Raw genomic sequence first — 72,089 nt, forward strand, 5'->3', positions numbered from 1 at the left:
CCACCATGATCAAGTGGGCTTCATCCCTGGGATGCAGGGCTGGTTCAATATACACAAATCAATAAATGTAATCCAGAATATAAACAGAACCTAAGACAAAAACCACATGATTATCTCAATAGATGCAGAAAATGCCTTTGACAAAATTCAACAACGCTTCATGCTAAAAACTCTCAATAAATTAGGTATTGTTGGGGCGTATCTCAAAATAATAAGAGCTATCTATGACAAACCCACAGCCAATATCATACTGAATGGGCAAAAACTGGAAACATTCTCTTTGAAAACTGTCACAAGACAGGGATGCCCTCTCTCACCACTCCTATTCAACATAGTGTTGGAAGTTCTGGCCAGGGCAATTAGGCAGGAGAAGGAAATAAACGGTATTCAATTAGGAAAAGAGGAAGTCAAATTGTCCCTGTTTGCAGACGACATGATTGTATATCTAGAAAACCCCATTGTCTCAGCCAAAAATCTCCTTAAGCTGATAAGCAACTTCAGCAAAGTCTCAGGATACAAAATCAATGTACAAAAATCACAAGCATTCTTACACACCAACAACAGACAGAGAGCCAAATCATGAGTGAACTCCCATTCACAATTGCTTCAAAGAGAATAAAATACCTAGGAATCCATCTTACAAGGGACGTGAAGGACCTCTTCAAGGAGAACTACAAACCACTACTCAAGGAAATAAAAGAGCATACAAACAAATGGAAGAACATTCCATGCTCATGGGTGGGAAGAATCAATATCGTGAAAATGGCCATACTGCCCAAGGCAATTTACAGATTCAATGCCATCCCCATCAAGCTACCAATGACTTTCTTCACAGAATTGGAAAAAACTACTTCAAATTCATATGGAACCAAAGAAGAGCCACATCGCCAAGTCAATCCTAAGCCAAAAGAACAAAGCTGGAGGCATCACGCTACCTGACTCCAAACTATACTACAAGTCTACAGTTACCAAAAGAGCATGGTACTGGTACGAAAACAGAGATATAGATCAATGGAACAGAACAGAGCCCTCAGAAATAATGCCACATATCTACAACTATCTGATCTTTGACAAACCTGAGAAAAACAAGCAATGGGGAAAGGATTCCCTATTTAATAAATGGTGTTGGGAAACTGGCTAGCCATATGTAGAAAGCTGAAACTGGATCCCTTCCTTACACTTTATACAAAAATCAATTCAAGATGGATTAAAGACTTAAACGTTAGACCTAAAACCATAAAAACCCTAGAAGAAAACCTAGGCATTACCAATCAGGACATAGGCATGGGCAAGGGCTTCATATCTAAAACACCAAAAGCAATGGCAACAAAAGCCAAAATTGACAAATGGGATCTAATTAAACTAAAGAGCTTCTGCACAGCAAAAGAAACTACCATCAGAGTGAAAAGGCAACCTACAAAATGGGAGAAAATTTTCAAAGTTACTCATCTGACAAAGGGCTAATATCCAGAATCTACAATGAACTCCAACAAATTTACAAGAAAAAAAACAACCCCATCAAAATGTGGGCAAAGGACATGAACAGACACTTCTCAAAAGAAGACATTTATGCAGCCAAAAAACACATGAAAAAATGCTCACCATCCCTGGCCATCAGAGAAACGCAAATCAAAACCACAATGAGATACCATCTCACACCAGTTAGAATGGCGATCATTAAAAAGTCAGGAAACAACAGGTGCTGGAGAGGATGTGGAGAAATAGGAACACTTTTACACAGTTGGTGGGACTCTAAACTAGTTCAACCATTGTGGAAGTCAGTGTGGCATTTCCTCAGGGATCTAGAACTAGAAATTCCATTTGACCCAGCCATCCCATTATGGGGTATATACCCAAAGGACTATATATCATGCTGCTCTAAAGACACATGCACACGTAAGCAACTCAAATGTCCAACAATGATAGACTGGATTAAGAAAATGTGGCACATATACACCATGGAATACTATACAGCCATATAAAATGATGAGTTCATGTCCTTTGTAGGAACATGGATGAAATTGGAAATCATCATTCTCAGTAAACTATCGCAAGAACCAAAAACCAAACACTGCATATTCTCACTCATAGGTGGGAATTGAACAATGAGAACACATGGATACAGGAAGGGGATCGTCACACTCTGGGGACTGTTGTGGGGTGGGGGGATGGGAGAGGGACAGCATTGGGAGATATACCTAATGCTAGGTGAGGAGTTAGTGGGTGCAGTGCACCAGCATGGCACATGTATACATATTTAACTAACCTGCACATTGTGCACATGTACACTAAAACCTAAAGTATAATAATAATAAATAAATTAATTTAAAAAAGTGTGAACTGCTGAATCATAAGATAGCTTCAAACTTGTGAGATGAATGCACACATCACAAAGAAGTTTCTCACAATGTTTCTGTGTAGTTTTTTTTTTTGAAGATATTTCCTTTTCCACCGTAGGCCACAAAGGGCTCCAAATATCCACTTGCAGATTCTGCAAAAAGAGAGACTCAAAACTGCTCAGTCAAAAGATAGGTTCAACAATGTGAGTTGAATTCACACATCCCAAAGAAGTTTCTCAGAATTCTTCTGTGTAATTTTTATGCGAAGGTATTTGGTTTTCCACAGTAGGCCTCAAAGGGCTCCAAATATCCACCTGCAGATTCTACAAAAAGAGAGATTCAAAACTGCTCAATCACAAGATAGGTTCAACCCTTTGAGTTGAATGCATACATCACAAAGAAGTTTCTCTGAATGCTTCTATGTTGCTTTTATTGGAAGATATATTTTTTCTATCCTCTTGCAGATCCTACAAAAAGGGAGATTCAAATTAGCTCAATGAGAAGATAAGTTCAACACTGTGTTTTGAATTCACACCTCACAAAGAAGTTTCTCAGAATGCTTCTGTTTAGTATTTAAGTGAAGATATTTCCTTTTCCACAATAGACCTCGAAGCTCTCCAAACATCCACTTGCTGATTCTGCAAAAAGAGATTGAAAACTGTTCAATGAAATGGTAGGTTCAATTCAGTGAGTTTAATGCAAACATCAAAAAGGAGTTTTTCAGAATGCTTCTGTGTAATTTTTCTGTGAACATATTTGATTTTCCTCAGAAGGCCTCACAGCACTCCAAATATCCACTTGTAGATTCTACAAAAAGAGAGATTCAAAACAACTTAATCAAAAATTAGGTTCAACTCTGTGAGTTGAATGCACACATCAGGAAGAAGTTTCTGAGAATGCTTCTGTGTAGGTTTTATTTAAAGATGTTTCCTTTTCCACCACAGAGTGCAAAGGGCTCCAAATATCCACTTGCAGGTTCTACAAAAAGAGAGATTCTAAACTGCTCAATCAAATGATATTTTCAACTCTGTGAGTTGAATGCACACATCACAAAAACTTTCTCAGAAGGCTTCTAAGTAGTTTTTATGTGAAGACATTGCCTTTTCCACAATAGGCCTCAAAGGGCTGCAATTATCTACTTGCAGATTCTACAAAAAGGATGTTTCAATACTGCTCAATCAAAAGAAACTTTCAACTCTGTGAGATGAATGTATACATCACAAAGTAGTTTCTCAGAATGCTTCTATCTGGTTTTTATGGGAAGATATTTCCTTTTCCACAACAGGCCTCAAAAATTTGCAAATATTCACTTGCAGTTCCTACAAAAAGAGAGTTTCAAAACTGCTCAATCAAAAGAAAAGTTCAGCTCTGAGATGAATGCACACATCACAAAGAAGTTTCTCAGAATGATTCTGTGTAGTTTTTATCTGAAGATATTTGCTTTTCCACAGTAGGCCTCAAAGTGCTCCAAATATCCACTTGCAGATTATACAAAAAGATTGTTTCAAAACTGCTCAATCAGAAGATAGGTTCAACCCTGTGAGATGATGGCACACATCCCAAAGAAGTTTCTCAGAATGTTTCTGTGTAGTTTTTATTTGAAGATATTTCCTTTTCAACCACAGGCCGCAATGGGCTCCAAATATCCACTTGCAGATTCTGCAAAAAGAGAGATTCAAAACTGCTCAATCAAAAGATAAGTTGAACCCTATGAGTGAATGCACACATGACAAAGAAATTTCTCAGAATTCTTCTGTGTAGTTTTTATGTGAAGATATTTGGTTTTCCACAGTAGGCCTCAAAGGGCTCCAAATATCCACCTGCAGATTCTGCAAAAAGAGTTTCTAAACTGCTCAATCAAAAGAAAGATTCAACTCTGTGAGTTGAATGCACACATCAGAAAGAAGTTTCTCAGAATGCTTCTGTCTACTTTTTATGTGAAGATATTTCCTTTTCCACAATAGGTCAAAAAGGGCTCCAATTATCCACTTGCAGATTCTACAAAAAGAGTGTATCAAAACTGCTCAATCAAAAGAAAAGTTCAACTCTGAGATGAATGCACACATCACAAAGGAGTTTCTCAGAATGCTTCTGTGTAGTTTTTATCTGAAGATACTGGCTTTTCCATGGTAGGCCTCAAAGCGCTCCAAATATCCCCTTGCACATACTACAAAAAGAGTGTTTGAAAACTGATCAATCATAAGATATGTTCAACCCTGTGAGATGAATGCACATAACAGGAAGTAGTTTCTCAGAATGTTTCTGTGTAGTTTTTATTTGAAGATATTTCCTTTTCCACCATTGGCTGCAAAGGGCTCCAAATATACACTTGCAGATTCTGCAAAATGAGAGATTCAAAACTGTTCCATGAAAGAAAGTTTCAAATCTGGGAGTTGAATGCACACATCCCAAAATAGTTTCTCAGAATGCTTCTGTGTAGTATTCATGTGAAGATGTTTGCTTTTCCACCATTGGCCTCAAAGTGCTCCAAATATCCAACTGCAAATTCTGCAAAAAGAGAGATTCAAAACTCATCAATCAAAACATAAGTTCACTTCTGTGAGATGAATGCATACATCACAAAGAAGTTTCTCTGAATACTTCTGTGTCGATTTTATTTGAAGATATTTCCTTTTCCACCATAGGGCACAAAGGGCTCCAAATATCCACTTGTAGATTCTACAAAAAGAGAGATTCGAAACTGCTCAATGAGAAAATAAGTTCAACACTGTGAGCTGAATGCACACATCACAAAGAGCTTTCTCAGAATGCTTCTGTATGGTTTTTATGTGAAGATATAGCTTTTTCCACAATAGGCCTCATAGCTCTCCAAACTTCCACTTGCAGATTCTGCAAAAAGAGAGATTCAAAACTGCTCAATCAAAAGAAAGTTTCAACTCTGTGAGTTGAATGCACACATCACAAACAGGTTTCTCAGAATGCTTCTGTGTAGTTTTTATGTGAGCATATTTGATTTTCTACAGTAGGCCTCACAACGCTCCAAATATCCACTTGCAGATTCTACAAAAAGAGTGTATCAAAACTGCTCAATCAAAACATAGGTTCAACTCTGTGAGTTGAATCTACACATCACAAAGAAGTTTCTCAGAATGCTTCTGAGTAGTTTTTATATGAAGATATTTCCTTTTCTGCAATAGGCTTCAAAGGTCTCCAATTATCCACTTGCAGATTCTACAAAAAGAGTGTTTCAAAACTGCTAAATCAACAGAAAGGTTCAACTCTGTGAAACGAAAGCACACATCACAAGGAAGTTTCTCTGTATGCTTCTGTGTAGCTTTTATTTGAAGATATTTCCTTTTCCACCATAGGGCGCAAAGGGCTCCAAATATCCACTTGCATATTCCACAAAAAGAGAGACTCAAAACTGCTCAATGAGAAGATAAGTTTAACTCTGTGAGTTGAATGGACACCTCACAAAGGAGTTTCTCAGAATGCTTCCATGTAGTTTTTTTGTGAAGATATTTCCGTTTACACAATAGGCCTCAAAGATCCGCAAACATCCACTTGCAGATTCTGCAAAAGGAGAGATTCAAAACTGCTCAATCAAACGATAGGTTCAACACTTTGAGATGAATGAACACATCAGAAAAAGTTTCTCAGAATGCTTCTGTGTAGTCTTTCTGTGAACATATTTGATTTTCCAAAGCAGGCCTCACAACGCTCCAAATATTCACTTGCAGATTCTACAAATAGAGCGATTTGAAACTGCTCAATGTGAAGATAAGTTCAACTCTGTGAGTTGAATGCACACCTCACAAAGAAGTTTCTTAGAATGCTTCTTTTTAGTTTGTATGTGAAGATATTTCCTTTTCAACAATTGGCCTCAAAGCTCTCCATACATCCACTTGAAGATTCTGCAAAAAGAGAGATTCAAAACTGCTCAATCAAAAGATAGGTTCGACTCTGTGAGTTGAATGCACACATCACAAAGAAGTTTCTCAGAATGCTTCTGTGTAATTTTTATGTGAACATATTTGATTTTCCCTAGAAGCCCTCACAGCACTCCAAATATCCACTTGCAGACTCCACAAAAAGAATGTTTCAACACTGCTCAATCATAAGATAGGTTCAACCTTGTGAGATGAATACACATCACAAAGAAGTTTCTCAGAATGCTTCTGAGTAGTTTTTATTTGAAGAAATTTCCTTTTCCACAATAGGCCACAAACGGCTCCAAATATCCACATGCAGATCCTGCAAAAAGAGAGATTCAAAACTGCTCAATCAAAAGATAAGTTCAACTCTGTGAGTTGAGTGCTCACATCCCAAAGAAGTTTCTCAGAATGCTTCTGTGTAGTTTTTATGTGAAGATATTTCCATTTCCACAATAGGTCTCAAAGCTCTCCAAACATCCACTTGTAGATTTTGCAAAAACAGAGATTCAAAACAGCTCATTCAAAAGAGAGGTTCAAATATGTGAATTGAATGCACACATCACAGAGAAGTTTCTCAGAATGCTTCTGTGTAGTTTTTAGCTGAAGATATTTGCCTTTCCATGGTAGGCCTGAAAGCGATCCAAATATCCACTTGCAGATTCCACAAAAAGAGTGTTTCAAAACTGCTCAATCATGAAATAGGTTCAACCTTGTGAGATCAATGCACACATCAAAAATAAGTTTCTCTGACTGCTTCTGTGTAGTTTTTATGTGAAGATATTTCCTTTTCCACAATATGTCTCAAAGGGCTCCAAATATCCACTTGCAGATTCTAAAAAAAGAGTGATTCAAAACTGCTCAATCAAAAGATATGTTGAACTCTGTCAGTTGAATGCATACATCACAAATAAGTTTCTCAGAACGCTTCTGAGTAGTTTTTATGGTAAGATATTTCCTTTTCCACAGTAGGACTCAAAGGGCTCCAATTATCCGCTTGCAAATACTAGAAAAAGAGTGTTTAAAAACTGCTCAATAAAAACAAAGTTTCAACTCTCTGAGATGAATGCACACATCAATGAGAAGTTTCTCAGAATGCTTCTGTGTAGTTTTTATGTGAAAATATTTCCTTTTCCACAATAGTCCTCAATAGGCTCCAAATATCCTCTTGCATATTTTACTAAAACAGTGTTTCAAAACTGCTGAATCAAAAGAAAGTTTCAATTCTGTGAAATGAATGCACGCATCACAAAGTGTTTTCCTGAATGCTTCTGTGTAGTTTTTATCTGAAGATATTTGTTTTTCCACGGTAAGCCTCAAAGCGCTCCGGATATCAACTTGCAGATTTTACAAAAAGAGTGTTTCAAAACTGCTCAATCGTAAGATAGGTTCAACCCTGTGAGATGAATGCACACATCACAAAGAAGTTTCTGAGACTATTTCTGTGTAGTTTTTGTTTGAAGATATTTCCTTTTCCACCATAGGCTGCAAAGGGCTCCAAATATCCACTAACAGATTCTGCAAAAAGAGAGATTAAAAACTGCTCAATCAAAGCATAGATTCAACTCTGTGATTTGAATGCAGACATCCTAAAGAAGATTCTCAGAATGTTTCTGGTTAGTTTTAATTTGAAAATATTTGCTTTTCCACAGTAAAGCTCAAAGGGCTCAAATTATCCACTTGCAGATTCTACAAAAAGAGTGTTTCAAAACTGCTCAATCAAAATAAATTCTCAGCTCTGTGAGAAGAGTGCACACATCACAAAGAAGTTTCTCAGAATGCTTCTGTGTAGTTTTTATGTGAAGATATTTCCTTTTCCATAATAGGCCTCAAAGCTCGGCAAACATCCACTTGCAGATTCTTCAGATTCTTCAAAAAGAGAGATTCAAAACTGCTCAATCAAAAGATGGCTCAATCCTCTGACTTGAATGCAGACATCACAAAGAAGTTTCTCACAATGCTTCTGTGAAGTTTCTATGTGAACATATTTGATTTTCCACCATAGGCCTCACAGAGGTCAAAATATCCACTTGCAGTTTCTACAATAAGAGAGATTCAAAACTGGTCAATCAAAAGATAGGTTCAACTCTGTGAGTTGAATTCACACATCAAGAAAAAGTTTCTGAAAATGCTTCTATGTACTTTTTATTTGAAGATATTTCCTTTCCCACCATACGGCACAAAGGAATACAAATACGCACTTGCAGATTCTACAAAAAGTGAGATTCAAAACTGTTCAATCAAAAGATAGGTTCAACTCTGTGAGTTGAATGCACACATCACGAAAAAGTTTCTGGGTTTATTTGAAGATATTTCCTTTTCCACCATTGGGCGCAAAGGGCTCCAATTATCCACTTGTAGATTCTACAAAAAGAGTGTTTCAAAACAGCTGAATCAAAAGGAATGTTCAACTCTGTGAGATGAATGCACACATCGCAAAAAAGTTTCTCTGACAGCTTCTGTGTAGTTTTTATGTGAGGATATTTCCTTTTCCACAATAGACCTCAAAGGGCTCCAAATATCCCCTTGCAGATTCTACAAAAATAGTGTTTCAAAGCTCCTCAATCAAAAGAAAAGTTCAACTTTGTGAGATGAATGCACACATCACAAAGAAGTTTCTCAGAATGCTTTTGTGTAGTTTTTATCTAAAGATTTTTGCTTTTCCAAGATAGGCCTGAAAGCGCACCAAATATCCACTCGCAGATTCTGTAAAAGGAGTGTTTCAAAACTCCTCAATCATAAGATAGGTTGAACCCTATCAGATGAATGCACACATCACAAAGAAGGTTCTCTGAATGTTTCTGTGTAGTTTTTAATTGAAGATATTTTCTTTTCCACCATGGGACCAATGGACTCCAAATATCCTCTTCCAGATTCTGCAAATAGAGAGATTCAAAACTGCTCAATCAAAAGATAGGTTCAACTCTGTGGGTTGAATGCACACTGCCCAAAGTAGTTTCTCAGAATGCTTCTGTGTAGTTTTTATGTGAAGAGATTTGCTTTTCCACTGTAGGCCTCAAAAGGCTCCAAATATCCACCTGCATATTCTGCAAAAGGAGAGATTCAAAACTGCTCTATCAAAAGATAGGTTCAACTCTGAGAGTTGATTGCATACATCACAAAGAAGTTTCTCTAAATAGTACTGTGTAGTTTTTATTTGAAGATATTTCCTTTTCCACTATGGGGCGCCAAGGTCTCCAAAAATCCACTTGCCGATTCTACAAAAAGAGAGATTCAAAACTGCTCAATGAAAAGATGGGTTCAGCCCTGTTAGTTGAATGCCTACATAACAAAGAAGTTTCTCTGAATTCTTCTGTGTAGTTTTTATTTGAACATACTTCCTTTTCCACCATAGGTCACAATGGGCTCCAAATATCCACATGCAGATTCTACAAAATGAGAGATGCAAAACTGCTCAATTAGAAGATAAGTTCAACTCTGTGAGTTGAATGCACACCTCACAAAGAAGTTTCTCAGAATGCTTCTGTGTAGTTTTTATATGAAGATATTTCCTTTTACACCACAATCCTCAAAGATCTCGAAACATCCATTTGCAGATTCTGCAAAAAGAGACATTCAAAACTGCTCCATCAAAAGATAGGTTCAACTCTGTGAGTTGAATGCACACATGACACAAAAGTTTCTCAGAGTGCTTCTGTGTAATTTTTATCTGAAGATATTTGCTTTTCCACGGTTGGCCTCAAAGCCCTCCAAATATCCATTTGCAGATTCCACAAAAAGAGTGCTTCAAAGCTGCTCAATCATCAGATAGGTTCTACCTGTGAGATGAATGCACACATCACAAAGAACTTTCTCAGAATGTCTCTGTGTAGTTTTTATATGAAGATATTTCCTTTTCCACCATAGGGTGCATAGGGCTCCAAATATCCACTTGCAGATTCTGCAAGAAGGGAGATTCAAAACTGCTCAGTCAAAAGAAAGGTTCAACTCTGTGAGTTGAATGCATACATCCCAAAGAAGTTTCTCAGAAGGCTTCAGGATAGTTTTTATGTGAAGATATTTTCTTTTCCACAGTAGACCTAAAAGGGCGCAAAACATCCACCTGCCGATTCTGCAAATAGAGAGATTCACAACTGTTCAATCAAAAGATAGGTTCAACACTGTGAGTTGAATGCATACCTCACAAAGAAATTTCCCTGAATGCTTCTGTGTAGTTTTTATTTGAAGACATTTCCTTTTCCAGCATAGGGCTCAAAGGGCTCAATATATCCACTTGCAGACTTTACAACAACATAGATTCAAAACTGCTCAATGAGAAGATAAGTTCAACTCTGTGAGTTGAATGCACACCTCACAAAGAAGTTTCCCAGAATTATTCTGTGTAGTTTTCATGTGAAGATATTTCCTTTTCCACAACAGGCCTCAGAGCTCTCCAAACATCCACTTGCAGATTCTGCAAAAAGAGAAATTCAAAGCTGCTCAATCAAAACGTAGTTTCAACTCTTTGAGTTGAATGCACACATCACAAAGAAGTTTCTCAGAATGCTTGTGTGTAGTTTTTATATGAGCATATTTGATTTTCCAAAGTAGACCTCACAGCACTCCAAATATCCACTCACAGATTCTACAAAAAGAGAGATTCAAAACTGCTCAATCAAAAGATAGGTTCAACTATGTGTGTTGAATGCACCCATCTCACAGATGTTTCCCAGAATCCTTCTGTGTAGTTTTTTTGTGAAGATTTTTTTTCGACATTACACCTCAAAGGACTCCAACTATCCATTTGCAGATTCTACAAAAAGAGTGAATCAAAACTGCTCTAACAAAAGAAAGGTTAAACTATGTGAGATGACTGCACACATCACAAAGAAGTTTCTCAGAATGCTTCTGTGCAGTTTTTATGTGAATATATTTACTTTTCCACAATAGGCCTCAAAGGGCACAAAATATCCACTTGCAGATTCTGCAAAAAGAGAGATTCAAAACTACTCTATCAAAAGATAGTTTCAACTCTGTGAGTTGAATGCACACATCCCAAAGAATTTCTCAAAATGTTTCTGTGTAGTTCTTACGTGAAGATATTTGCTTTTCCACAGTAGGCCTCAAAGGGCTCCAAATAGCCACCTGCAGATTATGCAAAAAGAGAGATTCAAAACTGCTCAATGAGAAGATAAGTTCAACAGTGTGAGTTGAATGCACACCTCACAAAGAAGTTTCTCAGAATGCTTCTGTGTAGTTTTTATGTGAAGATATTTCCTTTTCCACAATAGTCCTCAAAGCCCTCCAAACATCCACCTGCAGATTGTGCAAAAAGAGTTTCAAAACTGCTCAATCAAAAGATAGGTTCAAGTCTGTGAGTTGAATGCATACATCACAAAGAAGTTTCTCTGCATGCTTCTGTGTAACATTTATTTGAAGATATTTCCTTTTCCACCATAGGGTCCAAAGGGCTCCAAATATCCACGTGCAGATTCTACAAAAAGAGAGATTCTAAAATGCTCAACCAAAAGATAGATTCAACTCTGTGAGTTAAATGCACACATCACAATGAAGTTTCTTAGAATGCTTCTGAATAGTTTTTATCTGAAGATATTTCCTTTTCCACAATAGGCCTCATAGGGCTCAAATTATCCACTTGCAGATTCTAGAAAAAGATTGTTTCAAAACTGCTCAATCAAAACAAAGTTTCAACTCAGTGAGTTGAATGCACACATCACAAAGAGGTTTTTCAGAATGCTTCTGTGTATTTTTTTATCTGAAGATATTTGGTTTTCCATGGTAGGCCTCAAAGGGCTCCAAATATTCACTTGCAGATTCTACAAAAAGAGTGTTTCAAAACTTCTCAATGATAAGATCAGTTCAACCCTGTGAGATGAGTGCACTCCTCAAAAAGATTCTCAGAATGTTTCTGTGCAGTTTTTACTTGAAGATATAACCATTTCCACCATAGGCCACAAAGGGCTCCAAATATCCTCTTGGAGATTCTGCAAAAGAGAGATTCAAAACTGCTCAATCAAAAGGAAGGTTCAACTCTGTGAGTTGATTGCACACATCCCAAAGAAGTTTTTCTGAATGCGTCTGTGTAGTTTTTATGAGAAGATATTTGCTTTTCCACATTAGGCCTCAAATGTCTCCAAATATCCACCTGGAGATTCTGCAAAGTTAGTGATTCAAAATGACTAAATCAAAAGACAGGTTCAGCTCTATGAGTTCAATGCATACATCACAAGGAAGTTTCTCTGAATGATTTTCTGTACTTTTTATTTGAAGATATTTCCTTTTCCACCATACGGCACAAAGGGCTCCAAATATCCACTTGCAGATTCTCCAAAAAGAGAGATTCAAAACTGCTCAATGGGAAGATAAGACCAACTGTGTGATTTGAATGTTCACCTTGCAAAGAAGTTTCTCAGAATGTTTCTGTGTACTTTTTATGTGAATATATTTCCTTTTACACAAAGCCTCAAAGCTCTCTAAACATCCAATTGCAGATTCTCCAAAAAGAGAGATTCAATACTTCTCAATCAAAAGATTGGTTCAACTCTGTGAGTTGAATACACACATCATAAAGAAGTTTCTCAGAATGCTTCTGTGTGGTTTTATTTGAAAGTATTTTATTTTCCACAGTAGGAGTCACAGCGCTCCAAATATCCACTTGCAGATTCTATGAACAGAGAAATCCAAACGGCTCAATAGAAAGGTAGGAACAACTCATTGAGTTGAATGCACACATCATGAAAAGTTTCTTAGAATGCTTCTGAGTAGTTTTCATTTGAAGATATATCCTTTTCCACAATAGGTCGCAAAGGGCTCCAAATATCCACTTGTAGATCCTTCAAAAAGAGAGATTCAAAACTGCTCAATAAGAAGATAAGTTCAACTCTGTGAATTGAATGCACACATTTCAAAGAAATTTCTGAGAATGCTTCTGTGTAGTTTTTATTTGAAGTTATTTCCTTTTCCATCACAGGGCACAAAGTGCTCTAAATATCCACTTGCAGATTCTACAGAAAGAGAGATTCTAAACTGCTCCATCAAAAGATAGATTCAACTCTGTGAGTTGAATGCAAACATCACAAAGAAGTTTCTCAAAATGCTTCTGAGTAGTTTTTATGTGAAGATATTTCCTATTCCACAGTGGGCCTCAAAGGGCTTCAATTATCCACTTGCAGATTCTACGAAAAGAGTGTGTCAAAACTGCTCAATCAAAAGAAAGTTTCAATTCTGTGAGATGAATGCACACATCACAAAGAAGTTTCTCAGAATGCTTCTGTGCAGTTTTCATGTGAAGAGATTTCCTTTTCCACCATAGGCAACAAAGGACTGCAAATATTCACTTGCAGCTTCTACAAAAAGAGTGTTCCAAAACTGCTCAATCAAAAGAAAATTTCAACTCTGTGAGATGAATGCACGCATCCCAAGAAGTTTCTCAGAATTCTTCTGTGTAGTTTTTGTCTGAAGATATTTATTTTTCCACGGTGGGCCTCATAGCACTCTAAATATCCACTTGTAGACTGTACAAAAAGACTTTCAAAACTGCTCAAGCATAAGTTAGCTTCAACCCTGTGAGATGAATGCACATATGACAATGAAGTTTCTCCAAAAGTTTCTGTGTAGTTTTTATTTGAAGATATTTCCTTTTCCACCATAGGCCACAAAGGGCTAAAAATATCCACTTGCAGATTCTGGAAGAGACAGATTAAAAACTGCTCAATCTAAAGATGGGTTCAACTCTGGGAGTTGAATGCACGCATCACAAAGAAGTTTCTCAGAATCATTCTGTGTAATTTTTATGTGAAGATATTTGCTTTTCCACTATAAGCCTCAAAGGGCTCCAAATATCCACCTGCAGATTCTGCAAAAAGAGAGATTCAAAACTACTCAATCAAAAGACAGGTTCAACACAGTGAGCTGAATGCACACATCACAAAGTAGTTTCTCTGATTGTTTCTATGTAGTTTTTATTTGAAGATATTTCCTTTTCCACCATATTATGCAAAGGGCTCCAAATATCCACTTGCAGATTCTACAAAATGAGAGATTCAAAACTTCTTAATGAGAAGATAAGTTCAAGTCTATGAGTTGAACGCACAGCTCACAAAGAAGTTTACAGAATGCTTCTGTGTAGTATTTATGTGAAGATATTTCCTTTTCCACAGTAAGATTCAGAGCTCTCCAAACACCCATTTGCAGATTCTGCAAAAAGGGAGATTCAAAACTGCTCAATAAAAAGATAGGCTCAATGCTTTGAGTTGAATGCATACATCCCAAAGAAGTTTCTCAGAATACTTCTGTGTTGTTTTTATGTGAAGATATTTCCTTTTCCATCATAGAGGTCAAAGAGCACCAAATATCCACTTGCAGTTTCTACAAAAAGAGTGTTTCAAAACTGCTCCATTAAAAGAAAGTTACAACACTGTGAGTTGAATGTGCACATCAAAAAGCAGTTTCTGAGAATTCTTCTGACCAGATTTTATGTGAAGATAATTCCCTTTCCACTGAAGGCCTCAAAGCGCTTCAAAAGTCCACTTGCATATTCTACAAAAGGAGTGTTTCAAAACTGCTCAATGAAAAGTTATGTTCAACTCTGTGAGTTGAAAGCACACATCACAAAGAATTTTCTGAGAATGCTTCTGTTTAGTTTTATGTGAAGATAATCACATATCCAATGAAGGCCTCAAAGCGGTCCAAATCCACTTGCAGATCCTACAAAAAGAGTGTTTCACAACTTCTCTATGAATAGGTATGTTCAACTTTGTGACTTGAATGCAAATATAACAAATAAGTTTCTGAGAATGCTTCTGTCTAGTTTTTATAAGAAGATATTACTTTTTCCACCATAGCCCTCAAAGCACTACAAATGTACATTTGCAGATTCTACAAAAAGAGGGTTTAAAAAGTGCTCTATCAAAAGAAATGTTCAACTCTCTGAGTTGAATGCACACATCACAAAGTAGTTTCTAACAATGCTTCTGTCTAGTTTTTATTCCAAGATATTTCCGTTTCCAATGAGGGCTTCAAAGGGCTTCAAATTTCCACTTGCAGATTCTACAAAAATAGAATTTCAAAACTGCTCTATGAAAAGTTATGTTCAACTCTGTGAGTTGAATGCAAACATCACAAAGAAGTTTCTGAGAATTCTTCTGTATAGTTTTTATATGAAGATATATCCTTTTCCAAGGAAAGCCTCAAAGAGCTACAAATGTCCACTTGCAGATTCTACAGAAAGAGGGTTTCAAAACTGCTCTATCAAAGGGAAGGTTCAACTCTGCGAGTTGAATGTGCATATCACAAAGAAATTTCAGAGAAGGCTTCTCTGTAGTTTTTACATGAAGATATTCCCCTTTCCAACGAAGGTCTCAAAAACGGTGCAAATATCCACTTGCACATCCTACAAAAAGAGTGTTTCAAAACTGCTCTATCAAAAGGAAAGTTGAACTCCGTTAGTTGAATTTACGCATCACAAAAAAGTTTCTGAGAATGATTCTGTCGAGTTTTTATGTGAGGATATTCCCAATGATGGCTTCAAAGCAGTCCAAATATCCACTTGCAGATTTTACAAAAAGAGTTTTTCAAAAGGCTCTATCAAACGGAAGGTTCAACTCTGTAAGTTGAATGCACACATCACAAAGAAGTTTCTGAAAATGCTTCTGTCTAGTTTTTATTTGAAGATATTCCCATTTACAATGAAGAGTCTCAAAGTGGTCCAAATATCCACTTGAAGATTCTAAAAAGAGTGTTTCAAAACTGCTCTATCAAAAGGAAAGTTCAACTCTGTCAGTTGAATGCACACATCACATAGAAGTTTCTGAGAATGCTTCTGTCTAGTTTTTATGCGAAGATATTCCCATTTCCAACGAAGGCCTCAAAAGGGTCCAAATATCCACATGCAGTTTCTTCTAAAAGGGTGTTTCACGACTGCTCTATGAAGAGGTATGTTCAACGCTGTGAGTTGTATGCAAACATCAAAATGAAGTTTCTGAGAATGCTTCTGCCTAGTTTTTATTTCAAGATATTTCCTTATGCACCAAAGCCCACAAAGGGCTACAAATGTCCACTTGCAGAATCTACAAAGGAGTGTTTCAAAATTGCTCTATCAAAAGGAAGGTTCAACTTTGTGATTTGAACGCACACATCCCAAAGAAGTTTCTGAGAATGCTTCTGTCTAGTTTTTAGATGAAGATAATCCCGTTTCCAATGAAGACCACAAATCCAGTCCAAATATCCACTTGCAGGTTCTTCAAAAAGCGTATTTCACAACTGCTCTATGAAAACGTATGTTCAACCCTATGAGTTGAATTCACACATGACAAAGGAGTTTCTGAGAGTGTTTCTGTTTAGATTTTATGTGAAGATATTCCCGTTTCCAACGAGGGCCTCAAATCCGTCCAAATATACCCTTGCAGTTCCTTCAAGAAGAGTGTTTCACAAATGCTCTATGAAAAGGAATGTTCAACTCTGTCAGTTTAATGCACACATTACAAAGAATTTCTGAGAATGCTGCTATCTAGTTTTTATTTGATGATATTTCCCACCATAGCCCTCAAAATGCTATAAATGTCCACATGCAGATTCTGAAAAAAAAAGTGTTTCAAAACTGCTCTATCAAAAGAAAAGTTCAACTCTGTGAGTTGAATGTACACATCACAAAGTAGTTTCTGAGAATGCTTCTCTCTAGTTTTTACTTGAAGATATTCCCGTTTTCAATGAAGTCTTCAAAGCACTCCAAATATTCACTTGCAGATTCTACAAAGAGAGTGTTTCAAAGCTGCTCTATCAAAAGGAAATTTCAACACTCTGAGTTGAATGCACACATCACAAAGAAGTTTCTGAGAACACTTCCGTCTAGTTTTTATTTGAAGACATTTCCTTTTCAATCATAGGTCTCAAAGTGCTCCAAATATCCACTTGCAGATTCTACAAAAAGAGTGTTTCAACAATCCTCTATCAAAGAGGAAGGCTCAAATCTGTGAGTTGAATGCACACGTCACAAAAAATTTTCTGAGAATGCATCTGTCTAGTTTGTATTTGAAAATATTCCAGTTTCCAACGAAGGACTCAAAGCGGCCTAACTTTCCAATTCCAGATTCTACAAACAGAGTGGCAAAAAACTGCTCTATGAAAAGTTACGTTCAAATCTGGGAGTTGAATGCACACATCACAAAGAAATTACTGAGAATGCTTCTGTCTAATTTTTATGGGAAGATATTCCCGTTTCCAATGAGAGCCTCAAGTCGGTCCAAATATCCACTTGCAAGTTCTTCAAAAAGATTGTTTCACAACTGTTCTATGAAAAGGAATGTTCAACTCTGTGAGCTGAATGCACACATCACAAAGAAGTTTCTGAGAATGCTTCTGTCTAGTTTTTATGTGAAGATATACTCGTTTCCAATGAAGGCCTAAAAATGGTGCAAACATCACTTTGCAAATTCTACAAAAAGAGTGTTTCATAACTGCTCTATCAAAAGGAAGTTTCAACTCTGTGAGATGAACGCACACATCACAATGTTGTTTCTGAGAATGCTTCTGTCAAGTTTTTATGTGACGATATTCCCGTTTCCAACAAAGTCTTCAAAGCACTCCAAATATCCACTTGCACATTGTACAAATGGGGTTTTCAAAACTGCTCTATCAAAAGGAAGGTTGAACTCCATGAGTTGAATGCACACAACATAAAGAAGTTTCTAACAATGCTTCTGTCTATTTTTTATGAGAGGAAACTCCCACTTCAAACGAAGGCCTCAAAGCAGTTCAAATATGCACTTGATGCACTTGCAGATTCAACAAAAAGAGTGCTTCAAAACAAGTCTATGAAAAGTTGTGCACAACTCCGTGAGTTGAATGCACACATCACAGACATTTTTCGGAGAATGTTTCTGTCTAGTTTTATGTGAAGATATTTCTGTTTCCAAACTAGGCCCCAAATTGGTCCAAATATCCACTTCCACGTTCTTCAAAAAGAGTGTTTCACAACTGCTCTAAGAAAAGGTATATTCAATTCTGTGAGTTGAATGCAAACATCACAAAGAAGTTTCTGAGAATGCTTCTGTCTAGGTTTTATGTGAAGGTATTTCCTTTTCTACCATAGGTCTCAAAGCGATCCAAATATTCACTTGCAGATTCCGCAAAAAGAGTTTTTCGAAACTGCTCTATCAAAAGGAAGGCTCAATTCTGTGAGTTGAATGCACACATCACAAAGTACTTTTTGAGAATGCTTCTGTCTAGTTCTTATTTGAAGATATTCCCTTTTCCAATGAAGGCTTCAAAGCGCTCCAAATATCCACTTGCAGATTCTACAAAAAGAGTGTTTCAAAACTGCTCTATCAAAAGGAAGATTCAACCCGGTGAGTTGAATGCCCACATCACAAAGAAGTTTCTGAGAATGCTTCTGCCTAGTTTTTTTGTTAAGATATTTCCTTTCCTACCATAGTCCTCAAAGCACTCCAAATATCCACCGGCATATTCTACAAAAAGAGTGTTTCAAAACTAGTCTATCAAATGGAAAGTTTAACTCTGTGAGTTGAATGTATACATCACAAAGAAGTTTCTGAGAATGTTTCTGTCTAGTTTTCATGTGAAGATATTCCCGTTTCCAACGAAGGCCTCAAAGCAGTCCAAATTTCCACCTGCAGATTCTACAAAAAGAGTGTTTCACAACTGCTCTATGAAAAATTATATTCAAATCTGTGAGTGCAATGCATGCATCACAAAGTAGTTTCTGAGAAGGCTTTTGTATAGTTTTTTTTTTGAAGTTATTCCCTTTTCCACTGTAGCCCTCATAGCGCTACAAATGTCCACTTGCAGAATCCACAAAAAGAGTGTTTCAAAACTACTCTATCAAAAGAAAGGTTGAACTCTGTGATTTGAATGCACACATAGCATAGAGTTTTCTGAGACTTCTTCTATCTAGTTTTTATTTGAAGACATTCCTGTTTCCAACCAAATCTTCAAAGTGCTTCAAATGTCCACTTTCAGATTCTACAAATGTTTCAAAACTGCTCTATGAAACGGAAGGTTCAACTCTGTGAGTTGAATTCGCCCATCACAAAGAAGTTTTTGAGTCTGCTTCTGCCTAGTTTTTATGGGAAGATATTCCCGTTTACAACCAATGCCTTAAAAAGTTCCAAATATCACCTTGGAGATTCTCCAAAAAGAGTGTTTCAAAACTGCTCTATCTAAAGGAAGGTGCAACTCCGTGTGTTGAATGAACACATCCCAAAGAAGTTTCTGAAAATGCTTCTGTCTAGTTTTCATGTGAAGATATTCCCGTTTCTAACGAAGGCCTCATAGTTTTTATACAGAGGCCTCAAATCGGTCAAATATCCCCTTGCAGATTCTTTAAAAAGAGTGATTCAAAACAGCTCTCTGAAAAGGAAGGTTCAATACTGTGAGTTGAATACAAACATCACAAAGAAGTTTCTGAGAATGCTTCTGTCCGGTTTTTATATGAAGATAGTCCCTTTTCCATGAAGACCTCAAAGCGGTCCAAATATCCACTTGCAGATTCTCCAAAAAGTGTGTTTCAAAACTGCTCTTGGAAAAGATATGCTCAACTTCGTGATTTGAATGCACACATCACAAAGAAATTTCTGAGAATGCTTCTCTCTAGTTTTTGTTTGAAGTTATTTCCTTTTCCACCATATCCCACAAAGCACTTCAAATGTCCCTTTCAGATTCTAAAATAAGAGTGTTTTAAAACTGTTCTATCAAAAGAAATGTTCAACGCTGTCAGTTAAATGCACACATCACAAAGTAGTTTCTGAGAATGTTTCTGTCTAGTTTTTATTTGAAGATATTCCCGTTTCCAATGAAGTCTTCAAAGTGCTACAAATATCCACTTTGAGATTCTACAAAAAGAGTGTTTAAAAACTGCTCTATCAAAATGAAGGTTCAACTCTGTGATTTGAATGCACACATCACAAAGAAGTTTCTGAGAATGCTTCTGTCTAGTTTTTATATGAAGATATTTTATTTTCCACAGAAGTCCTCAAAGCACTCCAAATGTCTACTTGCAGATTCTACAAAAAAAGGGTTTCAAAACTGCCCTATCAAAAGAAAAGTTCAACTCTGTGAGTAGAATGAACACACAACAAGGAAGTTTCTCAGAATCATTCTGTCTAATATTTAAGTGAAGATTTTCCCGTTTCTAATTAAGGCCTCAAAACGGTGCAAATATCCACCTGCAGGTTCTACAAAGAGTGTTTCAAAACTGCTGAATCAAAAGGAATGTTCAACTCTGCGAGTTGAATGCACACATCACAAAGAAGTTTCCGAGAATGCATCTGTGTAGTTTTTATGTGAAGATATTCCTGTTTCCAATGAAGGCCACAAATCAGTCCAAATATCCACTTGCAGATTCTTCAAAAAGAGCGTTTCACAACTGCTCTAAGAAAAGGTATGTTCAACGCTGTGTGTTGAATGCAAACATCACCAAGTAGTTTCTGAGAATTCTTCTGTCTAGTTTTTATTTGAAGATATTTCCTTTTCCGCCATAACCCTCAAAGCGCTACAAAGGTCCACTTGCAGATTCTACAAAAAGAGAGTTCCAAAACTGCTCTCTCAAAAAAAGGTTCAACTGTGTGAGTTGAATGGATACATCACAAAACAGATTCTGAGAAGGCTTCTGACTAGTTTTATTTGGAGATATTCCCGTTTCCAATGAAGGATTTAATGCACTCCAAATATCCACTTGCAGATTTTAACAAAATAGTGTTTCAAAACTGCTCTATCAAAAGAAAGTTTCAACTCTGTGAGTTGAATGCACACATCACAAAGTAGTTTCTGAGACTGCTTATGTCTAGTTTTTATTTGAAGATATTCTGGTTTCCAACGAAGTCTTCAAAGCACTCTAAATACTCACTTGCACATTCTACAAATGGGGTTTTCAAAACTGCTCTATCAAAAGGAAGGTTCAACACTGTCAGTTGAATGCACACATCACAAAGATTTTTCTGAGAATGCATCTGTCTAGTTTTTATGTGAAGAAACTCCCGTTTCCAACGAAGGCCTCAAAGCGATCCAAATATCCACTTGCAGATCCTACAAAAAGAGTGTTTCAAAACTGCTCTAGGAAAAGTTGTGTTCAATTCTGTGAGTTGAATGCACACATCACAAAGTATTTTCTGAGAATGTTTCTGTCTATTTTTATGTGAAGATATTCTCGTTTCCAACCTAGACCTCAAATGAGAACAAATATCCACTTGCAGGTTCTTCAAAAAGAGTGTTTCACAACTGTTCTATGAAAAGGTATCTTCAACTCTGTGAGTTGAACACAAACATCACAAAGAAGTTTCTGAGAATGCTTCTGTATAGTTTATATTTGTAGATATTTCCCTTTCCACCACAGCCCTCAAATCACTACAAATGTCCACTTGTAGATTCTGCAAAAAGTGTTTCAAAACTGCTCTATCAAAAGAAGGTTCAAATCTGTGATTTGAATGCACACATCACAAAGAAGTTTCTGATAATGCTTCTGTCTGGTTTTTATGTGAAGATATATCCTATTCTATCAAAGGCCTTAAAGCACTCAAAATATCCAGTTGCAGATTCTACAAAAAGAGTGTTTCAAAACTGCTCTATCAAAAGGAAGGTTCAACTCTGTGAGTTGAATGCACACATCACAAAGACGTTTCTGAGAATGCTTCTGTCTAGTTTTTATGTGAAGATATTCCCATTTCCAACAAAGGCCTCAAAATGGTACAAATATCCCCCTGCAGATTCTACAAAAATATTGATTCAAAACTGCTCTATGAAAAGTTTTGTTCAAACCTGTGAGTTGAATGCACATATCAAAAAGACGTTTCTGAGAATGCTTCTGTCTAATTTTTATGTGAAGATATTCCCGTTTCCAAAACAGGCCTCTAAGTGGTCCCAATATCCACTTACAGATTCTACAAAAAGAGTGTCTCAAAACTGCTCTATGAAAAGCTATGTTCAACTCTGTTAGTCGAATGTACACATCACAAAGAAGTTTCTGAGAATGCTTCTGTCTAGTTTTTATGTGAAGATATTCCCGTTTCCAACAAAGGCCTCAAAGAGGTCCAAATATCCACTTATAGATTCTACAAAAAGAGTGTTTCACAAGTTCTCTATGAAACGTTATGTTAAACACTGTGAGTTGAATGCACACATCACAAAGATGTTTCTGAGAATGTTTCTGTCTGGTTTTCATGTGAAGATATTCCCGCTTCCAACGAAGGACTCAAATTGGTCCAAATATCCACCTGCAGGCTCTTCAAAAAGAGTGTTTCATAACTGCTTTATGAAAAGGTATGTTCAACTCTGTGAGTTGAATGCCCACATCACAAAAAAGTTTCTGTGAATGCTTCTGTCTAGTTTTTTTAAAAGATATTTCTATTTAGAACATAGCACTCAAAGCACTAGAAATGTCCATTTGCAGATTCTACAAAAAGAGTATTTCAAAACTGCTCTATCAAAGGAAAGGTTCAACTCTGTGAGTGGAATGCACACCTCACAAAGAAGTTTCTGAGAATACTTCTGTCTAGTTTTTATGTGAAGTTATTTTCTTTTCTATCGTAGGCTTCACAGTGCTTCAAATATCCACTTGCAGATTGTACAACAGTGTTAGAAAACTGCTCCATCAAAAGGAAGGTTCAACTCTGTGAGTTTAATGCACACATCACAAAGTAGTTTCTAAGAATGCTTCTGTCTAGTATTTATGTGAAGATATTCCCGTTTCCAACAAAAGCCTCAAAGTGGTCAAAATATCCAGTTGCAGATTCTACAAAAAGAGTTTTCAAAACTACTCTATGATAAGAATGGTTCAACTTTGTGAGTTGAATGCACACGTCACAAACAAGTTTCTGAGAAAGCTTCTGTCTAGTTTTTATGTGAAGTTATTCGTGTTTCCAACGAAGGCCTCACAACAGTCCATATATCCCCATGCAGATCGTACAAAAAGAGTGTTTCAAAACTGCTGTATCAAAAAGAATGTTCAACTATTTGAGTGGAATGCACACATCAGAAAGAAGTTTTGGAGAATGTTTCTGTCTAGTTTTTATATGAAGATATTCCCGTTTCCAATGAAGGCCTCAAATCGGTCCAAATAGCCACTTGCAGTTTCTTCAAAAACAGTGTTTCACAACTGCTCTATGAAAAGGTGTGTTCAACACGGTGAGTTGAATGCAAACATCAAAAAGAGGTTTCTGAAAATGCTTCTGTCTAGTTTAAATTTTAATATATTCCTTTTTCCACTATAGCCCTCAAAGTGCTACAAATGTCCTCTTTGGGATTCTACAAAAAGAGTGTTTCAAAGCTGTTCTATCAACAAAAAATTTCGGCTCTGAGAGTTGAATGCACACATCACAAAGTTGTTTCTAAGAATGCTTCTGTCTAGATTTTATTTGAAAATATTCCCGTTTCCAAAGAATGCTTCAAAGCACTCCAAATATACACTTGCAGATTCTACAAAAGGAGTGTTTCGAAACTGCTCTATCAAAAGGAAGGTTCAACTCTGTGAGTTGAATGGACACATCACAAAGTTGTTTCTAAGAATGCTTCCGTCTAGATTTTATTTGAAAATATTCCCGTTTCCAACGAATGCTTCAAAGCACTCCAAATATACACTTGCGGATTCTACAAAAGGAGTGTTTCAAAACTGCTCTATCAAAAGGAAGGTTCAACTCTGTCAGGTGAATGCACACATCACAAAGAAGTTTCTGAGAATGTTTTGTCTAGTTTTTATGTGAAGATATATCCTTTTCTACCATAGGCTTCAAAACGCTCTGAATATCCACTTGCAGAATCTACAAAGTTTTTCAAAACTGCTCTATCAAAAGGAAGTTTCAACTCTGTGAGTTGAATGGACACATCACAAAGAAGTTTCTGAGAGTGCTTCTGTCTACTTTTTATGTGAAGATATTTCCTTTTCCACCGAAGGCCTCAAAACTCTCCAAATGTAAACTTGCAGATTCTACAAAAAAAGTTTTTCAAAACTACCCTATCAAAAGGAAGGTTCAACTCTGTGTGTTGAAGGCACACATCACAGAGAAGTTTCAGAGAATTTTTCTGTCTAGTTTTCATGTGAAGACGTTTCCTTTTCCACCAAAGGCCTCAAGGTGCTCCAATTGTTTACTTGCACATTCCACAAAAAAACGTTTCAAAACTGCTCTAATAAAAGTAAGGTTAAACTTCATAAGTTGAATGCACACAGCACAAAGAAGTTTCTGAGAATGCTTCTGTCTAATTTTTATGTGAAGATAATCCCGTTTGCAACAAAGGCCTCAAATCGGTCGAAATATCCACTTGCATATTCTACGAAAAGAGGATTTCAAAACTGCTCTATGAAAAGTTATGTTCAACTCGGTGAGTTGAATGCACGCATCACAAAGTACATTCTGAGAATGCTTCTTTCTAGTTTTTATTTGAAGGTATTTACTTTTCCAACATACCCTCAAAGTCCAAGAAATGTCCTCTTTCAGATTCTACAAAAAGAGTGTCTCAAAACTGCTCTATTAAAAGGAATGTTCATCTCTGTGAGTTGAATGCACACATCACAAAGAAGTTTCTGAAAATGCTTCTGTCTAGTTTTTATGTGAAGGTATTCCAGTTTCCAACGAAGGACTCACAGCGTTCAAATTATCTGTTTGCAGGATCTTCAAAAAGAGTGTTTCACAAAAGCTGTATGAAAAGGTATTTTCAACTCTGTGAGTTCAATGCTATCATCACAAATTATTTTTTGAGAATGTTTCTATCTAGTTTTTATTTGAAGATATTTCCTTTTCCAACATAGCCCTCAAAACTCTACAAATGTCCACTAGCAGATTCTACAAAACGAGTGTTTCAAAACTTTTCTATTAAAACAAGTTTCAACTTTGTGAGATAAATGCACTCATCAAAAAGTGGTTTCTGAGAGTGCTTCTGTCTGGTTTTTATTTGAAGATATTTCCGTTTTCAACGAAGGCTTCAAAGTGCTCCAAATATCCACTTGCGGATTCTATAAAAAGAGTATTTCAAAACTGCTCCATCAAAAGGAACGTTCAACTCTGTGAGTTGAGTGCACACATCACAAAGAAGTTTCTGAGGATGCTTCTGTCTAGTTGTCATGTGAAGATATTCCAGTTTCCAACAAAGGCCTCCCAGTGGTCCAAATATTCACTTGGAGATTCTACAAAAAGAGTGCTCTGAAACTGCTCTATGAAAAGTTATATTCACCTCTGTGAGTTGAATGCACACATCACAAATAAGTCTCTGAGAATGCTTCTGCCTAGTTTTTATATGAAGATATTTCCAATTACAACATAGCTCTCAAAGTGCTAGAAATGTCCATTTGCAGATTCTACAAATAGACCGTTTCAAAAGTGCTCTCTCAAAGGAGAGGTTCAACTCTGTTAGTGGAACGCACATATCGTAAGGAAGTTTCTGAGAATGTTGCTGTCCAATTTTTATGTGAAGTCATTTTCTTTTCTACCATAGGCTTCATGGCACTCCAAATATCCACTTGCAGATTCTACAAAAAGCGTGTTAGAAAACTGCTCTATCAAAAGGAAGGGTCAAATATGTGAGTTGAATGCACACATCACAAAGTAGTTTCTGAGAATGCTTCTGTCTAGTTTCTGTGTGAAATTATTCCCGTTTCCAGCAAAAGCCTCAAAGCGGTCCAAATATCCACTTGCATATTCTACAAAAAGATTTTTCAAAACTGCTCTATCAAAAGAAAGGCTCAACTCCATGAATTGAAAGCGTACATCTCAAAGTAGTTTTGGAGAATGCTTCTGTCTAATTTTTATTTGAAGATATTCCTGTTTCCAATGAAGGATTCAAAGAGCTCCAAATATCCACTTGGAGATTCTACAATAAGAGTCTTTCAAAGCTGCTCTATCAAAAGGAAGGCTCATCACTGTGAGTTTGAATGCACACATCACAAAAAAGTTTCTGACAATGCTTCTGTCTAGTATTTATGTGAAGATATTTCCTTTTGTACCAAAGGTCTCAAAGGGCTCGAAATGTCCTCTTGCAGATTCTACCAAAAATGTGTTACAAAATTGCTCTATCAAAATAAACGTTCAACTCTGTGAGTTGAATACACACATCACAAAGATGTTTCTAAGAATGCTTCTCTCTAGTTTTTATGTGAAGGTATTCCCGTTTAAATTGAAAGCCTCAAAACGGTCAAAATATCCCGTGCAGATTCGACAAAAAGAGTGTTTCAAAACTGCTCTATCAAAAGGAAGCTTCAACTCTGTGAGTTGAATGCACACATCACAAAGAAGTTTCTGAGAATGCTTCTGTCAAGTTTTTATCTGCAGATATTCCCTTTTCCAATGAAGGCCTCAAAGTCATCTAAATATCCACTTGCAGATTCTACAAAAAGAGTGTATCAAAACTGCTCTATGAAAAGTTATGCACAACAATGTGAATTGAATTCACACATCACAAAGAAGTTTCTGAGAATGGTTCTGTCTAGTTTTATGTGAAGACATTCCCATTTCCAATGAAGGCCTCAAATCGGTCCTAATATCCACTTGCAGGTCCTTCAAAAAGAGTTTCACAACTGCTCTATGAAAAGGTGTGTTCAACTCTGTGAGTTGAATGTGCACATAACAAAGAAATTTCTGAGAATACTTCTGTGTAGTTTTTATTTGAAGATATTTCCTTTTCCACCACAGCTCTCAAAGCACTACAAGCAACCATTTGAAGATGCTGCAAAAAGAGTGTTTCAAAACTGATCTATCAAAAGAAAGGTTCAACTCTGTGAGATGAATGTACACGTCACAAAACAGTTTCTGGGAATGCTTCTGTCTCTTCTTTATTTGAAGAAATTCCCGTTTCCAAAGAAGGCTTCATATCTCTCCAAATAGCCAAATGCAGATTCTACAAAAAGTGTGTTTCAAAACTGCTCTATAAAAAGGAAGGTTCAACCCTGAGAGTTGAATGCACACATCTCAAAGAAGTTCCTGAGAATGCATCTCTCTAGATTTTATGTGAAGACATTCCCATTTCCAATGAAGTCCTCAAATCGGTCCTAATATCCACTTGCAGGTCCTTCAAAAAGAGTTTCACAACTGCTCTATGAAAAGGTGTGTTCAACTCTGTGAGTTGAATGTGCACATAACAAAGAAATTTCTGAGAATACTTCTGTGTAGTTTTTATTTGAAGATATTTCCTTTTCCACCACAGCTCTCAAAGCACTACAAGCAACCATTTGAAGATGCTGCAAAAAGAGTGTTTCAAAACTGATCTATCAAAAGAAAGGTTCAACTCTGTGAGTTGAATGTACACATCACAAAACAGTTTCTGGGAATGCTTCTGTCTCTTCTTTATTTGAAGAAATTCCCGTTTCCAACAATGGCTTCATATCTCTCCAAATAGCCAAATGCAGATTCTACAAAAAGTGTGTTTCAAAACTGCTCTATAAAAAGGAAGGTTAAACCCTGTGAGTTGAATGCACACATCTCAAAGAAGTTCCTGAGAATGCATCTCTCTAGATTTTATGTGAAGATATTTCCTTTCCTAATGTAGGCCTCAAAGCACTCCAAATATCCACTGGCAGATTCTACAAAAAGTGAGATTCAAAACTGCTCTATCAAAAGAAATGCTCAATTTGGTGAGTTGAAAGTACACATTACAAGGTAGTTTCTGAGAATGCTTCTGTCTAGTTTTTATTTGAAGATATTTCCGTTTCCAATGAAGGCTTCAAAGCACTCCAAATAACCACTTGCAGATTCTACAAAAAGAGTGTTTCAAAACTGCTCTATAAAAAGGAAGGTTATACCGTGTCAGTTGAATGCACACATCACAAAGAAGTTTCTGAGAAAGCTTCTGTGTAGTTTTAATATGAAGATGTTTCCTTTTCTACCTTAGGCCTAAAAGCACTCCAAATATCCCCTTGCAAATTCTACAAAAAGAGAGTTTCAAAACTGCTATATGAAAGTGAACGTTCAACCCCATGAGTTGAATGCATGCATCATAAATAAATTTCTGAGAATGCTACTCTGTAGTTTTTGTGTAAAGATATTTCCTTTTCCACCTAAGGCGTCAATGCACTCAAAATGTCCACTTGAAGATTCTACAAAAAGAGTGATTCAAAACTGCTCTATGAAACGTTAAGTTCAACTCAGTGAGTTTAATGCACACATCACAAAGAAGTTTCTGAGAATGCTTCTGTCTAGTTTTTATGTGAGGATATTTCCTTTTCTATCACAGGACTCAAAGTGCTCTAAGAATCCACTTGCAGATTCTACCAAAAGTGTGTTTCAATACTGCTCTATCAAAAGTAAGATTCAACCCTGTGAGTTGAATGCACACATCAGAAAGAAGGTTCTGAGAACGCTTCTGTCCAGTTTTTATGTGAAGATATTTCTTTTTCCAGGAAAGGCCTCAAAGCCTGCCAAATATCCACTTGCAGATTTTACAAAAACAGTGTTTCAAAACTACCCTATCTAAAGGAAAGTTCAACTCTGTAAGTTGAATGCACACATCACAAATAAGTTTCTGAGAACACTTCTGTCTAGTTTTTATGTGAAGATATTTCCTTTTCTAGCATAGGTCACAAAGCTCTCTAAATATCCACTTTCAGATTCTACGAAAAGAGTGTTTCAAAACTGCTCTATCAAAAGGAAGGTTCAACTCTGTGAGTTGAATGCACACATCACAAACCAGTTTCTGAGAATGCTTCTGTCTAGTTTTTATGTGAGGATATTTCCTTTTCCAGCATAGGACTCAAAGCCCTCCAAATATCCACTTGCAGATCCTACAATAACAGTGTTTCAAAACAGCTCTATCTAAAGGAAGGTTCAACTCTGTCAGTTGAATGCCCACAACACAAAGAAGTTTCTGTGACTGCTTCAGTCTAGTTTTTATGTGAAGATATTTCCTTTTCCACTGAAGGCCTCAAAGTGATCAAATGTACACTTGCAGATGCTACAAAAAATGGTTTCAAAGCTGCTCTATGAAAAGTTATGTTCAACTCTGTGAGCTGAATGCACATATCACAAAGAAGTTTCTGAGAATACTTCTGTTTAATTTTCTTTGAAGATATTTCATTTTCCACCATAGCCCATGAAGCACTACAAATGTCCATTTGCAGATTTGACAAAAAGAGTGTATCCAAACTGATCTATGAAAGGTAACATTCAGTTATGTAAGTTGGATGAACACATCAAAAAGCAGTTTTTGAGAATGGTTCTGTCTTGTTTTTAGTGGAAGATATTCCCGTTTCCAATGAAGGTTTCAAAGTGCTGCAAATGTCCAATTGCAGATTCCACAAAAAGAAAGTTTCAAAGCTGCTCTATCAAAAGGAAGATTCAACTCTGTGAGTTCAATGCACACATCACAAAGAAGTTTCTGAGAATGCTATTGTCCAGTTTTTATGTGGAGATATTTCCTTTTCCACTGAATGTCTCTAAGCTCTGCAAACATCCACTAGCAGATTTTACACAAAAAGTGTTTCAGAACTGCTCTATAAAAAGGAAGGTTCAATTCTGTGAGTTGAATGCGCACATCACAAAGAGGTTTCTGAGAATGCTTCTGTGTAGTTCTTATGTGAAGATATTCCCCTTTCCAACAAAGGCCTCAAAACGGTCCAAATATCCCCTTGCAGATTCTACAAAAAGAGTGTTTCAATCTGCTCTATCAAAAGTAAGGTTGAACTCTGTGAATTGAATGCACACACCACAAAGAAGTTTCTGAGAATGTGTCTCTCTAGTTTTTATGTGCAGATATTCCCGTCTCCAATGAAGGCCTCAAAGGAGTGCAAATATCCACTTGCAGATTCTACAAAAAGAGTGTTTCAAAACTGCTTTATGAAAATCTATGTTCAACTCTGTCAGTTGAATGCACACATCACGAAGAAGTTTCTGAGAATGCTTTTGGGGAATTTTTAGGTGAAGATATTTCCGTTTCCAATGAAAGCCTCAAATCAGTCCAAATATCCACTTGCAGGTCCTTCAAAAACAATGTTTCACAAATGTTCTATGAAAAGTTACATTCAACCCTGTGAGTTGAATGCACACATCTCAACGAAGTTTCTGACAATGTTTCTGTCTAGTTTTTATGTGAAGTTATTTCCTTTACTAACATAGGCCTCAAAGCGCTCCAAATACCCACGTGTAGATTCTACAAAAACATTGTTTCAAAACTGCTCTATCAAAAGGAAAGCTCAACTCTGTAAGTTGAATGTACAAACCACAAAGGGCTTTCTGAGAATGCTTCTGTCTAGTTTTTATTTGAAGATATTCACGATACCAAAGAAGGCTTCAAACCGCTCCAAATGTCCACTTGCAGATTGTACAAAAAGAGTGTTTTAAAATTGCTGTATCAAAAGGAATGTTCAACTCTGTGAGTTGAATGCACACATCAAAAGGTAGTTTCAAAGAATGCTTCTGTCTAATTTTTATATGAAGATATTTCTTTTTCCACTGAGGTCCTCAAAGCACTCCGAATGTCCACTGGCAGGTTCTACAAAAAATTGTTTCAAAACTGCTCTATCAAAAGGAAGGTTCAAATCTGTGAGTTGAATGACGTCATCAGAAAGAAGTTTCTGAGAATATTTCTGTCCAGTTTTTATGTGCAGATATTCCCGTTTTCAACGAAGGGCTCAAATCAGTTCAAATATCCCCTTGCAGATTCTACAAAAAGAGTGTTTAAAAACTGCTCTATCAAGCAGAAGTTTCAACTCTGTGAGTTGAATGCACATATCACAAAGAAGTTTCTCAGAATGCTTCTGTCTAGTTTTTATGTGAAGATATACCCGTTTCCAACGAAGTCCTCAAATTGGCCCAAATATCCACTTGCAGGTTCTTCAAAAAGCGTGTTTCACAACTGCTCTATGAAAAGGTATTCTCAATCCTGTGAGTTGAATTCACACATCACAAAGGAGTTTGTGAGAATGTTTCTGCTTAGATTTTTATGAAGATATTCCCCTTTCCAACGAAGGAATGCAACCGGTCCAAATATCACTTTGCATATACTACAAAAACAGTGTCTCAAAACTGCTTTATCAAAAGGAAGGTTCAACTCTGTGAGTTGAATGCACACATCACAAAGACATTTCTGAGAATGCTTCTGTGTAGTATTTGTGTGAAGGTATTCCCGTTTCCAATGAGGGCCTCAAATTGGCCCAAATATCCACTTTCAGATTCTTCAAAAAGCGTGTTTCACGACTGCTCCAAGAAAAGGTATTTTCAACTCTGTGAGTTGAATGCACACATCACAAAGGAGTTTGTGAGAATGTTTCTGCTTAGATTTTTGTAAAGATATTCCCCTTTCCAATGAAGGAACGCAATCAGTCCAAATATCGCTTTGCAGATTCTACAAAAACAGTGTCTCAAAACTGCTCTATCAAAAGGAAGGTTCAACTCTGTGAGTTGAATGCACACATCACAAAGACATTTCTGAGAATGCTTCTGTCTTGTTTTTATGTGAAGATATTCCCGTTTCCAATGAGGGCCTCAAATTGGTCCAAGTATACAGTTGCAGGTTCTTCAAAAACAGTGTTTCACAACTGCTCTATGAAGAGGAATGTTCAACTCAGTGAGTTCAATGCAAAAATCACAAAGAAGTTTCTTAGAATATTTCTGTCTAGATTTAATTTGAAGATATTTCCTATCACACCATAGCCCTCAAAGCACTACAATTGTCCACATGCAGATTCTGTAAAAAGAGTTTTTTGAAACTGCTCCATCAAAAGAAAGGTTGAACTCTGTGAGTTGAATGCACATATCACAAAGTAGTTTATGAGAATGCTTCTGTCTATTTTTTATTTGAAGATATTCCGGATTCCAATGAAGGAACCATAGCGTTCAAAATATCCACTTGCAGATTCTACAAAAAGGGGGTTTCAAAACTGCTGTATCAAAAGGAAGGTAAAACTCTGTGAGTAGAATGCACATTTCAGAAAGCAGTTTCTGAGAATGCTTCCCTCAATTTTTTATGTGAAGAAATTCTCGTTACCAAAAAAGGCCTCAAATCGATCCACATATCCCCTTGCGGACTCTACAAAAAGAGTGTTACAAAACTGCTCTATGAAAAGGTATGTTCAACTCTGTGAGCAGAATGCACACATCACAAATAAGTCTCTGAGAATGCTTCTGTCTAGTTTTTATGTGAAGATATTTCCTTTTCCACAGAAGGCCTCAAAGCGCTCCAAATGTCCACTTGCAGATTCTACAAACGAAGTGTTTTGAAACTGCTCTATCAAAAGGAATGTTAAAATCTGTGAGTTGAATGCACATATCACAAAAAGTTTCTGAGAATGCTTCTGTCTAGTTTTTATGTCAATGTATATGCGTTTCGAATGAAGGCCTCAAAATGGTGCAAACATCATCCTGCAGTTTATACAAAAAGAGTGTTTCATAACTGCTCTATCAAAAGGAAAGTTTAACTCTGTGAGAAGAATGCACACATCACAATGCAGTTTTTGAGAATGCTTCTGTCTAGTTTATATTTGAAGATATTCCCTTTTCCAAGGAAGGATTCAATGTGCTCCAAATATCCACTTGCAGATTCTACAAAAAGAGACTTTCAAGCCTGCTCTATCAAAAGGAAGTTTCAGCTCAGTAAATTGAATGCACACATCACAAAGAAGTTTCTGAGAATGCTTCTGTCTAGTGTTTATGTGAACATATTTTCTGTTCCACTGAATGCCTAAAAGTGCTCCAAATGTCCACTTGCAGATTCTACAACTAGAGTGTTTCAAAGCTGTTCTATTAAAAATTATGTTGAACTCTGTGAGTTAAGTGCATACATCACAAAGAAGTTTCTGATAATGCTTCTGTCTACTTTTTATGTGGATATTTCCTATTCCACCGAATTCCTAAAAGTGCTCCAATTGTCCACTTGCAGATTCTACAAAAAGAGTGTTTCAAAACTGCTCTATGAAAAGTTATGTTCAAATCTATGAGTTGAATGCACACATCACAAAGCAGTTTGTGAGAATGCTTCTGTCTAGTTATTATGTGAAGATCTGCTCGTTTCCAAGGAAGGCCTCAAATAGGTCTAAATATCCCCTTGCAGAATCTACGAAAAGGGTTTTTCAAAACTGCTGTATCTAAAGGAAGGTTCAACACTGTGAGTTGAATGCACACATCACAAAGAAGTTTCTGAGAACGCTTCTGTCTTGTTTTTATTTGAAGACATTTCCTTTTCCACCATAATCCTTGAAACGCTCTGAATATCCACTTGTAAATTCCACAAAAAGATTGCTAAAAACTGTTCTATCAAAAAGAAGGCTGTACACTGTGAGTTGAATGCACACATCACAAAGTAGTTTCTGAAAATGAATCTGCCTAGTTTTTATTTGAAAATACTCACGATTCCAAAGAATGCTTCAAAGCACTACAAATATCCACTTGCAGATTCTACAAAAAGAGTGCTTTAAAAGTGCTCTATCAGAAGGAAGGTTCAACTCTGTGAGTAGAATGCACACATCAAGAAGAAGTTCCTGATAATGCTGTTGTGTAGTTTTTAAGTGAAGTTATTTCCTTTTCTACCACAGGCCTCAAAGCGCTCCAAATATCCACTTGCAGATTATACAAAAAGAGTGTTTCAAAACTGTTCTATCAAAAGGAAGGTTCAATTCTGTGAGTTGAATGCACACATCAAAAAGAAGTTTCTGAGAATGCTTCCGTTTAGTTTTTATGAGAAGATATTTCCTTTTCTTCCATAGGCCTCAAAGCACTCCAAATATCCACTTGCAGATTCTAGAAAAGGAGTGTTCCAAAACTGCTCTATGAAACATTATGTTCAATTCTGTGAGAAACATCTCAAAGTTGTTTCTGAGAATGCTTCTGTCTAGTTTTTATGTGAAGATATACCCGTTTCCAAAGAGGGCCTCAATTCGGTCCAAATATCCACTTGCAGGTTCTTAGAAAGCATGTTTCACAACTGCTCTATGAAAAGATTTGTTCACCTCTGTGAGTTCAATGCAAACATCACAAAGAAGTTTCTGAGAATGATTTGTCTAGTTTTTATATGAAGATATTTCCTTTTCTACCATACGCCTCAAAGCACTGCAAATATCCACTTGCAGATTCTACAAAAAGAGTGTTTCAAAACTGCTCTATCAAAAGGAAGGCTCAACTCCGTGAGTTGAATGCACACACCAAAAATTAGTTTCTGAAAATTCTTCTATCTAGATTTTATTTCAAGATATACCCGTTTCCAATGAAAGCTTCAAAGCGCTCCACATATCCACTTGCAGATTGTACAAAAAGAGTGTTTCAAAACTGCTTGATGAACCGTTATGTTCAACTCTGTGAGTTGAATGCACGCATCACAAAGAAGTTTCTTAGGGTACTTCTGTCTAGTTTTTATATGAAGATATTTCCTTTTAAACTGAAGGCCTCAAAGCGCTCTAAATATCCTCTTGCAGATTCTGCAAAAAAAGTTTTTCAAAACTGTTCTATGAAAAGGAAGATTCAACTCGGTGAGTTGAATGCTCACATAACAAAACAGTTTCTGAGAATGCTTCTGTGTACTTTTATGTGAAGATATTCCTGTTTCTGATGAAGGCTTCAAAACGATCCAAATATCCCCTTGCAGATTCTACGAAAGAGTGTTTCAAAAGTGTTCTATCAAGAGGAAGGTTCAACTCTGTGAGGTAAAAGCACACATCACAAAGAATTCTCTGAGAATGCTTCTGTCTAATTTTTAGGTGAAGATATTCCCGTTTCCAACAAAGGCCTCAAAGCGGACCAAATTTCCACTTGCAGATTCTACAAAAGGAGTATTTCAAAACTGCTCTATGAAAAGGAAGGTTCACCTCTGTGAGTTGAATGCACACATCACAAAATCGTTTCTCAGAATCCTTCTGTCTAGTTTTTATGTGAAGCTATTCTGGATTCCAATGAAGGCCCCAAATCGGTCTATCCCCTTGCAGAATCTACAAAAACAGTGTCTCAAAACTCCTCTATCAAAAAGAAGGATCAACTCTGTCAGTTGAATGCACACATCACAAAAAAATTCTGAGAATTATTCTTTCTTGTTTTTATGTGCAGGTACTCCCGTTGCCAAAGAAGGCCACAAAGCGTTCCAAGTATTCATTTGCAGATTCCACAAAAAGACAGTTTCAAAACTGCTTTATGAAAAGATATGTACAATTCTGAGTTGAACGCACACATCACAAAGAAGTTTCTGAGTATGCTTCTGTGTAGTTTTTATTTGATGATATTTTCTTTTCCACCATAGCCCAAAATCGCTAAAAGTGTCCTTTTGCAGACTTTAAAAAAGAGTGTTTCAAAAATGCTCTTCAAAAAGATAGTTCAACTCCTTGAGCTGAATGCACACATCACAAAGAAGTTTCTGAGAATGCTTCTGTCCACTTTTTATGTAAAGATATTTCCTTTTCCACCGAAGGCTTGAAATTGCTCCAAATGTCCACTTGCAAGTTCCAAAAAAAAAAAGTTTTCAAAGCTACTCTAGCAAAAGGAAGGTTCAACTGTTTAAGTTGAATGCACACATCAAAAAGTAGTTGCTGACAATGCTTCTGTCTAGTTTTTATGAGGAGATATTCCTGTTTCCAACGAAGGCCTCAAATTGGTCCAAATATCCCCTTGCAGATTCTACAAAAAGAGTGTTTCAAAACTGCTCTATGAAAAGGTATGTTCAATTCTGTGAGTTGAATGCACACATCACAAAGAAGTTTCTGGGAATGCTTCTGTCTAATTTTTATGGGAAGAAATTCCCGTTTCCAATGAATGAATCAAACAGTCCAAATATCCACTTGCAGATTCTACAGAAAGAGTGTTTCAAAACTGTCCTATGAAAACTTATGTTCTACTCTGTGAGTTGAATGCACACATCACAAAGAAGTTTCTGAGAATGTTTCTGTCTGGTTTTTATGTGAAGATTTTCCCAATTTCAACGAAGGCCTTAAATTGGTAAAATTATCCACTTGCAGGATTTCAAAAAGACTGTTTCACAACTGCTCTATGAAAAGGCATGTTCAACTGTGAGGTGAATGCAAATATCACAAAGAAGTTTCTGTGAATGCTTCCGTCTAGTTTTTATTTGAAGATATTTCAATTTCCACCATAGCCCTCAAAGCGATACAAATGTCCATTTGCAGATTCTACAAAAAGAGTGTTTCAAAGCTGCTCTATCAAAGGAAATGTTCATCTCTGTGAGTTGAATGCACACATCACAAAGTAGTTTCTGAGAATTCTTCTGATTTTATTTGAACACGTTCCCGTTTCCAATGAAGGCTTCAAAACTCTCCAAGTATCCAATTGCAGATACTACAAAAAGAATGTTTCAAAACTGCTCTATCAAAAGGAAGATTCAACTCTGGGAGTTGAATGCACACAACACAAAGAAGTTTCTGATAATGCTTCTGTCTAGTTTTTATGTGAAGAGATTTCCTTTTCCAATGAAGTCCTCTAAGCACTCCAATTGTCTACTTCCAGATTCTACAAAAAATGTGTTTCAAAACTGCTCGATGAAAAGGATGGTTCAACTCTGTGAGTTGAATGCACAGATCACAGAGAAGTTTCTGAGGTTGCTTCTTTCTAGTTTTATGTGAAGATGTTGCCTTTTCCACCAAAGACCTCAAAGCACTCCAAATGTCCACTTGCAAATTCCATAAAAAAAGGTTTCAAACTGCTCTATCAAAAGGAAGTTTCAGCTCTGTGAGCTGAATGCACACATCACAAAGAAGTTTCTGACAGTGCTCAGGTCTTGTTTTTATCTGAAGATATTCCCGTTTGCAATGAAAGCCTCAAATCGGTCCAAATATCCCCTTTCAGATTCTACAAAAAGAGTGTTTCAAAACTGCTCTATGAAAAGTTATGTTCAACTCTGTGAGTCGAATGCACACATCACAAGGTAGTTTCTGAGAACGCTTCTGTCTAGATTTTTTGTGAAGATATTCCCGTTTCCAATGAAGGCTTCACACTGTCCAAATATGCTCTTGCAGATTCTACAAAAAGAGTGTTTCAAAACTGCTCTATGAATAGTTATGTTCAACTCCATCAGTTGAATCCACACATCACAAAGTAGTTTCTGAGAATCCTTCTGTCTACTTTATATGTGAAGACGTTCTCATTTTCAATGAAGGCCTCAAATCCTTCCAAATATCCACTTGCAGGTCCTTCAAAAAGAGTGTTCAACAACTGCACTAAGAAAATGTATGTTCAACTCCGTGAGTTGAATGCAAACATTCCAAAGTTGTTTCTGAGAATTTTTCTGTGTAGTCTTTGGTTGAAGATATTGCCTTTTCCACGATAGCCCTCAAGGTGCTACAAATGTCCTCTTTCAGATTCTACAAAAAAGAGAGTTTCTAAACTGCTCTATCAAAAGAAAGGTTCAACTCTGTGAGTTGAATGGCCATATCACAAAGTTGTTTCTGAGAGTGCTTCGGTCTAGTTTTTATTTGAAGATATTCCCGTTTCAAACAAAGGCTTCAAAGCCCTCTAAATATCCGCTTGCAGATTCTACAAAAAACTGTTTCAAAACTACTCTATCAAAAGGAAGATTCAACTCAGTGAGTTGAATTCACACTTCACAAAGAAGTTTCTGAGAATGCTTCTGTCTAGTTTTCATGTGAAGGTATTTCCTTTTCCACCAGAGAACTCAAAGTGCTCCAAATGTCCACTTTCAGATACCACAAAAAACTGTATCTAAACGGCTCTATCAAAAGGAAGGTTCAACTCTGTAAGTTGAATGCACACAAAAGAAAGAACTTTCTGAGAATGCTCAGTCTAGTTTTTATGTGAAGATATTTCCTTTTCCACTGAAGGCCTCAAAGCGCCCCAATTGTCCACATTCACATTCCACAAAAAAAGATTTCAAAACTGCTCTATCAAAATGAAGGTTTAAATCTTTGAGTTGAATGCACACATCACAAAGAAGTTTCTGACAATGCTTTTGTCTAGTTTTTATGTGATGATATTCAAGTTTCCAACAAAGGCCTCAAATCGGTCCAAATATCCCCTTACAGATTCTACAAAAAGACTGTTTCAAAACTGCTCTATGAAAAGTTATGTTCAAATCTGTGAGTTGAATGCACCCATCACAAAGAAGTTTCTGAGAATGCTTCTGTGTAGTTTTTATGGGAAGATAATTCCGTTTCTAATGAAGCCCTGAAATGGTCCAAATATCCACTTGTGGATTATACAAAAAGAGGGTTTCAAAACTGCTCCATGGAAACTTATGTTCTGCTCCATGAATTGAAAGCATACATCACAAGAAATTACTGATAACGCTTCTGTCCAGTTTTTATGTGAAGATATTCCTGTTTTTAATTAAGGCCCCAAATCTGTCCAAATATCCACTTGCAGGTTCTTCAAAAAGAGTGTTTCACTACTGCTCTATCAAAAGGAATGTTCAACTCTGTGAGTTGAATGCAAACTTCTCAAATAAGTTTCTGAGAATGCTTCTGTCTGGTATTTATTGGAAGATATTTCCTTTTCCACTACAGCCCTCAAAGTCCTACAAATTGTCCTCTTTCAGATTCTACAAAAAGAGTGTTTCAAAACTGCTCTATGAAAAGGATGGTTCATCTCTGTGAGTTGAATGCACAGATCACAGAGAAGTTTCTGAGATTGCTTCTGTCTAGTTTTATGTGAAGATATTTCCCTTTCCACCAAAGGCCTCAAAGCTCTCAAACTGTCCAATTGCAGATTCTACACAAAATGTTTCAAAACTGCTCTATCAAAAGGAGGTTTCAAATCTGTCAGTTGAAGTCACACATGAAAAAGAAGTTTCTGAGAATGCTTCTGTCTAGTTTTTATGTGAAGATATTCCCGTTTCCAAAGAAGGCGTCAAAGAGGTCTAAATATCCACTTGCAGATTCCACAGAGTGTTTCAAAACTGCTCTATGAAAAGTTATGTTGACCTCTGTGAGGGGAATGCACACATCTGAAAGAAGTTTTTGAGAATGATTCTGTCTAGTTTCTCTGTGAAGATATTCCTGTTTCCAATGAAGGCCTCAAATCTGTCCAAATAACCACTTGCAAGTCCTTGAAAAAGATTGTTTCACTACTGCTCTATGAAAAGATATGTTCAACTCTGTGCGTTGCATGAAAACATCACAAAGAAGTTTCTGAGAATGATTCTGTCTAGTTTTTATGTGAAGATATTTCTTTTTACACCAGAGCCCTCAAAGAGCTGCAAATGTCCACTTGCAGATTCTACAAAAAGAGCGTTTCAAAACTACTCTATCATAAGAAGGGTTGAACTCTGTGAGTTGAATATACATATCACAAAGTAGTTTCTGAGAATGCTTCTGTCTTGTTTTTATTTGAAGATATTCCCGTTTCCAATGAAGGATTCAAACAGCTCCAAATATCCACTTTGAGATTCTACAAAAAGAGTGTTTCAAAACTGCTCTATCAAAAGGAAGACTCAAATCATTGAGTTGAATGCACACATCTCAGAGATGTTTCTGATAATGTTTCTGTCTAGTTTGTATGTGAAGATATTTCCTTTTCCACCAAAGGCCTTAAAGCCCTCCAAATGTCCTCTTGCAGAATCTACAGAAAGTGGGTTTCAAAACTGATATAGCAAAAGTAAGGTTCAACTCTGTGAGTTGAGTGCACATATCACAAAGAAATTTCTAAGAATGCTTCTGTCCAGCTTTTATGTGAAGATATTCCAATTTCCAAAGAAGGCCTCAAATATGTCCAAATATCCTACTGCAGATCCTACAAAAACATTGTTTCAAAACTGTTCTATCAAAAGAAAAGTTCAACTCTGTGAATTGAATGGACACATCACAAAGACGTTTATGAGAATGCTTCTGTCTAGTTTTTATGTGAAGATATTCCGTTTCCAACAAAGGCCTGAAATCATTTCAAATTTCCACTTGCAGGTTTCTCAAAAAGAGTGTTTCACAACTCCTCTATTAAAAGGTATGTTCAACTCCGTCAGTTGAATGCAAACATCATAAGGATATTTCTGAGAACGCTTCTGTCTAGGTTTTATTTGAAGATATTTCATTTTCCAACATAGCCCTCAAAGTACTAAAAATGTCCATTGCAGATCCTAGAAAAACAGTGTTTTATATCTGCTGTATCAAAAGGAAGGTTCAACTCTGTGAGTTGAAAGTGCACATCACAAAGAAGTTTCTGAGAATGCTTCAGTCTTGTTTTATTTTAAGATATTCCCTTTTCCAATGAAGGATTCAAAGCACTCCAAATATCCACTTGCAGATTTTACAAAAAGAGTGTTTCAAAACAGCTGATCAACAGGAAAGTTCAACTCAGTGAATTGAATGCACACATCACAAACCAGTTTCTGAAAACGCTACTGTCTAGTTTTTATGTGAAGACATTTCCTTTTCCTCAGAAGGCCTCAAAGTGCTCCCAATGTCCACTTGCATATTCTACAAAAAGAGTATTTCAAAACTGCTCTATCAAAAAAGGAAGGTTCAACTAGATGAGTTGATTGCACACATCACAAAGAAGTTTCTGAGAAGGCTTCTGTCTAGTTTTAAGTGAAGATATTCCCATTTCCAACGAATGCCTCAAATCAGTCCAAATATCCCCTTGCAGATTCTACAAAAAGAGTGTTTCAAAACTAATCCATCAAAAAGGAGCTTCAACTCTGTGAGTTGAATGCACACATCATAAAGATGTTTCTGACAATGCTTCTGTCTAGTTTTTATTTGATGATATTTACTTTTGGAGCACTGGCCTCAAAGTACTCCAAATATTCACCTGCAGATTCTATTAAAAGAGTGTTTCAAAACTGCTCTATCAAAAAAAGTTCAAATTTGTTAGTTGAATGCACTCATCAAAAAGAATTTTCTTAGAATGCGTCTGTCTAGCTTTTAGGTGAAGATATTTACTTTTAGAGCATTAGCCTCAAAGCGCTCCAAATATTCACTTGCAGACTCTACAAAAATAGTGTTTCAAAACTGCTCTATCAAAAGGAAGGTCCAACTCTGTGAATTCAATGCAGACATCACAAAGAAGTTTCTGAGAATGCTTCTGTCTAGTTTTTAAGTGAAGATATTTCCTTTTCCAGCATAGGCCTCAAAGTGCTCCAAATATCCACTTGCAGATTCTAGAAAAAGAGTGTTTCACAACTTCTCTAGCAAAAGGAATGTTCAGCACTGTGAATTGAATGCACTCATCACAAAGAAGTTTCTGAGAATGCTTCTCTATTGTTTTTATGTGAGGATATTCCCTTTTCCAGCTTAGGCCTCAAAGTGCTGTAAATATTCACACGCAAATACTACAAAAAGAGTGTTTCAAAGCTGCTGTATCAAAAGGACGATATAACTCTATATGTTGAATGCACACGTCACAAATAAATTTTTGAGAATGTTTCTATCTTGTTTTTATGTGAAGATATTTCCTTTTCCAGCATAGTCTTTAAAGCACTCCATATGTACACGTGCAGATCCTCTAAAAACAGTGTTTCAAAACTGCTCTATCAAAAGGAAAGTTCAACTCTGGGAGTTGAATGCACCCATCACAAAGAAGTTTGAGAAAACGCTTCTCTGTAGTTTTTAAGTGAAGATATTTCCTTTTCCAGCATAGGCCTCAAAGCGCTGCAAATAACCAATTGAAAATTCTACCAAAAAGGTGTTTCAAAACTGCTCTATAAAACAGAAGGTACAAGTCTGTGAGTTGAAAACACTCATCAAAAATTAGTTTCTGAGAAGGCTTCCGTCTAGTTTCTATATGAAGATATTTCCTTTTCCACAAGAGGTACAATCGCTCCAAATAGCCACTTACAGATTCTACAAAAAGAGTGTTTCAAAACTGCTCTAGCAAAAGGAAGGTTCAACTCTATGACTTGAATGTAGACATCACAAAGGAGTTTCTGAGAATGCTTCTGTCTAGTTTTTATATGAAGATGTTTCCTTTTCCAGAATGGGCCTCCAAGCGCTCCCAATATTGACTTGGGGTTTCTGCAAAAAGATTGTTTCAAAACTGCTCTATCAAAAGGAAGATTCAACTCTGCATGTTGAATGCACACAGAACAAAGAAGTTTGTGAGAATGCTGCTGTCTAGTTTTTATGTTAATATAATTCCTTTTCCAGCATTGGCCTCAAGACACTCCAAATATCCACTTGCAGATTCTACAAAAAGAGTGTTTCAAAACTGCTCTATAAAAACAAAGTTTTAACTTTGTTAGTTGAATGCACACGTCAAAAAGAAGTTTCTTAGAATGCTTCGGTCTAGTTTTAAGGTGAAGATATTCGCTTTTCCAGCATAGGCCTCAAAGCGCTCCAAATATTCATTTGCAGATTCTACAAAAATAGTGTTTCTAAATTGCTCTATCAAAAGGAAGATTCAACTCTGTGAATTGAATGAAGTCATCACAAAGCAATTTCTCAGAATGCTTCTGTATAGTTTTTAAGTGAAGATATTTCGTTTTCCAGCATAGGCCTCGAAGTGCTCCAAATATCCACCTGCAGATTCTAGAAAAAGAGTGTTTCAAAACTGCTCTATCAAAAGGAATTTTCAGCACTGTGAATTGAATGCACACATCACAAACAAGTTTCTGAGAATGCTTCTCTCTTGTTTGTATGTGAGAATATTCCCTTTTCCAGCTTAGGCATCAAAGCGCTCCAAATATCCACTTGCAGATTCTGCAAAAAGAGTGTTTCAAAACTGCTGTATGAATAGGGTGGTTCAGCTCTGTGATTTGAATCCGTACATCGCAAAGAAGTTTCTGAAAATGCAGCTCTCTAGTTTTTATGTGAAGATATTTCCTTTTCCAGCTTAGGCATCAAAGTGCTCTAAGTATTCACATGCAACTTCTTCAAAAAGAGTGTTTCAAAGCTGCTGTATCAAAAGGACGGTTTAACTCTATAAGTTGAATGTACATGTCACAAAGAAATTTTTGAGAATGCTTCTGTCTTGTTTTTATGTGAAGATATTTCCTTTTCCAGCATAGTCCTCAAAGCGCTCCATATATACACTTACAGATCCTCTAAAATCAGTGTTTCAAAACTGCTCTATCAAAAGAAAAGTTCAACTCTGGGAGTTGAATGCACACAACACAAAGAAGTTTGTGAAAACATTTCTCTCTTGTTTTTATGTGAAGATATTTCCTTTTCCAGCATAGGCCTCAAAGCACTGTAAATAACCAATTGAAAATTCTACAAAAAAGGTGTTTCAAAACTGCTCTACAAAACAGAAGGTACAAGTCTGTGAGTTGAAAACACACACCACAAATTAGTTTCTGAGACGGCTTCCGTCTAGTTTCTATATGAAGATATTTCCTTTTTCACCAGAGGCCGCAATCGCTCCAACTATCCACTTGCAGATTCTACAAAAAGAGTGTTTGAAAACTGCTCTATCAAAAGGAAGGTTCAATTCTATGAATTGACTGCACATATCACAAAGAAGTTCCTGAGAATGCTTCTGTCTAGTTTTTTATGTGAAGATGTTTCCTTTTACAGCATAGGCCTTAAAGGGCTTCAAATATTCATTTGCCGATTCTAAAAAAAGAGGGTTTCTAAACTGCTCTATCAAAAGGAAGGTTCAACTCTGTGAGTTGAATGCACACATCAAAAAGAAGTTATTGACAATGCTTCTCTCTACTTTTTATGGGAAGTTATTTCCTTTTCCAGCATAGGCCTCAAAGCGCAACACATATATACTTGCAAATTCTGCAAAAAGAGTGTTTCAAAACTGCTCTATCAAAAGGAAGGTTCAACTCTGTGAGTTGAATGCATGCATCACAAAGAAGTTTCTGAGAATGCTTCTGTCTAGTTTTTATGTGAAGATATTTCCTTTTCCAGGTTTGGCCTGAAATTGCTCCAAATATCCACTTGCAGATTCTAAAAAAAGAGTGTTTCAAAACTGTTCTATCAAATGAAGTTTCAACTCTATAACTTGAATGTAGACATCACAAAGAAATTTCTGAGAATGCTTCTTTCTAGTTTTTAAATGAAGCTGTTCCCTTTTCCAGAATAGGCCTCTAAGCGCTCAAAATATTGACTTGGAGATTCTGAAAAAAGATTGTTTCAAAACTGCTCTACCAAAAAGAAGGTTCAACTCTGTGTGTTGAATGTGCACAGAACAAAGAAGTTTGTGAGAATGCTGCTGTCTAGTTTTTATGTGAATATAATTCCTTTTCCTGCATTGGCCGCAAAGCGATCCAAATATCCACTTACAGGTTCTACAAAAAGAGTGTTTCAAAACTATTCTATCGAAAGGAAGGTTCAACTCTGTGAATTGAATGCACACATCTCATGGATGTTTCTGATAATGCTTCTGTCTGGTTTTTAGTTGAAGATATTTCCTTTTACAGCATTGGCCTCAAAGCGCTCAAAATAACCACTTGCAGATTCTGCAAAAAGAGTGCTTCAAACCTGCTCTTTCAAAAGGATGTTTCAGCTCTGTGAATTGAATGCACACATCACAAAGAAGTTTATGAGAATGCTTCTGTCTAGTTTCTATGTGAAGATATTTCCATTTCCAACATAGACCTTAAAGGGCTTCAAATATCCACTTGCAGATACTACAAAAAGAGCGTTTCAAAACTGCTCTATCAAAAGGAAGGTTCAACTCTGTGAGTTGAATGCAAACGTCACAAAGAAGTTTCTGAGAATGTTTCTTTCTACTTTTTATGAGAAATATTTATTTTTCCAGCATAGGCCTCAAAGCGCTCCAGATATCCACTTGCAGATTTTGAAAAAGACTGTTTCAAAACTGCTCTATCAAAAAGAATGTTCAACTCTGTGAGTTGAATGCACACATCAAAAAGAAGTTTCTGAGAATGCTTCTGTCTAGTTTTTATGTGAAGATATTCCCTTTTCCAGCTTAGAACTCAAAGCGCTCCAAATATCCCCTTGCAGATTCCACAAAATGAGTGTTTCAAAACTGCTCTATCAATAAAAGGGTTCAACTCCGTGAGTTGAACGCATATATCATGAAGAAGTTTCTGAGAATGCTACTATCTACTTTTTATGTGAAGATATTTCCTTTTCCAGCTTAGACCTTAAACTGCTCGCAATATTCACATGGAGATTCTACAAAAAGAGTGTTTCAAACTACTCTCTCAAAAGGAACGTTCAACTCAGTGTATTGAAAGCACACATAACAAAGAAGTTCGTGAGAATGCTTTTGTCTAGTTTTTGTGAAGATATATCCTTTTTCAGGATTGACCTCAAAGCACTCCGTATATGCACTTGCAAATTCTCCAAAAATAGTGTTTCAAAACTGCTTTATCGAAAGGAAAGTTCAACTCTGTGAGTTGAATGCACACATCTCAAGGATGTTTCTGAAAACGCTTCAGTATAATTTTTATGTGAAGATATTTCCTTTTCCATCATTGGCATCTAAGGGATCAAAGTATCCACTTGGATAATCTACAAAAAGAGTGTTCCAAAACTGCTCTATCAAAAGTATTGTTCAACTCGGTGAGTTGAAGCCACATATCACAAAGAAGTTTCTGAGAATGCTTCTGTATAATTTTTATGTGAAGATATTTCCTTTTCCACGATATGCCTTAAAGCGCTGCAAATAACCACTTGCAATTTCTACAAAAAGAGTCTTTCTAAACTGCTCTGTCAAAAGGAAGGTACAAATCTGGAAGTTGAAAGCACGCATCAAAAATTAGTTTCTGAGAAAACTTCTGTTTAGTTTTTAAATGAACATATTTCATTTTCCCCCAGAATCTGTAATCACTCCAAATATTCACTTGCATATTCGAAAAAAAAAGAGTGTTTCAAAACTGCTCTATCAAAAGGAAGGTTCAACTCTGTGAGCTGAAGGCACACATCACAAAGAAGTTTCTGAGAACGCTTCTGTCCAGTTTTTAGGTGAAGATATTTCCTTTTCAAGCATTGTCCTTAAAGGACTCCAAATGTCCACTTGCAGATTCTATAAAAAGAGTGTTTCAAAACTGCGCCATCAAAAGGAATGTTCAACTCTATGACTTGAATTTAGACATCACAAAGAAGTTTCTGAGAATGCTTCTGTGTAGTTTTTATGTGAAGATATTTCCTTTTCCAGCACAGTCCTCAAGGCGCTGAAAATATCCTCTGGCAGATTCTACAAAAAGAGTGTTTCAAAACTGCTCTATCAAAAGGAAGGTTCAACTCTGTGTGTTGAAAGCACACACATCACAAATAAGTTTCTGAGAATGCTCCTTTCTAGTTTCTATGTGAAGATATTTCCTTTTCCAAGCACAGGCCTCATAGCGTTCCAAATATCCACTTGCAGATACTTCAAAAATAGTATTTCAAAACTGGTCTATCTAAAGGAAATTTCATCTCTGTGATTTGAATGCACACACCACAAAGAAGTTTCTGAGTATACTTCTGTCTAGTTCTTATGGAAAAATATTTCCTTTTACAGCATAGGCCTCAAGATGCCCCTAGTATCGAGTAGCAGATTCTACAAAAAGAGTGCTTCCAAACTGCACTATCAAAAGGAAGGTTCAACTCTGTGAGTTGAATGCACACATCACAAAGAAGTTTCTGAGAATGCTTCTCTCTTGTTTTTATGTGAAGATATTGCCTTTTCCAGCTTAGGATTCAAAGCACTCCAACTATCCACTTGCAGATAATACAAAAAGAGTGTTTCAAATCTTCGCTATACAAAGGATGATTCAACTTTGAGAGTTGAACGCATACATCACAAAGAAGATTCTGAAACCACTTCTCTTTAGTTTTTATGTGAAGATATTTCCTTTTCCATCATAGGCATCAAAGAGATCCAAATATCTACTTGCAGAATCTAAAAAAGAGTGTCTCAAAACTGCCCTATCAAAAGGAATGTTCAACTCTGTGAGCTGAAGGCACACATCACAAAGAAGTTTCTGAAGGCGCTTCTGTCTGGTTTTTATGTGAAGATATTTCTTTTTCCTGCATAGGCCTCAAAGTGCTGCAAATAACCAACTGCAAATTCTACAAAAAGAGTCTTTCAAAACAGCTCTATCAAAAGGAAGGTACAAGTCTGTGATTTGAAAGCACACATCACTAATTAGTTTCTGAGAACGCTTCTGTCTAGTTTTTATATGAAGATATTTCTTTTTCCCCCAAAGGCCACAGTTGCTCCAAATATCCACTTGTAGATTCTTCAAAAAGAGTATTTCAAAACTGCTCTATCAGAAAGAAGGTTCAACTCTGTGAATTTAATACACACATCACAAAGAAGTTTCTGATAATATTTCTGTATAGTTTTTATGTGAAGATATTTCCTTTTCCAGCATAGGCCTTCAAGGGCTTCAAATATCCAGTTGCAGATTATGCAAAAAGAGTGTTTCAAAACTGTTCTATCAAAAGGAAGGTACAACTTTGTGAGTTGAATGCACGCAGCAAAATGAAGTTTCTGAGAATACATCTCTCTACTTTTTATGGGAAGATATATCCTTTTCCAGCATAGGCCTCAAACCGCTCCAAATATCCTCTTGCAGATTCTGCAAAAACAGTGTTTCAAAACTGCTCTATCAAAAGAAGGTTTCAAAAGTGAAACTTGATTGCACATATCACAAAGATTTTTCTGAGAATGCTTCTCTCTACTTTTTATAGGCAGATATTTCCTTTTCCAGAATAGGCTTATTCACTCCAAATATGCACTTGCAGATTCTATAAAAAGAGTGTTTCAAAGCTGCTCTATCAAAAGGAAGGTTCATCTCAGTGAGTTGAATGCACACATCACAAGGTACTTTCTGAGGATGCTTCTATCTACTTTTTATTTGAAGATATTCCCGTTTCCAGCGAATGCATCATAGTGCTCCAAATATCCACTTGCAGATTCTAGAAAAAGAGTGTTTCAAAACTGCTCTATCAAAAGGAAGGTTCAACTCTGTGTGCCGAATGCACACATTGCCAAGAAGTTTCTGAGAATGCTTCTGTCTAGTTTTTATGTAAAGATATTTCCTTTTCTACCGAAGGCCTCAAAGCGCCCATAATGTCCACTGGCAGATTCTACAAAAAGTGTTTCAAAACTGCTCTATCAAAAGGAAAGTTCAAGTCTGTGAGTTGAATGCAAATATCACAAAGAAGTTTCTCAGAATTCTTCTTTCTAGTTTTTATTTGAAGTTATTTCATTTTCCACCACAGCCCCCAAAGCTCTACAAATGTCCACTTGCAGATTCTAAAAGCAGACTGTTTCAAATTTATTCTATCAAAAGAAATGGTCTACTCTTTCAGTTGCATGCACACGTCACAAAGTAGTTTCTGAGAATGCTTCTGTCTTGTTTTTATTTGAAGATATTGTCATTTCCAATGAAGGCTTTGAAGTGCTCAAAACATACACTTGCTGATTCTACAAAAAGAGTGTTTCTAAACTGCTCTATCAAAAGGAAGGTTCATCTCAGTGAGTTGAATGCACACATCAGAAGGTACTTTCTGAGGATGCTTCTGTCTACTTTTTATTTGAAGATATTTTTTCCAGCAAATGCTTCATAGTGCTCGAAATATCCACTTGTAGATTCTACAAAGAGTGTTTCAAAACTGCTCTATCAAAAGGAAGGTTCAAATCTGTGTGTTGAATGCACATATCTCCAAGAAGTTTCTGAGAATGCTTCTGTCTAGTTTTTATGTGAAGATATTTCCTTTTCCACCGAAGGCCTCCTAGCCCCCGAAATGTCCACTTGCAGATTCTACAAAAAATGTGTTTCAAAACTGCTCTATCAAAAGGAAGGTTCAAGTCTGTGAGCTGAATGCAAATATCACAAAGAAGTTTCTCAGAATACTTCTGTTTAGTTTTTATTTGAAGTTATTTCATTTTCCACCACAGCCCTCAAAGCTCTACAAATGTCCACTTGCAGAATCTAAAAGCAGAGTGTTTCAAATTTCTTCTATCAAAAGAAATGTTCTACTCTTTGAGTTGCATGCATACATCACAAAGTAGTTTCTGGGAATGCTTCTGTCTTGTTTTTATTTGAAGATATTTTTATTTCCAGTGAAGGCTTTGAAGCACTCAAAATATACACTTGCTGATTCTACAAAAAGAGTGTTTCAAAACTGGTCTATCAAAAGGAAGGTTCAACTCAGTGAGTTGAATGGACACATCAAAAAGAAGTTATGAGAATGCTTCTGTCTAGTTTTTATGTGAAGATATTTCCTTTTGTACCATTGGTCTCAAAGCACTCCAAATAACCACCTCCAGTTTCTACAAAAAGAGTGTTTCAAAACTGCACTATCAAAAGGATGGCTCAACTCTGTGAGTTGAATACACTCATCATGAAGAAGCTTCTGAGAATGCTTCTGTCTAGTTTCTATTTGAAGATATACACGTTTCCAAAGAAGTCCCAAAACTGTCCAAATATCCCATTGCAAATTGTACAAAAAGAGAGTTTCAAATCTGCTCTATAAAAGGGAAGCTTCAACTCTGAGAGTTGAATGCACACATCTCAAAGAAGTTTCTGAGAAAGCTTCTGTACAGTTTTTATGTGAAGATATTCCCATTTCCAACAAAGGCCTCAAATCGGTCTAAATATCCCCTTGCAGATTCTACAAAAGGAGTGTTTCAAAACTGCTCTATCAAAAAGAAGGTTCAATTTTGTGAGTTGAATGTGCACATCAGAAAGAAATTTCTGAGAATGCTTCTGTCTAGTTTTTATGAGAAGATATTTCCTTTTCCACCGAAGGCCTCAAAGCGCCTAAAATGTCCTCTTGCAGGTTCCAAAAAAGAGTTCTTTCAAAACTGCTGTATCAAAAGGAATGTTCAAGTCTGTGAGTTGAATGCACACATCAAAAGGAATTTCTGAGAATTCTTCTGTCCAGTTTTTATGTGAAGATATTCCCGTTTCCAACAAAGACCTCAAAACGCTACAAATATCCCCTTGCAGATTCTACAAAAAGAGTGGTTCGAAACTGCTCTATCTAAAGGAAGTTTCAACTCTGTGAGTAGAATGCACACATCACAAAGTAGTTTCTGAGAATGCTTCTGTGCAGTTTTTATGTGAAGATATTCCCGTTTCCAACGAACACCTCTACACGGTCAAAATATCCCCTTGCAGATTATACAAAAAGAGGGTTTCAAAACTGCTCTATCAAAAGGAAGGTTCAACTCCGTGAGTTGAATGCACACATCACAAAATAATTTCTGAGAATGCTTCTGTGTAGTTTTTATGTGAAGATATTCCCTTTTCCAAAGATGGTGTCAATTCGGTCTAAATATCCACTTGCACGTTCTTCAAAAAGAGTGTTTCAGAACTGCTCTGTGAAAAGGTATGTTCAACTCTGTGAGTTGAATGCAAACATCACAAAGAAGTTTCTGAGAATGCTTCTGTCTAGATTTATTTTGAAGATATTTCCTTTCCACCATAGCCCTCAAAGCACTACAAATGTCCACTTGCAGATTCCACAAAAAGAATGTTTCAAAACTACTCTCTCAAAAGAAAGGTTCATCTCTGTGAGTTGAATACACACATCACACAGTAGTTTCTGAGAATTGTTCTGTCTAGCTTTTATTTGAAGATATTCCCTTCTCCAACTAAAGCTTCAAAATGCTTCAAATATCCAATTGCAGAATCCACAAAAGAGTGTTCCAAAACTACTATATCAAGAGGAAATTTGAACTCTGTGAGTTGAATGCACACATCACATAGAAGTTTCTGTCTAGTTTTTATGTGAAGATATTCCCTTTTCCAGTGTAGGCCTCAAAGCACTCCAAATGTTCTCTTGTAGATTCTACAAAAAAGGTGTTTCAAAACTGGTCTATCCAAAGGAAGGTTCAAATCTGTGAGTTCAATTCACACATCACAAAGAATTTTCTGAGAATGCTTCTGTCCAATTTTTATGTGAAGATATTCCCATTTCCAACGAAGGCCTCAAAACGCTCCAAATATCCCCTTGCAGGTTCTACAAAAAGAGTGTTCAAAACTACTCTATTGAAAGGAAGGTTCAACTATGTGAGTAGAATGCACACATCACAAAGTAGTTTCTGAGAATACTTCCGTCTAGTTTTTATTCGAAATTATTCCCATTACTAATGAAGGCCTCATAGCAGTCCATATATCCAGTTGCAGATTCTACAAAAAGAGTGTTTCAAAACTCTTCAATCAGAAGAAAGGTTCAACACTGTGAGTTAAATGCCCACATCACAATGAAGTTTCTGAGAATGCTTCTGTCTAGTTTTTATGTGAAGACATTCCCGTTTACAATGAAGGCCTCAAATAGGTCAAATATCCAATTGCAGATTGTACAAAAAGAGTGTTTCAATACTGCTCTACCAAAAGGATGGTTCAACTCTTTGAGCTAAATGCACACATCACAAAGAAGTTTCTGAGAATGCTTCTGTCAAGTTTTTATGTGAAGATATTCCCTTTTCCAATGAAAGCCTCAAATTGGTCCACTTCTCCCCTTGCAGATTCTACAAAAAGACTGTTTCAAAACTGCTGTATGAAAAGTTATGTTCAATTATGTGAGTTGAATGAACGCATCACAAAGATGTTTCTGAGAATGCTTCTGTCTAGTTTTTATGTGAAGATATTCCCTTTTCCAGCATAGGCCTCAAATCGCTCCAAATATCCAATTGCAGATTGTACAGAAAGGGTGTTTCAAAACAGCTCTATCAAAAGGAAGGTTCAACTCTGTGAGTTGAATGCATTCATCACAAAGAAGTTTCCGAGAATGCTTCTGTCCAGTTTTTATGTGAAGATATTTCCTTTTTCAGCAAAGGCCTCAAAGTGTTCCAAATATCTACCTGCAGATTCTACAAAAAGAGTGTTTCAAAACTGCCTTATCAAAAATAAAGTTCAACTCTGTGAGCTGAATGCACTCATCACAAAGAAGTTTCTGAGAATGCTTCTGTCTACTTTTAATGTGAAGGTATTGCCTTTTTCACCATTGGCCTCAATGCGCTCCTAATACCCACTTGCAGACTCTACAAAAAGAGTGTTTCAAAGCTGTCCTATCAAAAGGAAGGTTCAACACTGTGAGTTGAATGCACCCATCACAAAGTAGTTTCTGATAATGCTTCTGTCTAGTTTTTATGTGATGAGATTTCCTTTTCCAGCATAGGTCTGAAAGCACTCCAAATATCCACCTGTAGATTCCCCAAAAGGGTTTTTTTAAAACTGTTTGATCAAAAGGGAAAGTTCAAATCTGTGAGTTGAACGCACTCTTCACAGAAAGTTTCTGAGAATGCTTCTGTCTAGTTTTTTTGTGAAGGTATTTCCTATTCCAGCATAGGCCTCAAAACTCTCCAAATATCCACTTGCAGATTCTACTAAGAGAGTGTTTCAAATCTGTTCTACCGAAAAGAAGGTTCAACACCATGAGTTGAATGCACTCATCACAAAGAAGTTTCTGAGAACGTTTCTGTCTTGTTTGTATGTGAACATATTTCTATTTCCATCATAGGCCTCAAATCGCTCCAAATATCCAATTGCAAATTGTACAGAAAGGGTGTTTCAAAACAGCTCTATCAAAAGGAATGTTCAACTCTGTAAGTTGAATGTAGACATCACAAAGAAGTTTCTGAGAATGCTTCTGTCTGCTTATCATGTGAAGATATTTCGCTTTCAAGCATAGGCCTCAAATCAGTCAAATCACTTGCAGATTCTACAAAAAGAGTGTTTCAAAACTATTCTATCAAAAGGAAGTTTCAAGTCTGTGAATTGAATTTATGAGGCACAGAGAAGTTTCTGAGAATGCTTCTGTCTAGTTTTTATGTGAAGATATTCCCTTTTCCAGCACTGGCGTCACATCGCTCCAAGTATCCACTTGCAGATTCTACAAAAAGTGTGTTTCAAAACTGCTCTATCAAAAGGAAGGTTCAACACTGCGATTTGAATGCACACATCAAAAACAAATTTCTGAGAATGCTTCAGACTTGTTTGTATGTGAAGATATTTCCATTGCCATCATAAGCCTCAAATCGCTCCAAATATCCAATTGTAGATTGTACAGCAAGGGTGTTTCAAAACAGCTCTATGTAAAGGAAGGTTCACGTCTGTGAGTTGAATGCACACATAAGAAAGACGTTTCTGAGAATGCTTCAATCTAGTTTTTATGTGAATTTATTTCCTTTTCCAGTATAAGCCCCAAAGGGCTCCAAATATCCACTTGCAGATTCCACAAAAAGAGTGTTTCAATACTCTTCTATCAAAAGGAAGGTTCAACATTGTGAGTTGAATGCACTCATCGAAAAGAAGTTTCTGAGAATGCTTCTGTCTGGTTTTTATGTGAAGATATTTCCTTTTCCGGCATAGGCTTCAAAGCGCTCCAAATATCCACTTGCAGATTCTACAAAAAAAATGCTTCAAAACTGTTCTATCAAAAGGAAGGTTCACATCCATGAGTTGAATGCTCTCATCACAAAGAAGTTTCTGAGAATGCTTCTGTTTATTTTTTATGTGAAGATATTTCCTTTTCCAGCATAGGCATCAAAGCGCTCCAAGTACCATTTCCACAATCTACAAAGAGAGAGTTTCAAAACTGTTCTATCAAAACGAAGGTTCAACACTATCAGTTGAATGCACTCATCACAGAGAAGTTGCTGAGAATGCTTCTGTCTAATTTATAAGTGAAGATATTTCCTTTTCCATCATAGGCCTGAAATCGCTCCAAATATCCACTTGCAGATCCTACAAAAATAGTGTTTCAAAACTGTTCCATCAACAGGAAGGTTCAACTGTGTGCGTTGAATGCACTCACCATTAAGAAGTCTCTGAGAATTCTTCTGTCTAGTTTTTATGTGAAGATATTTCCTTTTCCAGCACAGCACTCAAACGCCCCAAATATCAAATTGAAGATACTACAAAAAGAGTGTTTCAAACTGAACTATCAAAAGGAATGTTCAAGACTGTGAGTTGAATTCATAAAGCACAAGGAAGTTTCTGACAATGCTTCTGTCTAATTATGATGGGAAAATATCTCCTTTTCCAGCATAGGCCTCAAGCACTCCCAATATCCACTTGCCGATACTACAGAATGGGTGTTTCAAAACTGCTATATCAAAAGGAAGGTTCCACAAGGTGAGTTGAATGCATACATCACAAAGATGTTTCTGAGAACGCTTCTGTCTACTTTTTATGTGAAGATATTTCCTTTTCCAGCATAGGCCTCAAATTATTCCATATATCCACTTGCAGATTCTACAAAAGAGTGTTCCAAAATTGCTCAATCAAAAGATGGTTCAAGTCTTTGAGTTGAATGCACTCATCACAAAGAAGTTTCTGAAATTGCTTCTGTCTAGTTTTTCTGTGAAGATATTTCCTTTTCCAGCATAGCACTCAAGGCTCTCCAAATATCAACTGGCAGATACTACAAAAAGAGTGTTTCAAACCTGAGCTATCAAAAGGAATGTTCAAGTCTGTGAGTTGAATTCATAAAGCACAGGGAAGTTGCTGATAATGCTTTGGTCTAATTTTTATGCGAAGATATTTCCTTTTCCAGCATAGGCCTCAAGCGCTCCAAATATCCACTTGCAGATTCTACAGAAAGGGTGTTTCAAAACTTCTCTATCAAAAGAAAGGTTCAACTCTGATAGTTGAATGCGTACATCACAACGAAGTTTCTGAGAACGCTTCTGTCTACTTTTTATGTGGATATATTTCCTTTTCCAGCATAGGCCTCAAATTGCTCCAAACATCCACTTGCAGATTCCACAAAAAAGTGTTTCAAAATTGCTCTATCAAAAGAAGGTTCAAGTCTTTGAGTTGAATGCACTCATCACAAAGAATTTTCTGAGAATGTTTCTGTCTATTTTTTATATGAAGATATTTCCTTTTCCAGCATAGGCCTCAAAGCCCTCAAAACATCCACTTGCAGATTCTATAAAAAGAATGTTTCAGAACTATTCTATCAAAAGGAAGGTTCAATTCTGTGAGCTGAATGCATTCATCACAAAGAAGTTCCTGAGAGTACTTCTGTCTAGTTTTTATGTGAAGATATTTCCTTTTCCAGTGTAGGCCTCATAGTGCTACAAATATCCACTTGCAGATTCTACAAAAGGAGTGTTCCAAAACTGCTCTATCAAAAGGAATGTTCAAGTCTGTGAGTTGAAGGCACTCATCACGGATATTCCCTTTTCCATCGTAGGCCTCAAAGCCCTCCAAATATCCACTTGCTGATTCCATAAAAAGAGTGTTTCAAAAGTGTTCTGTCAAATGGAAGTTTCAACTCTGTGATTTGAATGCGCTCATCACCAAGAAGTTTCTGAGAATGCTTCTGTCTAGTTTCTACGTGACGATATTTTCTTTTTCAGCATAGAACACAAAGCTGTCCAAATATCCACTTGCAGATTCTACAATAACAGTATTTCAAAACTGCTCTATCAAAAGGAAGGTTCAAGTCTGTGAGTTGAATGCATAAATCACAGGTAAGTTTCTGTGAATGCTTCTTTGATACTTTTATGAGAAGATTTTCCCTTTTCCAGCATAGTCCTCAAATATCTCCAAATATCCACTGGCAGTTTCTACAAAAAGTGTGTTTCAAAACTGCTCTATCAAAACGAATGTTCAACTCTGTGAGTTGAATGCACACATTACAAAGTTTCTGAGAATGCTTCTGTCTAGTTTTTATGTGAGGATATTTCCTTTTACAGCATGGGTCTCAAAGGACCCCAAATATCCCCTTGAAGATTCTACAAAGAGAGTTTTTCAAAACTCTTCTATCAAAAGGAAGATTCATCTCTGTGAGTTCAATGCACTGATAACAGAGAAGTTTCTGAGAATACTGCTGTCTAGTTTTTATTTGAAGATATTTCCCTTTCCAGCATAGGCCTCAAAGCGCTCCAAATATCCACTTGCAGATTCTACAAAAAGTGTCTTACAAAACTGCTGTATGAAAAGGAAGGTTCAAGTCTGTGAGTTGAATGCACTCATAACAAAGAAGTTTCTGAGAATGCTTCTGTCTAGTTTTTATATGAAGATATTTCCTTTTCCATCATAGGCCTCAATGCACCCAAATATCCACTTGCAGATTCTACACAGGGAGTGTTTCAAAACTGCTCTATGAAAAGAAAGGTTCAAGTCTGCGAGTTCAATACACTCATCACAAAGTACTGTCTGAGAATGCTTTTGTCTATTTTTTATGTGAAGATATTTCCCTTTCCAGCATAGGCCTCAAAGCACTCCAAATATCCAATTGCAGATTCCACAAAGGAGTGTTTCAAAACGGCTCTATCAAAAGGAAGGTTCAAGTCTGTCAGTTGAATGCACTCATCATGAAGAAGTTTATGAGAACGCTTCAGCTTAATTTTTATGTGACGATATTACCTTTTCCAGCATAGGCCACAAAGCGCTCCAAATATCCACTTGCAGATACTACAAAACGAGGGTTTCAAAACTGCTCTATCAAAAGGAAGGCTCAAGTCTGTGAGTTGAATGCACTCATCTCAAAGAACTTTCTGAGAATGCTTCTGCTTAGCTGTTATGTGAAGATGTTTCCTTTTCCTGCATAGGCCTCTAAGCGCTCCAAATATCCACTTGCAGATTGTACAAAAAGAGTGTTTCAAAACTGTTCTTTAAAAGGGAAAGTTCAACTCTGTGAGTTCAATGCTGTCATCACAGAGAAATTTCTGAGAATGCTTCTGTCTAGTTTTTATATGAAGATATTTCCTTTTCCATCATAGGCCTCAAAATGCTCCAAATATGCACTTGCAGATTCTACAAAAAGAGTGTTTCAAAACTGTTCTATCAAAAGTAATGTTGAACTCTGTGAGATGAATGCACTCATCATAAAGAAGTTTCTGAGAATGTTTCTGTCTAGTTTTTATGTGAAGATATTTCCTTTTCCAGCATAGGCCTCAAATCGCTCCAAATATCCACATGCAGATTCTACAATAAGAGTTTTTTGAAACTGCTGTATCAAAACGAAGGTTCAAATCTGTGAGTTAAATGCCTAAAGCAACGTGAAATTTTTGAGAATGCTTCTGTCTACATTTTATGTGAAGATATTCCCTTTTCCAGCATAGGCCAGAAAGTGCTCCAAATATCCACTTGCAGATTCTACAAAAAGTGTGTTTCAAAACTGCTCTATCAAAGGAAACTTCAAGTCTGTGAGTTGAATTCATAAAGCACAGGAAAGTTTCTTAGAATGCTTCTGTCTAGGTTTTATGTGAAGATATTCCCTTTTCCAGCAAAGGCCAGAAAATGCTCCAAATATCCACTTGCAGATTCTATAAAAAGTGTGTTTCAAAACTACTCAATCAAAAGGAAAGTTCAAGTCTGTGAGTTGAATTCATAAAGCATAGGGAAATTTCATAGAATGCTTCTGTCAAGTTTTTATGTGAAGATATTTCCTTTTCCATCATAGGCCTCAAAGCGATCCAAATATCCCCTTTCAGATTCTACAAAAAGGGTGTTTCAAAACTTCTCTACCTAAAGGAAGGTTCAATTCTGTGAGTTGAGTGCACACATCACAAAGAAGTTTCTGAGAATGCTTCTGTCTAGTTTTTATGTGAAGACACTTCCTTTTCCAGCATAGGCCTCAAAGCGCTCCAAATATCCAATTGCAGATTCCACAAAAAGAGTGTTTCAAAACGACTCTATCAAAAGGAAAGTTCAAGTCTGTCAGTTGAATGCACTCATCATGAAGAAGTTTCTGAGAATGCTTCAGCTTAATTTTTATGTGAAGATATTACCTTTTCCAGCATAGACCTCAAAGCGGTCCAAATATCCACTTGCAGTTTCTTCAGTAAGAGTGTTTCAAAACTGCTCTATCAAAGGGAAGGTTCAAGTCTGTGAGATAAATGCACAACGCACAGGAAGTTTCTGATAATGCTTCTGTCTTGATTTTATGTGAAGATATTCACTTTTACAGCATAGGCCTCAAAGCGCTCCAAATATCCACTTGCAGATTCTACAAAAAGAGTGTTTCAAAACTGCTCTATCAAAAGGAAGGTTCAAGTCTGTGAGTTGAATTCGTAAAGCACAGGGTAGTTTCTGAGAATGTCTCTGTCTAGTTCTTATGTGAAGATATTTCCTTTTCCAACATAGGCCTCAAAGCTCTCCAAATATCCACTTGCAGATCCCATAAAAAGGGTGTTTCAAAACTGCTCTATCAAAAGGAAGGTTCAACACTGTTAGTTGAATGTGCACATCACAAAGAAGTTTCTGAGAATGCTTCTGTCTAGTTTTTATGTGAAAATATTTCCTTTTCCAGCATAGTCCCCAAAGCTCTCCAAATATACACTTGCAGATTCTACAAAGAGAATGTTTCAAAACTGTTCTCTCAAAAGGAAGGTTCAACTCTGTGAGTTGAATGCACTCATTGCAGAAAATTTTCTGAGAATGATTCTGTCTTGTTTTTATGTGATAATATTTCCTTTTCCAACATCAGCCTCTAAGTGCTCCACATATCCACTTGCAGATTCTACAAAAAGAGTATTTCAAAACTGCTCTATGGAAAGGAAGGTCCAAGTCTGTGAGTTTAATGCACTCATCAAAAGATGTTTCTAAGAATGCTTCTGTCTAGTTTTTATGTGAAGATATTTCCTTTTCCAGCATCGGCCTCAAAGCGCTCCAAATATCCACTTGCAGATTCTACAAAGAGAGTTTTCCAAAACTGTTCTACCGAAACGAAGGTTCAACTCTGTGAGTTGAATGCACACATCACAAAGAAGTTTTGGAGAAAGCTTCTACTTAATTTTTGTAAGAAGATGTTTCCTTTTCCAGCATAGGCCCCGAAGCGCTCCAAACATGCACTTGCAGATTCTACAAAAGGAGTGTTTCAAAACTGCTCTATGAAAAGTTAGCTTCAAGTCTGTGAGTTGAATGGACCCATCACAGATACTTCCTTTTCCATCATAGACCTCAAAGCACTCTATATATCCACCTGCAGATTCTTTAAAAAGAGGGTTTCAAAACTGTTCTACTAAAAAGAGGGTTCAATTCTGTGAGTTGAAAGCACTCATAACCAAGAATTTGATGAGAGTACTTCTGTCTAGTTTTTATGTGAAGATATTTAGTTTTCCAGCATAGGCCTCAAAGCGCTCCAAATGTCCACTTGCAGACTCTACAAAAAGAGTGATTCAAAACTGCTCTAACAAAAGGAAGGTTCAAGTCTGGGAGTTGAATGCACTCATCACAAAGAAGTTTCTGAGAATGCTTCTGTTTATTTTTCATGTGAAGATATTTCCATTTCCAGCATAGGCCTCAGAGTGCTCCAAGTATCCACTTGCAGATTGTACAAAAACAGTGTTTCAAAACTGTTCTTTCAAAAGGAAGGTTCAGCTCTGTGAGATGAATGCACTTATCACAGAGAAGTTTCTGAGAATGCTTCTGTCTAGTTTTTATGTGAAGATATTTCCTTTTCCATCATAGGCCCCAAAGTGCTCCAAATATCCACTTCCAGATTCTACAAAAAGAGTGTTTCAAAACTTTTCTATCAAAAGGAAGTTTCAACTCTGTGAGTTGAATGCACTCATCACAAAGAATTTTGTGAGAATTCTTCAGACTAGTCTTTATGTGAAGATATTTCCTTTTCTAGCATAGGCCTCAAAGTGCTCAAAATATCCACTTGGAGATTCTAGAAAAAGAGTGCTTCAAAACTGTTCTATCAAAAGGAAGGTTCAAATTTGTGAGTGAAATGCACTTATCACAAGGTAGTTTCTGAGAATTCTTCTGACTATTGTTAATGTGAAGATGTTTCCATTTCCAGCATAGGCCTCAAAGCGCTCCAAATATCCACTTGCAGATTCTACAAAAAGAGTCTTTCAAAACTGCTCTATCAAAAGGAAGTTTCAAATCTGTGAGTTGAATGCACTCATCACAAAGGAGTTTCGGAGAATGCTTCTGTCTATTTTTTATGTGAAGATATATCCTTTTAAAGTGTACACCTGAAAGAGCTCCAAATATCCACTTGCAGATTCTACAAAGAGAGTGTTTCAAATCTGTTATATCAAAAGGAAGGTTCAACTCTGTGAGTTGAATGCACTCATCACAGAGAAGTTTCTGAGAATGCTTCTGTCTGGTTTTAATGTGAAGATATTACCATTTCCATCGTAGGTCTCACTGCACTCCAAATATTCATTTGCAGATTCTGCAAAAATAGTGTTTCAAAACTGTTCTATCAAAGGCAAGGTTCAACTCCGTGAGTTGAATGTACACATCACAAAGAAGTTTCTGAAAATGCTTCTATCTAGTTTTTATGTGAAGATACTTACTTTTCCAGCCTAGGCCTCAAAGCGCTCCAAATATTCACTTGCAGATGCTACAAAAAGAGTGTTTCAAAACTGCTCTATGAAAAGGAAGGTTCAAATCTGTTAGTTGAATGCACTCATCATAAAGAAGTTTCTGAGAATGCTTCTGCTTAGTTTTTATGTGAAGATATTTCCCTTTCCAGCATAGGCCTCAAAGCACTCCAAATATCCACTTGCAGATTGTTCAAAAGAGTGTTTCAAAACCGTTCTGTCAAAAGGAAGGTTCAACTCTATGAGTTGAATGCAGTCATCACAGAGAAGTTTCTGAGAATTCTTCTGTCTAGTTTTTATGAGAAGGTATTTCTTTTTCCATCATAAGCCCCATAGTTTTCCAAATATCCACTTGCAGATTCTACAAAAAGAGTGTTTCAAAATTCCTCTAATAAAAGAAAGGTTCAAACCTGTGAGTTGAATGAACACATCCCAAAGTAGTTTCTGAGAATGCTTCCATCTAGTTTTTATGTGAAGTTATTTCCTTTTCCAGCACAGGCCTCAAAGTTCTCCAATATCAACTTGCAGATTGTACAAAAAGAGTGTTTCAAAACTGTTCTATCAAAGGAAGGTTGAATTCTGTGAGTTGAATGCACACATCACAAAAAGTTTCTGAGAATTCTTCTGTCTAGCGTTTATGTGAAGATATTTCCTTTTGCAAGATAGGCCTCACAGCACTGCAAATATTTACTTACAGATTCTACAAAAAGAGTGTTTCAAAACTGTTCTATCAAAAGGAAGGTGCAACTCTTTGAGTTGAATGCACTCATCACAAAGAAGTTTCTGAAAATCCTTTTGTCTATTTTTTATGTGAAGATATTTCCTTTTCCATCATAGGCCTCAAAGCCCTCCAAATATCCACTTGCAGATTCTACTAAAAGAGTGTTTGAAAATTGCTCTATCAAAAGGATGGTTTAAGCCTGTGATTGAATTCACTCATCACAAAGAAGTTTCTTAGAATGCTTCCATTAATTTTTTGTGTGAAGATATTTCCGTTTCCAGAATAGGCCTCAAAGTGCTCCAAATGTCCACTTGCAGATCCTACAAAAAGAGTGTTTCAAAACTGCTCTATTAAAAGGAAAGTTGAAGTCTGTAAGTTGAATGCGTAAAGCACAGTGAAGTTTCTGAGAATGATTTTCTGTAGTTTTTATGTGAAGATATTTCCTTTTCCAGCATAGGCCTCAAAGTGCTCCAAATATTCAGTTGCAGATTCCAAAAAAATGGTGTTTCGAAACTGCTATATCAAACGGAAGGTTCAACTACGTTAGTTGAATGCACTCATCACAAAGATGTTTCTGAGAATGCTTCTGTCTAGTTTTTATGTGAAGATGTTTCCTTTTCCAGCATAGGCCGGAAAGTGCTCCAAGTATCCACTTGCAGATTTTAAAAAAGGTTGTTTCAAAACTGCTCTATCAAAAGAAAGTTTAAACTCTGTGAGTTGAATGCACTCATCTCAAAGAAGTTTCTGAGAATGCTTCTGTCTAGTTTTTATGTGAAGATATTTACTTTTCCAGTATAGGCCTCAAAGCGCTCCAAATATCCACTTGCAGATTCTACAAAAGGGTGTTTCCAAACTGCACTATCAAAAGTATGGTTCAACTCTGTGAGTTGAATGCACACATCACAAGGAAGTTTCTGAGAATGCTTCTGTTTAGTTTTTATGTGAATATATTTCCTTTTCCAGCACAGGCCTCAAATTGCTGCAAATATCCACTTGCAGATTCTACAAAAATGGTGTTCCAAAGCTGCTCAATCAAAAGGAAGGTTCAATCTGTGAGTTGAATACAATCATTACAGAGAAGTTCCTTGGAAAGCTTCTTTCTAGTTTTTATGTGAAGATATTTCCTTTTCCATCATAGGCCTTAAAGCGCTCCAAATATCCACATGCAGATTATACAAAAAGAGTGTTTCTAAACACTTCTACGAAAAGGAAGGTTCAACTGTGTGAGTTGAATGCACTCATCACTAAGAAGTCTCTGAGAATACTTCTGTCTAGTTTTTGTGTGAAGATATTTTCTTTTCTAGCATAGGCCGCAAAGCCCTCCAAATATAAATTGCTGATCCTACAAAAAGTGTGTTTCAAACCTCTTCTATCAATAGGAAAGTTCAACTCTGTGAGTTGAACGCATTCATCACAGAGAACTTTCTGAGAATGCATCTGTCTAGTTTTTATGTGACGATATTTCTTTTTCCATTATAGGTCTCAAAGCGTTCCAAATATAAACTTGCAGATTGAACAAAAAGACTGTTTCAAAACTGTCCTATCAAAAAGAAGGTTCAACTCTGCGAGTTGAATGCACTCATCACAAAGCAGTTTCTGAGAATGTTTCTGTCTAGTTTTTGTGGGAAGATTTCCTTTTCCAGCATAGGCCCCAAAGCACTCTAAGTATCCACTTGCAGATTCTACAAAGAGAGTGTTTCCAAAGTATTCTATCAAAAGGAAGTTTCAACTCTGTCAGTTTAATGCACTCTTTCTGAGAATGCTTCTGTCTAGTTTTTATGTGAAGATATTTCCTTTTCCCGCATAGACCTCAAAGCGCTCCAAATATACACTTGCAGATTGTACGAAAAGGGTGTTTCAAAACTGCTCTATCAAAAGGAAGTTTCAATTCTGTTAGTTGAATGCACACATCACAAAGAAGTTTCTGATAACGCTTCTGTCTATTTTTTATGTGAAGATATTTCCTTTTCCAGCATTGACCTCAAAGTGCTCCAAATATCCACTTGCAGATTCTACAAAAAGGGTGGTTAAAAACTGCTCTATCAAAAGTAAGCTTCAACTCTGTGGATGAATGCACACATCACAATGAAGTTTCTGAGAATGCTTCTGTTTAGTTTTTATGTGAAGATATTTCCTTTTCCAGCTTATTCCTCAAAGCATTCAATCTATCCACTTGCAGAATCTACTAAAAGTGTGTTTCAAAACTGCTGATTCAAAAGCAAGGTTCAACTCTGTGAGTTGAATGTGCACATCACAAAGAGGTTTCTGAAAATGCTTCTGTCTAGTTTTTATGTGAAAATATTTTCTTTTATAGCATAGGCCTCATAGCGCTCCAAATATCCACCTTTAGATTCTACCAAAAGAGTTTTTCAAAACTGCTCTATCAAAAGGAAAGTTCAAATCTGTGAGTTGAATGCACTCATCGCAAAGTTGTTTCTGAGAATTCTTCTGTATAACTTTTATGTGAAGACATTTCGTTTTCCAGCATAGGCCTCATAGCGCTCCAAATATCCACTTGCAGATTCTACAAAAAGAGTATTTCAAAACTTTTCTATCAAAAGAAAATTTCAACTGAGGGATTTCAATGCACTCATCACAGAGAAGTTTATGAGAATTCTTCTGTCTAGTTTTTATGTGAAGATATTTCCTTTTCCATTATAGGTCTCAAAGCCCTCCAAATATCCACTTGCAGATTCTACAAAAAGAGTGGTTCAAAACCGTTCTATCAAAAGGAAGGTTCAACTCTGTGAGTTGAATGCACTCATCTAAAAGAAGTTTCCGATAGAGCTTCTGTCTTGTTTTTATGTGAAGATATTTCCTATTCCAGCATAGGCTTGAAAGTGCTCCAAATATCGACTTGCAGATTCTACAAAAAGAGTGTTTCAAATCTGCTCTATCAAAAGGCAGGTTCAAGCCTGTAAGATGAATGCACACATCTCAAAGAAGTGTCTGAGAATGCTTCAATCTAGTTTTTATGTGAAGTTGTTTCGTTTTCCAGCAAAGGCCTCAAAGCACTCCAAATAATAACTTGGAGATTCTACAAAAAGAATGTTTCAAAAGTGTTCTATCAAAAGGAAGGTTCAACTCTGTGAGTTGAATGTGCACATCACAAAGAAATTTCTCAGAATGCTTCTGCCTAGTCTTCGTGTGAAGATATTTCCTTTTGCAGCATAGGCCTCAAAAAGCTGCAAATATCCACGTGCATATTCTATAAAAAGTGTGTTTCAAAACTGTTACATGAAAAGAAAAGTACAACTGTGTAAGTTGAATGCACTCATCACAGAGAAGATTCTGAAAATGCTTCTGTCTAGTTTTTATGTGAAGATATTTCCTTTTCAATCATAAGCCTCAAATTGCTCCAAATATCCACTTGAAGATTCTAAAAAAAGAGTGTTTCAAATTTCCTCTATCAAAAGGATGGTTCAAGTCTGTCTGTTGAATTCAGTAATCACAAAGAAGTTTCTTAGAATGCTTCCATTGAGTTTTTATGTGAAGATATTTTCTTTTGTATCATAGGCCTCAAAGCGCTCCAAATATCCACGTGTAGATTCTACAAACAGAGTGTTTCAAAACTGCTGCATCAAAAGGAAAGTTCAAGTCTGTGAGATGAATGCATAAAGCAGAGGGAAGTTTCTGAGAATGCTTCTCTCTAGTTTTTATGTGAAGATATTTCCTTTTCCAGCATAGGCCTCAAAGCACTCCAAATATCCAGTTGCAGATTCCACAAAAATGGTGTTTCAAAACTGCTATATCAAATGGAAAGTTCAACTCCATTAGTTGAATGCACTCATCACATTGAAGTTTCTGAGAATGCTTCCGTCTAGTTTTTATGTCATGATATTTCCTTTTCCAGCATAGGCCACAAAGCGCTCCAAATATCCACTTGCAGATACTACAAAAAGGGTGTTTCGAAACTGCTCTATCAAAAGTAAGGTTCAAACCTATGAGTTGAATGCACACATCACAAAGAAGTTTCTTAGAATGCTTCTGTTTAGTTTTTATGTGAAGATATTTCCTTTTCCAGCATAGACCTCAAAACATTCCAAATATCCACTTGCAGATTCTACAAAAACTGTGTTTCAAACCTGCTGTTTCAACACGAAGTTTCAACTCTGTGAGTTGAATGCACACATCACAAAGAAGTTTCTGAGAATGCTTCCATCTACTTTTTATGTGAAGATATTTCCTTTTCTTGCACAGGCCTCATAGCGCTCCAAATATCCACTTTCAGATTCTGCCAAAAGAGTGTTTCAAAACTGCTCTATTAAAAGAAAGTTCAAGTCTGTGAGTTAAGTGCATTCATCATAAAGATGTTTCTGTGAATTCTTCCGTCTAGTTTCTTGTGAACATATTTCCTTTTCCAGCTTAGATCTCAAATCGCTCAAAATATCCACTTGCAGATCCTACAAAAAGAGAGCTTCAAAACTGTTCTATCAAAAGAAAGGTTCAACTAAGGGAGTTCAATGCACTCATCACAGAGAAGTTTCTGAGAATACTGCTGTCTAGTTTTTATGTGAAGATATTTCCTTTTCCAGAATAGGCCTCAAAGCGCTCCAAATATCCACTTGCAGATTCTACAAAAAGAGTGTTTCAAAACTGCTCTATCAAAAGGAACGCTCACCTCTGTGAATTGAATGTGCTCATCACAAAGAAGTTTCTGAGGATTCTTCTGTCTAGTTTTTATGTGAAGATATTTCCTTTTCCAGCATAGGCCTCAAAGTCCTCCAAATATCCACTTGCAGATTCTACAAAAAGAGGGTTTCAAAACTGCTCTATCAAAAGGAAGGCTCAAATTGGTGAGTTGAATGTGCTCATCACAAAGAAGTTTCTGAGAATGCTACTGTCTAGTTTTAATGTGAAGATATTTCCTTTTCCAGCATAGGCCTCAAAGTGCTCCAAATATCCACTTGCAGATTATTGAAACATAGTGTTTCAGCACTGTCCTATCAAAAGGAGGTTCAAATCTGAGAGTTGAATGGACTCATCACATAGAAGTTTTCCAGAATCCTTCTGTTTAGTTTTTATGTGAAGATGCTTCCATTTCCAGCATAGGCCTCAAAGAGCTCCAAATATCCACTTGCAGATTTTACAGAAAGGGTGTTTCAAAGCTGCTCTATGAAAAGGAATTTTAAACTCTGTGAGTTGAATGCACTCATCACAAAGAAGTTACTCATAATGCTTCTGTCTAGTTTTTATTTGAAGATATTTAATTTTCCAGTATAGGCCTCCAAGCACTCCAAATATCCACTAGCAGATACTACAAAAAGGGTGTTTCAAAACTGCTCTATCAAAAGTATGGTTCACCTCTGTGAGTTGAATGCACATATAACAAAGAAGTTTCTGAAATGCTTCTGTTTTGTTTTCATGAGAAAATATTTCCTTTTCCATCATAGGTCTCAAACCACTCCAAATATCCTCCTGCAGATTCTACAAAAAGTGTGTTTGAAAACTGTTCTATCAAAAGGAAAGCTCAACTCTGTGGGTTGAAAGCACTCATCACAGAGAACTTTCTGAGAATGCATCTGCCTATTTTTTATGAGAAGATATTTACTTTTCGAGCATAGGCCTCAAAGCATTCCAAATATCCACTTGCAGATTCTACTAAAAGTGTGTTTCAAAACTGCTGTTTCAAAAGTAAGGTTCAACTCTGTGAGTTGAATGCACACATCCCAAAGAATTTTCTGAGAATGCCTCTGTCTAGTTTTTATTTGAAGATATTCAATTTTCTAGCATAAGCCTCATAGCACTCCAAATATCCACTTTCAGATTCTACCAAAAGAATTTTTCAAAACTGCTCTATCAAAAGGAAAGTTCAAGTCTGTGAGTTGAATGCACTCAACACAAAGATATTTCTGAGAATTCTTCTGTCTAGTTTTTATGTGAAGATATTTCCTTTTCCAGCATAGGCCTCAAAGGGCTCCAAATATCCACTTGTAGATTCTACAAAAAGAGAGTTTCAAAACTGTTCTATAAAAAGAAAGTTTCATCTCAGGGTGTTCAGTGCACTCATCACAGAGAAGTTTCTGAGAATACTTCTGTCTAGTTATTATGTGAAGATATTTCCTTTTCCATCATAGGCCTCAAAATGCTCCTAATATCCACTTGCAGATTCTACAAAAAGAGTGTTTCAAAACTGTTCTATGAAAAGGAAGGTTCAACTCTGTGAGTTGAATGCACTCATAAAAAAGAAATTTTCGTGAATGCTTCTGTCTTGTTTTTATGTGAAGATATTTCCTTTTCCAGCGTAAGCCTCATAGCACCCCAAATATCCACTTGCAGATCCGACAAAAAGAGTGTTTCAAACTTCTCTATCAAAAGGAAGGCTTAACTCTGCGAGGTGAATGAGCTCATCACAAAGAAGTTTCTGAGAATGATTCTGTCTAATTTTTGTGTGAAGATATTTCCTTAACCAGCATAGGCCTCTAAGCACTCCAAATATACACTTGTAGATTCTACAAAAAGAGTGTTTCACAACTTCTCTATTTAAAGGAAGTCTCACGTCTGTGAGATGAATGTGCTCATCACAAAGAAGTTTCTGAAAATGCTACTGTCTAGTTTTTATATAAAGATATAACCCTTTCCAGGATAGGCCTCAAATTGCTCCAAATATCCAACTGCAGATTCTACAAAAAGAGTGTTTCAAAACTGTTCTTTCAAAACGAAGGTTCAACTCTGAGATTTGAATGCACTCATCACATAGAAGTTTATCAGAATGCTTCCGTCTAATTTTTATGTGAAGATATTTCCTTTTCCATCATTGGCATCAAAGCACTCCAAATATCCACTTGCAGATTTTATAAAAGAGGTGTTTCAAGACTGCTCTTAAAAAGCAAAGTTAAACTCTGTCAGTTCAACTCACTCATCACAAAGAAGTTTCTGAGAATGCTTCCATCTAGTTTTTATGTGAAGATATTTACTTTTCCAGTATAGGACTCAAAGCACTGAAAATATCCACTTGCAGAGCCTACAAAAAGGGTGTTTCAAAAATGCTGTATCAAAAGTATGGTTCAACTCTGTGAGTTGAATGGACATATCATGAAGAAGTTGGTGAGGATGCTGCTGTTTCATTTTTATGTGAAGTTATTTCCTTTTACCTCATAAGCCTCGAAGCGCTCCAAATATACACTTGCAGATTCTGTAAAAACAGTGATGCAAAACTGTTCTATCAATAGGAAGGTCCAAATCGGATAGTTTAAGGCCCACATCATAAAGAAGTTTCTGAGAATGCTTCTGTTTAGTTTTTCTGTGAAGACATTTCCTTTTCCAGCACAGGCCTCAAAGCATTCCAAATATCCACTTGCAGATTCTACTAAAAGTGTGTTTCAAAACTGCTGTTTCAAAAGGAAGTTTCAACTCTGTGAGTTGAATGCGGGCATCATAAACAAGTTTCTGAGAAAGCTTCTGTCTAGTTTTTATGTGAAGATATTTCCTTTGACAGCAAATGCCTCATAGCACTCCAAATATCCACTTTCAGATTCCACTAAAAGAGTATTTCAAACTGCTCTATTGAAAAGAAAGTTCAATTCCGTGAATTGAATGCACTCATCACCTAGATGTTTTTGAGAATTCTTCTGTCTAGTTTTTATGTGAAGATATTTCCTTTTCTAGGGTAGGCCTCAAAGCGCTCCAAAAATCCACTTGCAGATTCTACAAAAAGAGTGTTTCAAAACTGTCCTATGAAAAGAAAGTTTCAACTCAGTGAGTTCAATGCAATCATCACAAAGAAGGTTCTGAGAATGCTTCTGTCTAGTTTTTATGTGAAGATATTTCCTTTTACAGCATAAGCCTCAAAGGGCTACAAATATCCGCTTGCAGTTTCTACAAAAAGGGTGTTTCAAAACTGCTCTGTCAAAAGGACTGGTCGATTCTGTGAGTTGAATGCTCACATTACAAAGAAGTTTCTGAGAATGCTTCAATCTAGTTTTTATGTGAAGTTATATCCTTTTCCAGGATAGACCTCAAAGCACTCAAAATATCCAACTGTAGATTCTACAAAAAGAGTGTTTCAAACCTGCGCTATCAAAGGGAAGGTTCAACTCTTTGATTTGAATGCATAAAGCACGGGGAAGTTTCTCAGAATGCTTCTGTCAAGTTCTTATGTGAAGATATTCCTTTTTCCAGTGTAGGCCTCAAAGCACTCCAAATATCCACCTGCAGATTTTACAAAAAGTGTGCTTCACAACCGATTTATCAAAACGAAGGTTCAAATCCGTGAGTTGAATGCACTCATCACTAAGAAGTTTCTGAGAATGCTTCAGTCTAGTTTTTATGTGAAGATATTTTATTTTCCAGCATAGGCCTCAAAGCGCTCAAAATATCCACTTGCTGATTCTGAAAAAAGGGTGTTTCAAAACTGCTCCATCAAAAATACTGTTCAACTCTGTGAATTGAATGCACACATCACAAAGAATTTTCTGAGAATCCTTTTCTTTAGTTTTTATGTGAAGGTATTCCCTTTTCTAGCATAGGCCTCAATGAGCTCCAAATATTCAATTTCAGATTCTACAAAAAGGGTGCTTCAAAACTGCTCTATCAAAAGGAAGGTTCAACTCTTTGACTTCAATGCACTCATCACAGAGAAGTTTCTGAGCATGGTTCTGTCTAGTTTTTATGTGAAGATATTTTCTTTTCCATCATAGGCCTCAAAGCTCTCCAAATATCCACTTGCAGATTCTACAAAAAGAGTGTTTCAAAACAGTTCTATGAAAAGGAAGGTTCAACTGCATTAGCGGAATGTACTCATCACAAAGAAGTTTCTCAGAATACTTCTCTGTAGTTTTAATGTGAAGATATTTCCTTTTCCAGCAGAGGCCTCAAAGCGCTACAAATATCCACTTGCAGATTCTACAAAAAGGATGTTCCAAAACTGCTCTATCAAAAGTCATGTTCAACTCTGTGAGTTGAGTGCACACGTCACAAAGAAGTTCCTGAGAATGCATCTGTTTAGTTTTTATGTGAAGATATTTCCTTTTCCATAAAAGGCCTCAAAGCGCTCCCAATATCCACTTGCAGATTCTACTAAATGTGTGTTTCAGACTGCTGTTTCAAAAGAAAGGTTCAACACTGTGAGTTGAATGCACACATCACAAAGAAGTTTCTGAGAATGATTCTGTCCAGTTTTTATGTGAACATATTTCCTTTTCCAACAAAGGCCTCATAGTGCTCCAAATATCCACTTTCAGATTCTACCAAAAGAGTGTTTCAAAACTGCTCTATCAGAGAGAAGGTTCAAGTCTGCGAGTTGAATGCACTCATCACAAAAATGTTTCTGAGAATGCTTCTGCTCATGTTTTATGGGAAGATAATTCCTTTTCCAGCACACGTCTCAAAGCGCTCCAGATAATCTCTTGCAGATTCTACCACTAGAGTGTTTCAAAACTGTTCTATCTAAAGGAATGTTGAACTCTGTGAGTTAAATGCAATCATCACAGAGAAGTGTATGAGAATGCTTCCGACTAGTTTTTATGTGAAGATATTTCCTTTTCCAGCACAGGCCGCAAAGCGCTCCAAATATCCACTTGCAGATTCTACAAAAAGAGTATTTAAAATCTGCTCTTTCAAAAGGAAGTTTCGAGTCTGTGAGTTGACTGCATAAAGCACAGGGAAGTTTCTGAGAATGCTTCTATCTAGTTTTTATGTGAAGATATCCCCTTTTTCACCATAGGTCTCAAATCGCTCTAAATATCCACTTGCAGAGTCTACAAAAAGGGTGTTTCAAAACTGCCCTATCAAAAGGAAGGTTCAAGCCTGTGAGTTGAATGCATAAGGCACAAAGAAGTCTCTGAGAATGCTTCTGTCTAGTTCTTATGTTCAGATATTCCCTTTTTGAAGCATAGGGCTCAAATTGCTCCAAATATCCACTTGCAAATTCTACAAACAGAGTGTTTCAAAACTGTTCTATCAAAAGGAAAGTTCAACCCTGTGAGTTGAATGCACTCGTCACAAAGAAATTTCTGAGAATGCTTCTGTCTAGTTTTTATGTGAAGATATTCCCTTTTCCAGCATAGGCCTCAAATTGCTCCAAATATCCACTTGTAGATTCTATAAAAAGAGTGTTTCAAAACTGCTCTATCAAAAGGAATGTTCAAGTCTCCGAGTTGAATGCACTCATCACAAAAATGTTACTGAGAATGATTCTGCTTAGTTTTTATGGGAAGATATTCCCTTTTCCATCATAGGTCTCAAAGCGCTCCAAATAATCTATTGTAGATTCTACAAAGAGAGTGATTCAAAACTTTTCTACCAAAAGGAAGGTTGATTTCTGTGAGTTGAATGCACTCATCACAGAGAAGTGTCTGAGAATGCTTCTGTCTAATTTTTATGTGAAGATATTTCCTTTTCCAGCATAGGTCTCAAAGCACTCCAAATATCCACTTGCAGATTCTACAAAAAGAGCGTTTCAAAACTGTTCTATCAAAAGGAAGGTTCAACTCTGTAAGCTGAATGCATTCATCACAAAGAAGTTTCGGAGAATGCTTTTGTCTAGTTTTTATGTGAGGATATATCCTTTCCCAGCATAGGCCTCAAAGCGCTCCAAATATCCACTTGCAATTTCTGCAAAAAGAGTTTTTCAAATCTGCTCTTTCAAAAGGAAGGTTCAAGTCTGTGAGTTGAATGCATAAAGCACACTGAAGTTTCTGAGAATGCTTCCATCTAGTTTTTATGTGAAGATATTCCCTTTTACACCACAAGCCTCAAATCGTTCCAAATATCCACTTGCAGATTCTACAAAAAGGGTGTTTCAAAGCTGCTCTATCAAAAGGAAGTTTCTAGTCTGTTAGATGAATGCACGCATCACAAAGAAGTTTCAGAGAATGCTTCTGTCTAGTTTTTATGTGAAGATATTTCCTTTTCCAGATTAGGCCTCAAAGCACACCAAATATTCACTTGCAAATTCTACAAAAGGAGTGTTTCAAAACTGCTCTATCAAAAAGAAAGTTCAAGTCTGTGAGTACAATGCACTCATCATAGAGATGTTTCTGAGAATGCTTCTGTATAGTTTTTATGTGAAGATATTTCCTTTTACAGCGTAGGCCTCATAGCTCTCCAAATATCCACATGCAGATTCTACAAAAAGAGTGTCTCAAAACTGCTATATCGAAAGAAAGGTTTAAGTCTCTGAGTTGAATGCACTCATCACGAAGAACTTTGTGAGTATGCTTCTGCTTAGTTTTTATGAGAACATATTTCCATTTCCAGCATAGGCCTCAAAGTGCAC

This window comes from Pongo abelii, chromosome 17 (assembly GCF_028885655.2).
Source record: "Pongo abelii isolate AG06213 chromosome 17, NHGRI_mPonAbe1-v2.0_pri, whole genome shotgun sequence".
Classification (NCBI taxonomy): Eukaryota; Metazoa; Chordata; class Mammalia; order Primates; family Hominidae; genus Pongo; species Pongo abelii.